At 44.0% G+C, this 54,469-nt stretch overlaps 4 protein-coding genes and 1 long non-coding RNA gene across 7 annotated transcripts in view; 4 read left to right on the forward strand and 1 right to left on the reverse strand.

Annotated features, from left to right (window-relative positions):
- LOC114432722 (uncharacterized) overlaps positions 1-1,900 on the reverse strand; it is a 7,208-nt gene extending 5,308 nt beyond the window's left edge. The window contains exon 1 of the long non-coding RNA XR_003670298.1: positions 1,793-1,900. This is a non-coding gene — a long non-coding RNA (uncharacterized LOC114432722). The remainder of the gene's footprint in view (positions 1-1,792) is intronic.
- Positions 1,901-3,607: 1,707 nt separating this feature from the next.
- On the forward strand, positions 3,608-6,541 carry LOC114429552 (POU domain, class 3, transcription factor 3-B). 2 transcript variants are annotated; one of them, XM_028398309.1, is made up of 2 exons: positions 3,608-5,419; positions 5,769-6,541. In XM_028398309.1, the coding sequence occupies exons 1-2, from the start codon at positions 4,226-4,228 to the stop codon at positions 5,865-5,867; spliced, it is 1,293 nt and encodes a 430-aa protein (XP_028254110.1). In that variant the 5' UTR covers positions 3,608-4,225; the 3' UTR covers positions 5,868-6,541. The 2 variants fall into 2 exon arrangements, with proteins under 2 accessions (XP_028254110.1, XP_028254111.1); XM_028398310.1 differs by having other exon boundaries at positions 3,608-5,410.
- Positions 6,542-18,125: 11,584 nt separating this feature from the next.
- On the forward strand, positions 18,126-24,327 carry mrps9 (mitochondrial ribosomal protein S9). Its single transcript, XM_028398704.1, has 10 exons — positions 18,126-18,245; positions 18,549-18,725; positions 20,440-20,502; positions 20,586-20,616; positions 20,695-20,774; positions 22,621-22,706; positions 22,777-22,852; positions 22,930-23,207; positions 23,729-23,898; positions 23,975-24,327. The coding sequence occupies exons 1-10, from the start codon at positions 18,147-18,149 to the stop codon at positions 24,064-24,066; spliced, it is 1,152 nt and encodes a 383-aa protein (XP_028254505.1). The 5' UTR covers positions 18,126-18,146; the 3' UTR covers positions 24,067-24,327.
- A 720-nt stretch (positions 24,328-25,047) lies between these two features.
- On the forward strand, positions 25,048-31,998 carry LOC114431869 (SLAIN motif-containing protein 1-like). 2 transcript variants are annotated; one of them, XM_028399536.1, is made up of 10 exons: positions 25,048-25,445; positions 26,458-26,594; positions 28,642-28,803; positions 28,885-29,004; positions 29,593-29,742; positions 30,291-30,644; positions 30,804-30,815; positions 31,027-31,176; positions 31,250-31,571; positions 31,648-31,998. In XM_028399536.1, exons 1-10 carry the CDS (start codon positions 25,048-25,050, stop codon positions 31,721-31,723), a joined length of 1,881 nt encoding a protein of 626 aa, XP_028255337.1. In that variant the 3' UTR covers positions 31,724-31,998. The 2 variants fall into 2 exon arrangements, with proteins under 2 accessions (XP_028255337.1, XP_028255338.1); XM_028399537.1 differs by lacking the exon at positions 30,804-30,815.
- Positions 31,999-34,492: 2,494 nt separating this feature from the next.
- Positions 34,493-48,861, forward strand: col5a2b (collagen, type V, alpha 2b). Its single transcript, XM_028423837.1, has 55 exons — positions 34,493-34,763; positions 38,911-39,129; positions 39,212-39,436; positions 39,525-39,541; positions 39,706-39,738; positions 39,814-39,846; positions 40,004-40,057; positions 40,212-40,304; positions 40,372-40,446; positions 40,532-40,576; positions 40,659-40,712; positions 40,792-40,845; positions 40,934-40,987; positions 41,074-41,127; positions 41,211-41,264; positions 41,338-41,382; positions 41,457-41,510; positions 41,593-41,637; positions 41,810-41,863; positions 41,968-42,066; positions 42,148-42,192; positions 42,269-42,367; positions 42,451-42,504; positions 42,585-42,692; positions 42,772-42,825; positions 42,899-42,997; positions 43,240-43,293; positions 43,386-43,484; positions 43,559-43,612; positions 43,694-43,747; positions 43,824-43,877; positions 43,950-44,003; positions 44,092-44,136; positions 44,217-44,315; positions 44,394-44,501; positions 44,578-44,631; positions 44,706-44,759; positions 44,857-44,910; positions 45,015-45,068; positions 45,158-45,265; positions 45,362-45,415; positions 45,484-45,537; positions 45,622-45,783; positions 45,886-45,993; positions 46,097-46,204; positions 46,278-46,331; positions 46,426-46,533; positions 46,609-46,662; positions 46,740-46,847; positions 46,923-46,976; positions 47,051-47,158; positions 47,237-47,594; positions 47,745-47,935; positions 48,014-48,256; positions 48,331-48,861. The coding sequence occupies exons 1-55, from the start codon at positions 34,670-34,672 to the stop codon at positions 48,475-48,477; spliced, it is 4,770 nt and encodes a 1,589-aa protein (XP_028279638.1). The 5' UTR covers positions 34,493-34,669; the 3' UTR covers positions 48,478-48,861.
- The last annotated feature ends 5,608 nt before the right edge of the window (positions 48,862-54,469 follow it).

The raw sequence follows: 54,469 nt of genomic DNA on the forward strand, positions 1-54,469 counted from the left end.
TGATGAAGAGTAGAAAATTCCCTGGATGATTCATGATTTGCTAATAATTCTTAAAGTCGCCGGTTAGTCATATGTTTCCACAAAGACCTGCTGGCTCAGACTTATGGTTTATAGGCTACTGCAGATGGTGACTGGCTTAAAGCGTCGTGCAGACTAACCACGAGATTTGCATATCAACCATGCCTGTCATTGATAGGCTGCTGTCAAGCGGATCAATACAAGCAGTGACTCCTCGTGCTAAATGCGCAAAAAAAGTAGAAATAATCATTTCAATAATGTCTTTAAAAATTACAAGAATAAATGTGGCAGAATTTATTTGGTGCGTTTGGCTCAGATTAATTTATGCGTCTTAAATTTACGCATATATGCACTGCAAAAATACACAAATGTAAATCAAATGATTCCTTTTAAAGTAAAATGTTTAAAAACTACAAACAAATTATCATATATTTGAATACCAGTGTGCAATTGAAATGACTAATTCTAATGCAAATGACTAACAAAGGTGACATAATATGTGGAGTTTTTTGCAGTGTAAGCTTTACATATTTGCATCATGAAAGAGCGCGACACCTGGTGGCAGTTATGATCGTTTTTTCTTCATGATAAGGCTCCCAAACAAATCCCTGACATGTATGTGAAGCTTCACAAACTCACAGTGTGCCATAATAAAAGACTATATAAGGACATGATTGCTATTTAAAAAAAAGTAGGGTTATTGTGCCATTACGCACTATAAACTGCGTTTAATCTCATTTAATTATCGCGATAAGCCAATAAAACCTGAATGTGTTCCACTTGGTTACATCTGTGGAGGTAAATCGTAAATAAAAGAGTCTCACGTGGTTAAATAATTGTCAGTGTTGTGAATCAAAACAGTCATTTTTTGGAGCATTTGGCGTTACTGTGACGCGTTACCGTTGCTGCACCGGTGCTGCTGGCCCGGGACACCGAGGCTCTTTTCATCTAGACTCCAGTGCACAAACATACAGCTTAATGCGACTAGTGTTTCCCCCCTTTTATTGCTCTCACCATGACTACCAAGTGCTGGGCTCAGAAATGCTCTCCCCATCAATGAAGAGGGAACCCGTGAGAAAAAAAAATGAACCCACAGCAGCAGCAGAGAATAAAAACTTCTCCTCATGTTGGAGTTAGAAATGTGTCAGAAAGTTGTTGAATTATTTCCCTTTTGGCTCCTTTTTGACTCATTAGGATGTGTTTATGTGTGTGGCTTGATGAGTGCGCGCTAGAAGCAGGCGTAAACTTTGAACAAACTTTGCAGCAGCAGTGAGATCAATTTATATTAAACCATTTCATATTGCACTTGCCTACGCGATTCCTCTGGAGGATTCAACGGAGGGGTCCCTCTCACTCTCTCTCTTTCTCGCTCACTCCCCCTTTCTCTCTCTCTCTCTCTCCCTGCTTAAAACGTGATTGATTGCACTTTTCTCCGGTGGACATTCACTACAAAACAGCACAGCTTATCCATCTGTCAGCTATTTATGTATGTATATATATATATATATAAACCTAATAGAAGGAGAAGGCTGGAGCGAAAGCGCAGAGGGACGCGTGTCGTCATTTTTACGCATTCGATACAAAAAAAATAGAATCAAATCTTTAAATTGCACAGAATATAAACGCACATCGGACTCAAAAGTAGCCAGAAATGTCATTTCTAGCTGCCTACAAGGACGCACATTACAGCCAAAGTGTCGCGAGAAGGCGATAAACTCCACCATTCCTCATGCGTAAAAAAAGAAGAAATCCGCATAGATAATTGTTGACTTACCTTTTGTCCAAGAAAAGAGGAAATAGCTTCACATTGTTCACACGCAGCCTGTAAATGGTTATCTCCTTTTCCTACGACTCGGTGCTCCCTAAGATTTTCTTTCCTCTGCCTCAACTGAGCAGGAGCACTCCTCGGCTCCCGCTATTATTTTCACTAAAATATATGAAAATTTATGCAAATGAAAATCAGCACTAACTGTTCGTCTCTTGTTATACTTGGGGATGATTTTTTTCCTCTCCCCCTTTCTTTCTTTTTTTTTTTCTTTTTTTTTGCATACAAAATAAATGAACTCCCCCAGCAGGGAACTTGGGGACCTTTTTATAATAAGCAAATAAATAATAAACACATCATATATCAGAGAGGAGTGTGTTTTTTTCCGCCGTGCGGTGATTTCGGGGAGCATTTGTGAGGCGGCTTTTGACTCTGCTTTCATATATATTATATATTTTTCTGTTTTTTTAGGGCTTGTCTTGTGCACTGAGCCCTCTACTCTGCGCTTGGTGTCACGTTTCTGCCGGCCGCCTGAGACGCCCTTTTCAAGGCTCGCAGTGTGGATTGAACAGCAGTAATTTAGACAGAAATCCTCACTGTATATTAATGAATGGAGGGCCCCATGGCTCTGGCCCCTGGCCTGCCTATTCAGTGTAAACAAATCCACGAGGCTCCCTAGGTTTTGAGCTTAGTCCAAATTAAATCTTCTGGGATGAGGAGGGTGCACAGCTTGTACACTACACAGCTTCATGTTTGCTCCCATTAAATGTCAGATTCGAGGATGTCAGGGCGTGACATCACCTTCACCAGGTGGACCTAACGCTTAACCAATGGGTGCTGTGGGTGACACCCACACTTTTTTTCATCTTTAGGGATGTTTTCATGTGTGGATTCTTCACCAAATGTCCCATGTTTTGGTTCTCTGTGCGCGGCGTTTCCGCATGGAAGCACCCCCGTAACCTTTGTGCGTTAACTCCTGAGGAGCTGGGCTGTACTGCCCTCTCTCCCTCCCTTGCATGTTTTACACGCTGCACTAAAGTGACTTTTATTCGATTTAGGGAGCAAGATGATATAATTAAAAAATCATTACCCTGAAATAATTGTCTTGCTTTATGTGCACATAAACAACTGGTAGATTTTTTGACATAACACAGCACCCACCCTAGAGCGCATGTAGTATTTAGTGAACCTGCTTTTATTCTGAGTATTTATCTTTTTCATGGAGGTCCCAGAGGGAGCTAAACCCCTAACAGTGCTGGTATTCTATTACACAATCAGGTCAGGGTAGTAGATGATTATAATTGTAAGCAATAGGTCTTATAATGTCAGGTGCGCATTGGATACATTTGTGCGTCAAGGGTGATTTTACGCATAAGGATAAATGCAGATTACGCGCATGTTTACATGAACTGGTTATATGAGCTGTGACATGCATCTATGTTTTTATTAATGTTTGGAGAGGTCCACCTTTTTTTCATCCACCCATGTTTGTGTACTAGTATCTCAGTACTATTTACTACCAAGTTGTATTCCCCGTTTTGTTTGGACTGCAATTAAAAATCAGCCAATTGGAACAGCCGGAAGGAGGGCTCGTGCGCCCGGAGCAAGGCTGGCAAGACCTGTCAATCACTCCCCGGGTAGCCAATGAGCGGGGACGCACGGGGTAAACATCGCGTCCTCTTTAGCTGCGAGCGGGGCGGGACCACACAGCCCTGACAGGGAGAGAGAGAGAGAGAGGCAGAGAGATATAGAGAGAGAGGTGGAGAGAGAGAACAAGCGAATGAGAGAAGAGGCTCGCAAGCAGCGCCGTGCACTGTTAAACTGGATTGTACTTCAACGGGAGTTTGCGGTTTGGCAGGTTTATATACATCAAAACAGAACAAAGAGAACGGCTCTACAGTGCTATAAAAGAAGAGAGAGAAAAGAATAAAGCGAGGGAGAAATCTCAGCGACTGAATTACAAAAGGACACTCTGCTAATGTTTTTCACATCCAAAGGGGACATAAACTGGGACTTTGTACATTGTGGAGAATTTGCAAGGCTTTTCTTTTTGTTTGTTTTTCTGCGACCACCAAAAGTTTGTTTGGGACGACGCCTTTTTTTCCTGTATATTTGAATTTTAAATCTCATCCCAGTGAAAAAGTTTCAAAACGGACTGCACATGGTTTCAAAGGGCTTTTGAAAACCTGGATTTTTATTCATCGATATCCATGCAGAAGTGTCTCAACTAGAATGTTGTAAATACACGCGGATTTTATTCAGTTTCTGAAGCCGTTTTTCCAGCTTTTTTGCGTTTTTACGCACGTCGATGGTGTTCGCCAAAAACCTACCCATACTTTTTAAAGTTTGAATAATTCATGAGATACAATTTGCCTGCTCGAAAGAAGTGACTGTAAAAAGGGAGGGGGGTTATCCACAAACATATTCATAAGGGTTGACGGAATGGCCACCGCGGCTTCCAATCCTTATCTACCCAGCAATAGCATCTTATCGTCCGGCTCCATCGTGCACTCTGACTCCGGAGGTGGTGGCATGCAGCCGGGCAGTGCTGCGGTTACCTCGGGGTCTGGAGGCTACAGGGGAGACCCCTCAGTCAAGATGGTACAGAGTGACTTTATGCAAGGCGCAATGGCAGCGAGCAACGGGGGACACATGCTGAGCCATGCCCATCAGTGGGTGACATCCCTCCCGCACGCCGCAGCGGCCGCAGCAGCAGCCGCTGTTGCAGCAGCTGAAGCCGGATCGCCTTGGTCGTCGAGCCCGCAGCAGCAGGACGTGAAAAGCTCCGCCAGAGACGATCTGCACACGGGCACCGCGCTGCATCACAGGCCCCCTCACTTAGCTCCCCATCAGACTCACGCCGGGGCTTGGGGGAGCACGACTGCGGCTCACATTAACTCCATATCCGGGGGGCAGCAGCAGCAGCAGTCTCTCATCTACTCCCAGCCGGGAGGGTTCACTGTGAACGGGATGCTGAGTCCGGGGAGCCAGAGCCTGGTGCACCCGGGCCTGGTGAGAGGAGACACCCCGGATCTGGACCACGGCAGCCACCACCACCACCACCATCACCACCAGCATCCGCATCACCAGCACCACGGCGGCGTCAACAGCCACGACCCGCACTCGGACGACGACACGCCGACCTCGGACGACCTGGAACAGTTCGCCAAGCAGTTCAAACAGCGGAGGATCAAATTGGGTTTTACGCAGGCGGACGTCGGCTTGGCTCTGGGCACCCTGTACGGGAACGTTTTCTCTCAGACAACCATTTGCAGATTCGAGGCTCTGCAGCTCAGCTTCAAAAACATGTGCAAGCTCAAGCCTTTGTTAAACAAGTGGCTTGAGGAGGCCGACTCCTCCACCGGCAGTCCCACCAGCATCGACAAGATCGCGGCGCAGGGGAGGAAGCGAAAGAAGCGCACGTCCATCGAAGTGAGCGTCAAAGGGGCTTTGGAGAGCCACTTCCTCAAATGCCCCAAACCCTCGGCCCAGGAGATCAGCAGCCTGGCGGACAACTTGCAGCTGGAGAAAGAGGTGGTTAGAGTCTGGTTTTGCAATAGGAGACAGAAGGAAAAACGGATGACGCCCCCAGGAGCGGCACAGACGCCGGAGGATGTGTACTCTCAGGTCGGCAATGTGAGTGCAGAAACACCGCCCCCCTCCATGGACTGCAAAAGAATGTTCACTGAAACATAGAACAGCACAGCAGAATATTTTATAAGAAATTAAACTGATTTAAAAAAAACACACAGACTATCGCCAAGATAGCCAAATTTTTTGATACTGTGATTGTGAGGGAATATGAATGAGACTGCAAAATGTGTTATCTATTTTTCACCAGAAAAAAACAGAAAAAGAAAAAAATCTTCTCCCCTCCTTTTTCCTCCCAAACACCCCTCCTGTCAGAAAAAAACGCACCGTTAAACCTTCTTCCAGGCCCAAAAATGTCTTAACCTAAAAGGTTCCTTCTGCTTTTTTCTTTCAGGGGCATTTTTTAGTAGATTACTTAAAAGATGCAAGTGAAGCGAGCGACCAGAGGGTGACAACTACAAGTTCATTCCACCAGGTAATTTTGGCGCATTGAAACACACCAAGAGGAAACCAAGTATTGTTTTTTTTTATTATTTTTTTCTCTCCCTCTCCTTCAACAAAATATCCCTCCTCATTAATCCTGTGTTTGAAACAAAGGAGCAAGCATTTTGTATATTTTAGAAATGGGACTTGAACCGCCTCCCCTCCTCCGTCTCCTTCAAGCCTATAACAATAACACAGAGAGGGGAGGAAATAACTGCAAGAATATGAAGACATCCACGAAGCTTCCATTATGATTTACAGCTCTTTTTTCCCCCTGATGTGTCATTTTTTCTTCTTCTTCTGGGGCCTTCATGAGCCTCCACCATGCAGGACCAGGACTGTCCACGCCTGATCTCAAAGATCTTTTTTTTTTTAAAAAAAGCAAACAAAAAAAAATAATATTATTATTATTTAATGGACACCGTGAGTGGATTTTTTCAAATAGAGCATAAGACTTTTGAGGAAAAAAAAAAGACTTCAGCTGCACTTATATGAAAATCTGAAAATCTTGTTGCCAAGTGTGACTGAGTGGGTGCTGTGGATTAATGCTGCACTTTGTAAGCAGTGTTCTTTGGTAGGTTTTAATAACAAAAACTCTGTAAAGCCGGCAATATAGATCACTAGATCAGATACTGATCTGAGTTATTTACTTTATATTTTTCATCAAAATGACTTGTTTTAATATTTTATTGGGAATACATATGAATTATTCCAAACGGTAATTTATTTCTCCCTCCACAGGAACTTGTGTAAGATGCTTTCCCTTTTTTTCCTCCTTATTTTTTGTATTATCGTTTCTAAAGGAGCACAAATCACCATAAGCTGACCGTTGTTAGGTAATAAGGGTATATTTTGATGTGATAATTTGATTGTAATTTAATTTCAGTAGTGGTTCCGTACGAGCTGATTGAGACACAATAAATTTGTTAGAATGAAATGCAGTCATGGTGTGTTCTGAGGTTTATATTCTCACCGTGTGTTTTGTGCAGTGGTGGCAGAAAAAACAAACAAATGTTGAATAATATAATAATAATCTGGCTAAAGTCATACAACGTGTGCACATGCGCAGGCCTCCTCTTGTTTGTTTACATCTCCGCAGGCCTGCACATGGTATCACAGTCTCCTGCACGTTGGACACTTCAGATCGTGTCCAACTACTGAGACAAATTAATACAAAGACAGGCTGCTCACGGGACAGGCCCATTTCCAAAGAGTCCCTCCTAAAGTGCGCATGTGCAGTAATTGAATCATATTGATCTATTTCTCCCCTCGGTGTCTCGTAACTTATTTTTTTTCTGGAGTTGTCTCACTAGCCTATTCAGCAAAACTCACTAAACGTGTCCTCACGCTGCAGGATTTGAATTTCGCGGATGATTTGCCATACTAGTTGCTTAGCAACGTGAATTCAATGATATAGAGAAGTAGGCATCATTTTTCTTTGTCTCCATTAGCAGACACACACTCTGCACATCCTCCTTCAAAACTTTTTATTTATTGATTCATAGCACGTGTGTGTTGTTAAAATATAACACATATAAGAGCAAACCTTTACGTAAAAATCTAACGCACAGTCACATGACAAGACTTACACAAATAAAATAAACACAAATCAGCCACAGTTTGCGCGTGTTGTGCAGAAATATCACAATCTAGTGAGAGATTTTTAACCAAAGGCGACACAAAGAGAGTTTCAAATCTCATAATGGGTTTTGATCCGCCTATTCTCCAACAGCTTTGCCTTTTTCATGGGGCTTCAAAACCATGTTGGCAGCAGCTGCAATGTGTGTGTGTGTGTGTGTGTGTATATACATACATATATATATGTGTGTGTGTGTCAAGGTCCTGGGATCACTTTGCTTTACCTGCTATTAATTGAGTGGCACAAACCAAACTTTATAAAAACAAATATTATTATTATGTCAGCGTTAACAACCTTCACTGAAATGAAGTGTAAGCACATAAATAATGCCAATAATACCAATGCCGTGATGACGCCAACTCTATTGATTTATTTATTTATTTTATTAAAAATATATATATAAGGCTACACTAAACAAATTTCTATTTATTGTTCATAATTTCTCACCTTTGCTCCATCCTGATATGCTGAAAACGCACACACACACACACACACGCACACATGACCTACACATACACATAATAGGCCCCCCCCTCACTTTCATATTTACTCCACGTGTCGAGCGCATGAATATGGATCATTCTGTGCTGGTCTCCGCAGGGAGCCTTCCTCTTTCTACATGGATTTATGTGCTGTAGAAGAAGACGCGTAGAAAAAAAATGTCCTCCTGTCTGCAGGATTTTAACGATATTATTAGTCTTATATTATAGAGGTAAAATGATTTGTAAGATAACACATTATTATATATTAAACCTACACTGAAAATGTGTTGATTTGTGTCAATATAAAAATACAACAATTATGTCATCGTAATGTTTGTGATTATTTGAAAATATTTGTTATATTTTAATACCTCCTCCAGGATGTTTAGTAAAAGAGGCCTCACAGCTTATCTTCATGTGGCACAGCATAAACAGAAGCAAAAGTAGAAGAAGAGGAGGAGGACTATTTAAAATATGACGTGACTCTCGGGGGTTTCCTCTCTATAAATTGTGAAGGTCATGGTTTCGTGAGCAGGCAGGGATGGAGAGGTAGAGGAGGGGTTGATGAAGGCAGGTAATGCGCTGCATGCGCAGCGTCTCCAAGGCGCGCAAACCTTTCAATCATAATTCATATACGTTTATAAGCAATAAAATATTCGCTGATTGGTAATGTTTGGATTTCCAAAGTAAAGTGAAAAACACACAAAAATATATATCATCTTATTCTAATGATATATGTCCAAAATTAAATTATAATTAACAGCAATATTCGTGCGTCATGATGAAATGACCATAATGTTCTTATCTTTCTTTGTGCGCACACAAACACACACCGTGTTGTTGCAGTGTTGTAATAAGTTTTGCAAGTTTGTCGGCCAGACACACACACACATACACACACAAAATAAAATAAATGACATTTATTTGTATATGGAGATGTTGTCAGCAGCCGCGCCTGTGTGTGTCTGTAATTTGTAGTGTGTGTCTGTATGTGTGTGTGTGTTTAGGAGAAGTTGCGACACACACTCCTGCATTATTATTTTCTGCACACAGGCAAAACTCTTATGAACGAGTTGCTCATGAACTAACAGAGTTTGTTACAATTAGTAGAAGAAGAAAATAAACCTGCAAATTTTAATTATATTTTTCTGACATTAAATTAATTCAGACAATATTTTTTTTTCCAGAATAAAACACAAGATAATCCAAACACCTTTTTGTAATGCAGTGCACGGCCTCTCTTCTCCTGCTCTCTGCAGCTTCCCTGACCTTACAGCGCCACCCAGTGGCAGTTTCACGCGTGATCACAGATCATTATCAAATAAAGCTGACATTTTAATTCAGATTTTAAAGACTGTAAATAAAAAAGTATAATTTTATTAAGTAAATAACTTATTATTACTCATTATCTATCACATAAAATTGAATTCAAACACAATAATGGTTTTTTCTATACTTTAAATGGATATTTAGTTTATTTTTTTATTTGTTTTATTTTTTATTGTTCTATATTTTTTTTTCACCTATGTTGCTTTTTAAAACTTTTTTCAATCAATTGAAAAATAATTTTAAATCACACAAAGAAACACACTGATTTCCTGCAGGTGTGTATGTGTGTGTGTGTGCTTCATTCAGGCTCCGGGGTTAAACATGTGCTCATGATCCCCCATAAAAGACGTCCGGGCTCTGCTTTATTGGTTGCCATGGGAACCAGGAAGCTAGTTAGTGATCTTTCACATCTTCTCCCGTTGTTTGTCAGTAAGAGGCAGCTTTTCAGGCGGCGCACATGTAGTTAGGGCAGCAACACCTTTGTGGTGCCATTGATGAGGTTATGCTGTGTTATTTATTTTAAGTAAAGTGTATGGATGGTGTATTTTGATTGGTTCAGATCCGTGATTCTACCCATAAATCCCCTTCTACACCGAACTCCATCCCGCATCCGATCCGAACCCGCTTCTCGCAGTGTGAGCCGCGCCACTTCCAAAACCTTGTGTCAAAAAGCTGGTCAGCATTTCAAAGGCCTCGCAGAGGGCTCGACGCCCACAGCCGCAGGCAGGCCTGTGCCAACAAATGTGTTTATGTTGGCTCAGAGAAACCCAGCGTACAGAGAGGAGGATTCAGAAGATGCCAAGTAATGACTTGCTAACCTCAAAAAAAAGTAGAAGAGAAGAACTGATTCTCGAACATGTGCCAAAAGTTTCTGCTTCTGAGCACAAACATCACATGAAGGATGACTTCTTTCTGAAGCAGACGGACTCTGAGGCTGATGTTTTTGTTCTGGAGGCTTTGAAGAAATACTTTTGGGGACGTTTTTGGCATTCAGCTCCTCTAGTGTGATTTTAGAGTTTGACATCACCTGACAGACATCAGTAAAATCAGAATTTGTTTTGGCATTCTGATTGATTTTACAAATCCTCCACATCTCCACACACGTAGCCTCAATTCATGTGTGTGTGTGTGTCTGCAGACAGATCGATGGTCGGGGACAGAGACAGGGGTCGGCCGGTCCTCTGGGGTCTGTGGGTGACATCTCCTGCTGCAGTTCCCTGGGCTTGGGTCAGCTGTCCCAGCAGACCTCTCACTCTGGCACCGGTTACCAAGGTGACAGCATGTCAGAGCGGCCCTGCAGCGCCGCTGAGGGCGGGAGGGGGCGCGAGCTGGGAGCCCGATGCATCACCACCTCTGATGGGTTTGTCAATACTGCTTAGATCCAGGGGGAGCCGGGCCCGCTGTGACACACACACACACATACACCAGGGCCCTCTGGAGAGCCAACACACACACATTTAATACACTGTATACACATGAATTCAAGCTGAGGTATGCCTGCTTTTTCTCTTTTACTCCCACACAGGGGCAGACAGACACAGATGTCGCACAATTTAAGTGGCTGCAATGTGTTTCTGGTGCATTTGTTCACCAAAACATGTAAAAAAGTCATCCTTCTGGTCCAAAAATTAAAACCAGCCGCAACTACCATAGGATGTTTCCCGCCATTTTGATGGATGAGGCAGATAACTTTCCGGGATTCATCTCAAGGCTTAACAAAAACCACTAAACTGCATGATCTCAAACAAAGATGGCGAATGAAGCCACAAAAATGAGGGTGTGAATAGTGAATAGTGAGGTGTGTGCATTATGGACGACTGGCCGCCTACTCTAATTCTACTAATTTGTAACCTCACAAGATGACACATGCAAAGCTAAAGTTGCATCACTGCTGCAAACTAGGCCCAAAGTGCTGTTTACACGCTACTGTAAAGTGTAAATAGCACACACAAGTATGAAGATCAAACCATGATCTCAGCCTTCACACAGGATGTTTTGTTAAAGTTTCATCCCACTCGTGTGTAAATAGCACAGCACCCTTTGTCCATATGTACATTCTCACCCAGCCGGACGCTTTCTGATTGTTTTTATGCAACTTATACTGACATGTATAAAAGTGTGCGGCAGCAGTATCAGAGACAAACAGAGTGAGATGAAGGAGGAGAAAAGCACGCCCGGGCCATCTGACTCTGTGTCTTATTAACCAAAGCGAGATGAGGAGGAAGAGGAGGAGGAGGAGGAGGGTGGCTGGAAACGGAGCATCAGCCACGTTTGGCTCAGAGGAGCTTGCAGTGTAACCATTTCTAGGCCTGTGGATTTAATAGATTACTAATGATCGGCCACAGGTATTTCCAAGTTAGACATTAGTGCCCAAAATGAGATCATTTGCTAATCCGTACGTTTTCACCTCCCCGCTATGAGTGAGAGCAGCATACACATGCTTGAATCCAAAGCTGTTGTGGAGGTTTAATCTGGCGCTGCTATCTCGGTGTGGTGAAGGAGAAGGTGTGAGGATACACTGAGCTTCATAGGCTCTATATCCAATCTGACCAATCCTCTTAGCTAGAGAGAGTTGAGCTCTGTCCTCCCCGGAGAAGTCTCTTTTTCATTCAACCTATTATGTCAATGTTTAATGCCTGAAGAGGTAAAAATATTATGACTGCTGGAGCTTGTTGGCGTCACATTCTCATAGCATCCTCTGCAATTTGCTCTTCTCTTAGCTCTATAGCAAAGTGATTTAAACAGTTTGCCTTAATGCTCATCTCTGCACATTAGCAAACACTGAGGTTGCTCATTCCAATGGCTTCCGCTGCCATTTAAAAGCTTTGCTCGCTGAAATAAAAGTAATTAATTGGTGTTATACACCAAGGACATAATTATCTTTTCCAGTAACTGGCACATATTTAATTACCAGTAATTGTTCCCGGAGCCTTGTTCAAAAGTGTTGCACACCAGACAGTTCTGATATATTATACACTAATCCTGCACTTGATACTCAGTCAATTAGGAAATGTGTGTCAAAGAGCAATCATGTAAACAGCACTGTGGAACACAAGACGCCTGTGTGGGCCTTCATCGCTGTCCTCACATCTGTCTTCCTCCTCGGGGGTATAAATCCCAACCTATATATACACCCTCCTTCCTTCCCCAAGGTGTTAATGCCTGCCAGATTGGAGGAGATCATTTCGCAACAAAAGGCCGCAGATACTGATTAACACCGGGGTGCTGCTTTCTAGCCAAGTGGCGCAGTCCCTATTTAAAAAGCATCAGGAGCTAAATTTACTCTCCTGTGCCTTAGGGTGTGTGGGGCCAGAGGCTGCAGTGGGGCCCTTGAACATGAGAACGGGGTTTAATAAGTAAACAGGAGACGCAGAGAACAGTGCTTCTGATCAGGGCTTATTTGCCCAGCCGAGCCCCTGGTACGCACTACTAGCTGATTAGCCCTGCCGATTGTACCTTGTAATTGCAGTGCCTTGACCCCCTCTAGGCAAATATTAGATTTTAGTGGTTTAACCTTTCCAGTCGTCAGAGCGGGGTAAATTGCCCAACCAGATGTTAAGGAGCGCAGCGGTAGTCCACAGCCCTTCTGATCAGCAGGGAAAAAAGCTTACAGATTGAACCTTTTCTTTTTAATATTGTCTCAATTTCCTCTGGCCTTTCAAGCTGATTTTTCGCAGCGGTTTCCTTCCCCTGGAAACACTCGTACTCCGATCCTTATCCCCTCCTCTGATGTCAGGTTAAGAGCGAGACGTATTATTTAAAATCAGTCCGGTCACAGCCATTAGCGGGGGACAAATGATCAATGGGAAGATCAATGGCTAGATATTAACCTAGCAATCAGTTTTTCACTTCAATCACTCCGTCAATTTGTCAGCTAGTGAGGTGCATCACAACCCCCCACTCTGTATGTCTGATAACCATCATAGGATGGATTCATAGAAGGATAGAGATCTTCCACACTTTCTGTTTGGTTAAAACTACCCTGGCATGGTGGGGGTACGACTAAATCTGAGGGCATTGTCCTAAACTGGAAAAGGGTGGACTGGCATCTTAGGTTAGGATTCTCCCTGGACACCTTCTTGGTGAAGTGTTCTAACTGGGAGGAGGCCTGAAGGGTGGGGTTAGAGTTATGGTTACCATGAAGTCTATCAAACCACCCTTTAAACCGGGTACTCGTTTTCTCTTCTGAAATATTACATTTCAACCAAAATTGTTTGCCGAGACTTTTTGCACGCACTTTTCCTTGTGTTCTAACGCAGATTCCCAAAGCTGCAGGGCATAGTTGTCGACAGACTGCCTCACATTTCACCTCTGAGCTCGGGAGCGAAGAGGCGATCCCACTCTTTGCATAAAAAGCATTATTTTCCACCAAATCCCTGTCTGTAATAAGCAAGTGATTGATGTGCAACTGCATGCGAGAACTCGCTCCAAGCGTCCGTCCAGATGAAATGGGAACAAAATGAAAACATACTGTGAAGGGTGGAATTCCCCCCCACTTCTCTTACCCAGTCCTAACTTTTTAAAACACAACCAGGCATTTCAAAAATTCACCCAGATATGTAAATCCGTCTCCGCCGCAACAGCTGTGGATGGTTTCCATCAGTCAACACAAACCTGTAGGTGTCTGTGCAGCCAAAACAGAAATCAAACCACACAATCAAAATAAACCTTCTACTTTATAATCATAGGGAAAGTGTGTGTGTTCATGCTGAGGCCTTCAGGGAACCCCTACAACCATTATGGGAAACACCTTTGAGGATGGCGGAAGTTTTTCTTAGGTCATTCCCAGCCGTTTCCAGAGATCTCAGGTTTCTCCCCCGTCTAGCCTCCGATCAGGATCCTCTGGTTGGGGTGGCAGCTGCGTCTCCAGGCCCTGGGTCACCCCTCATGTAATAGTTTCCTTCCTCCCCGAGCCTCTCACCTGAAAAAAGAGGAAAATAGTCATCTTTTTCATGGACTGAAGTAACCCTTCAGCAAGGGAGGAAACCCAATCCTGCCTCCTGCTCTCTGTCTGAGGGGACAGGACAGAAAAACAGGGGGGCAAGCAAAGTGGTTCCATGTGAGAAATGGAAGTGAAGTCTGGGAAAGACAGGGATTGACACCCTGATCACCCCCTCTTTCCCCTTCCTGTCAAACCACCTTACATAGTCCCATCGGCTGGCCTCCACAGCCATAAACCTCCACTGATCTCCACTGATCCAGATCTATTTCATTCCATTTGTGTGCTCCTCTTCATTCTATTCAGGGATTCAGTCACAGTCAGCTCTGTTCTGCCTGACTGTCTTTAATGTGTGTAACCCTTTCAGACTCCTGAACCTGCTGCTGCCGCTGCAACACAAGCAACTCCAGTCTGTTCAGGTAGCTCTGAGGAGGAGGAGGCCTAATATCTGCAGACATCTATGGCCACCACCCAATCTGTTGCACGCTCCATTCATTTCACGCACTGCCAGAAGTGCTTTGTAATTATCCTGATATTGATGAAGGCTGATTCCAGCAGGTAATCGCTGGCAGTTCAGCTTTTTTTACGCATCTCAGCAAAATGTCTCTATCCATTACCAGTGGCAAATTAATTTCCACTCAATGACCATACTTGTTGATAATCTACGAATTGGTGTGTGTGCGTGCGTGTGTGTGTGTGATGAGCAATCTCTAACAGAGCTGTAAACCTTTACACCTCACACTGAGATCACAGTGGGTGTTATCTGGACATTATATTGCACCTGGTAGCACTTTGACTGTGCAAAGGGGCAGGAATACTGTTAAAGGTCACACACACACACACACACATTCTAATTTGACAGACTGGGAACATTAGGAATATATATATATATATATATATATATATATATATATATATATATATATATATATATATATATATATATATATATATATCTGTAATATTCCAAATTTCCAGAAGAATAGGAATAGAAATTAGAACTTAATCCCACTTACATTCCATGAAGTTGCATACAAGTCAATTATCACACAACTAGTGTGTCATGTTTGCTGCACAGCTCCAGATCAGCATCATAAAACGATGATCTGTGCTATAAATGACCACTTAGACTTAAAGGCAGCATTTCTACAACCAGCCGCGATCCATTGTGGCGTATACTGGAGATCCACCGCGGCACTGTGGGTAAATAACTACGCTTTAAAAGAGTAAATGAGCTTGAGCAAAGTGGCCCTTTGAGTCCCCATGTTTGTGGAGCAGCCATAATGGATTCTTTAGAGCCGTGAACGGTTTATAGGCATGACAGCCATGTTTCGGCACGATGGGCTTATCCCTACGCAAGGCGCTAAGGATATTAGGGAATCAGCGTAAAGCAGCATGGAAATGATGACTGGAGCAAAGCCTCAGCTCGCTGGTATTATAAGCCCTCAATTCTCCTGCACTCCATCCTCGGGAAAGAGGTGGCGTGTGGGGTGAGGGGAGGAACTGTTGGCACAGCTCCACAGTGTGATATCCTCCATTATTTCTTGCTCCATCGCTGTTTTAGCTATACAATTAAAAGGATGTCAGTCAGTCTGAGGAGGTCAGTGTCGCCTGTTGTGGTGTTTCCTTTTGAAGGCAGTGTTGGAATCCCTGTTGTCCATATGGAGATCTGTTGGAAGTCTTGGATGAGGGCCAACAACTCCTGGTGCCTGGCATGGAGCATCAGCAAACAATACATTCATACCCTTTATTTTCACTATTTTGTTACAGCAGCTATCACTGTTTGTGTCTCATTAACAAGGTGCATGTTAAACGAGTGAAAAGTCCACAGTGTGCTAACACATCTCCACTCAATCCACCCACGGTGGCTCGCTTGTCAGAGACGGGCCGCAGCAGAAGGATGATTAATGTCCCACCTCTCACCCCCCACTGTGAATTAGAGAGCACGGGTCGAAACTATTTTTCTTGGTGAGCAGGAGCACGCTCGTGGCGAAAAAACGGGGCAAACACTGTTTATCATCTGTCTGACGACAGCCCTCCTCGGGGCAAATTAACCACACGGCCGTATCGACTGGCACGGGCCGGGAGTCAGTGCCCCTTCACTTTGATTAATCTCCACATGTTCCTGTTCCAACTCTATCAAAGTAATCTAAGTGAAGACACACAGCATTGATCTGTAAACACAGCATACTACTGTAACACACACACACACACACACTAGAGTTTTAGATTAGGATATAATCATATTTCTGTTCATCCGAACTGTGGCTGTGGCTCAGGTGGCAGCCCGACAACCATGAGGTTGGCGGTTCGATTTCCTGCCCAGGTCACATGCCAGTGTGTCCTTGGGCACAGACACTTAACCCTGAGTTGGATGTTGAAGTTTGATCCCTATTGTTGCTATCTTTTATTTTGATGGGCCCATATGCTGTTATGATAATGATTAAAAAAGCCTTTTTAATTGTTTGTTTGTTGTCCCCTCTGTGTTATGTGTACATGTAGCTCCTGAAGAATAAATCATTCACATATACACAACAAACAATAAATGACTGAAAATCCAACATGATCAATGACGTCTTGTGTGTTTGTGACTCCACTTCACCCCTCCATCTATAAAGTTTGTCTGTAAGGTGGCAGCTTGAGTTCATCTCTTCGAGGAATCCACACAAAATGTTGTGTTAATCCCTCCCTGCACCGACTGCTGCACATATGCAAAACAATCTGCTTTGTGTCTAGCCCTGCCAAAGTGCTTGGCAGACATTGACTGTGCATTTATTTTGTTGTTGTCTTGTTTCTGATCACTCAAACAGTATCCGTGGTATTGTCGGGCTCAAGTTCAGTTTGCATTAAAACACACAAATGTATAAATCATCATTGAATTTTAAGCTCTTCTTTGAAGTGTGCAAATTTCAAAATAAAAGCACTAAGGTAATGTGTCCTTTTCAACCTGTTTCTACCAGGTTTAGCATTTACAATTTGGCCTGTGGCTGTTGTTAATTTATAACCTCAAACAAAAAAAGAGCAGAAGGAACAGTTTTAGCATGCTGGACTTTGTTTTTAGCATCACCATGTGGCCGGCATGTTTCAAATTTCCATCATCGCGTTGAACAAAACAAGTTTTCAATGAGCTGTGGCCTTTGTGATGTGATGTGGACTGTCAGAATTGAAGCTGCCTATGTAAGCCTCTATGCTGAATTGTTTGAAAATGTTCTGCGCTTGTTGGAATGTGCGCAGGTTTTTTGTTTTTTTTTCCTCATTTGTCATCTTAGGCAGATTGTGCAGCTTTGTGGTCGGCAGTCATGTGGATTAAATTATCCAGTTCATGCTCGTCTCTTTCTTTTTCTTTTGTTGGAAGTTTTATAAACTTTTTTTTTTATTTCTTCTGCACACATGTCAACATTTTCTTTCCATTTTAGTATTTTTTTTTAATCTCAAAATATTATAATATATAAAACTGACAAAATTTTATCACTCACTGCACAATAAATTAAGCATCTGGGTAAATTTGGGGGCAACAGTGGCGCAGTGGGATAGCAGGGTTGTCCAATAACCGGAAGGGTTCACCCTAGCCTGTGGCACGCCTTGCTAGTCATTGTATGACACTGCTTGTGCAGCAGCCGTAACGAATTTCCCTCTGGGGATTAATACAGTATCTAAAAAAAAAAAATAAAAAAAATAAATAAATAAATAAAACAGCAGAAAGCTTTCAATAAGTTCATCTACTAAATTTTTTTATTTTTGTTTAAACGTAATATTTTATTATTTTTATATGTATGACTATAAGTGATTTATATATTTAAAAATATATTAACATATTTCTTTTATTACTTAATTTTATTTTTTACAGATGTCTTTGACGTAAACTGACTTCCGGCACGGACGTCACCGTTGTCAACCAAGATGGCGGCGTCCTGTGTACGCACCGTGGGATTGCTGCTTGGAAAATGTAGGAATTGTAGCCCCGGTATTAACACAGTCACGTCGCAGTTAAACCGACAGGTAAACAATGACTTAATCTCTGATAAATGAACTTGTTTTGTTTAAAATTAAACGTGTATGCACGTAAAAGAAGGACGACGCCAAAGCAGTGGCGTCCTTGAGCTAGCATCCTCCTGCAGCATCCGTTAGCCGAAGCTGTGTTGACATGTTGTTAAAATTAAAGTCAGTCAAGGTTGAATTCGCTACAAAACGACGCAAGTGTACTTGAGATACATGAATTTAAGTGACTGGACCTCTAGCTGTAGTTCGGCTGTAATAAAAAGCTTCTCTGAACGTTAATAACAGAGTTGTCCTCGTTTGCAGGTCCTGCGCAGACAAATTTGTGCGAGCACTGTCCTCCATAAAAAGAGCAAGGCAGGGGCGGAGAAGTACACGGCGGAGTACATCCAGAAGCAGGTGGAGGAGTTCAACATCGGGAAGCGGCACCTGGCTAACATGATGGGAGAAGACCCGGAGAACTTCAGCCAAGAGGACATAGATGTGAGTGTGGTCCCGGTGATATTTTTATTTGTTTTTGAAGGAAACAAATATGATGACAAAAAAATGCCTTTGTCATTGTCATTGACATCAGCCTATTTAATTACCTTCTTAAATTTTGTTTGATTAATTCGCAATAACACAAATGACCAACATCTGTCCTCACACAATCCTCACAGGCAGGCGTGGCCACCTCTAGCTAATCTAATCATCTGCTTCAAACACACATTTGTGATTTTTGGCAACACGTTCGCCCTCCCTGCTCCGGCCACTTAGCTCCATTTCCCAGCCGCCCGTCGCTTGGTCCCCAGTGCCCCTCACAACTAATGAAGAGAGCTGTCTGCGCCAGCCTGTGAAAGCCAAAGCGACGGCTAGCAGCCCGAGCCAGGACGTGTGCAGGGAAAGAGGAAAATTTAGTAGGACTGGAGAGGTGCGAAAGGGGGCACCTGATAAATCCCAGTGCTCTGCTTTGGAGTCCAGACTCCTCAGGTGTGACGGTGACTAAGATCCAGAAAAAATGAAAGAGATATTTACTGCCAGACCTCACAAAGCAGTGAAACATTCAGGACTTCTGTTTACTTTTAAACAAGAATATAATCTTTTTTTAGGACTGACCATCTGCTTGTATTAATGATGCCAACTATTAGAAGCTTTCTAGTCCCGCACCTATAAACGGCACAACCAAAGAGCTGTCAGACATGTCTTTTGAATGATGAATTATAATAATAGAAATATATAGATATATGTTATATATTTTTATATTTGATGACGACCTTAATTTTGCCCACATTTTGTGACAAAGATGTCGCACAGGAATAGTTCATGAACCATTAGAAAATAGGAAATCTGATTATTGCTGCAGCAACATCTCAATTAGGTAGAAACTGTGGCTAAAAGATGTAAATATAAGCATTCAGGTACCATTTGATTTATTGTTAAATCTCTCCTTTTTTTGTCTTTGTGCCCCGCTTTGTGTCACCTTATCACTGAATCTTGTTAAAGTCTGCCGGCGTCCTCTGATGCTGCTCGGTGATTCCACCGACAGCCAGGCTTCCCCTCTTTCCTCCTCTGTCATTCCATCTCTGTCCCTCGGGGATCTCTCTCCCGGGACACACAGGTGTGTCTTCATCTGTTCCCTGCCGTCTTCCTGCCTCTCACACCCTCACTTCCCTCGACCGGCCCTTTTCTTCCCGGTTTCCGTCGTTTTGACAACCTTAAAGGCAGCAACCTGCTCCCAGCCCTCAGCACCTGCTGCCTCACTAATTGAAGAGAAAGGAGGATGACTCCAAAGAGGAAGAGGAGTGCAGGGGGAAGACGAACAGGCAGCTGTGATGAATATGGCGGGGCTTCTTGTCTGCCTCACACGCGCACACACTTACAGTGCCATCTGTAGCCCTGCTAATCACACCAACACACACACACTGAGAATGAACTCGGAGTGAACTGTTGGACGTCCACTGTGTCCTCTGCTCACTGTCAACAAAGCCAAAAACTTTGCCTTTTTCTGCTTGTTTTCTCCTCCAACTGCACACACACACTCACAGCTACACAATCACACACACATCATGCTCGCCTTTCCTTGAACCCGCAAGCAGCTTGTGCTCTTCTGTCACTTCCCCCACGGCCCACTGGTGTGACCTCAGCGCTGACATGAACCGCCATCATGTCTCAAACTGTCCATTCTTTTTAATTATTCTTTTTTTTTTGGCACCCACAGAGGAGCATCGCCTACCTCTTCCCCTCTGGCCTGTTTGAGAAGAAAGCCCGACCGCTCATGAAGGTAACACACAGTTTTCTTTGTCTTATAAGTAAAACATGGACATTTTTACACCCTCACTGAGGTTATTTTATTTTCATTTCCAGCATCCGGATGAAATCTTCCCAAAGCAGAAAGGTATGTGAATAAAAAAAAATACACCTGATTATATATTTGTGTTGTGTGTACTCTTAAGTTTCTTTCCTCTTCATCAAGCTGTCCAATGGGGGGCAGACGGGCGGCCGTTCCACTTCCTGTTTTACACCGCGAAACAGTCCTACTACGCCCTCATGCACGTGAGTACAGCTGTCAGGGTCACACACAGAGGAAGACAGGGCTGGGTGGTCACTGATCCACAGGGGGGTGACACTAAACTTTATTTTCAGTGCTTAATAAAAATCACTTCCACTTACAATCGCTCCCAGTTTAACTTTGTTTTTTTAAATATTTAAATAATAATATAAATAATTAAATATTCAGTTTAATTTTATGTTTTTAAACATTTTATTTCGATTTAAGTGGATTTTTTTTTTATTTTCAAATGATTTTGATTTAATTTATTTAGAATTTTTTGCAAATTTTATGATTTAATCAAACATTTTTTTTCACTTTATTTACTTTCACTATAAAAATCAACAATGGCGGTGTCACATTCGAGGTGTGGCACGTCTGGCTTTTGTCCCGCCATGGGTAGTGACTCCTCCACAGGGATTTGGAAGGAGGCAAGGAGGTGGAAGAGGAGGGGGGTGAAGCTGAGACCCTTAGGGAGGCCCGAGGAGCAAATACACGCCTTTAACACACTCCTTACTGTTTGACCTTCATCAAAGATGTCTCAGACAACAGACGTGCGTCTGTATCTGTTATACACAGAGAGGATTGATATCTGAATGTTGAACACACACACAGAGTAATTTGCCCTGCAGCCTTCGTCTGCACCCCCTGCTGCTCTGTTAAATAGGTATGTCTGCCTGTCTGCGTGACTGCACCTTCAGTCACCACCTTCTTCCTCTTCCGGGTTGTATTTCGTTATCTTTTTTTTTTTTTTTTATCTTTTTCTAACCCTCACATGTACACACGCCTCATGAGCGATGCCAGGAGGGGGCAGTGGCGTGTAAAGCTGCCTTGCAGGTCGGCTGCGTGCTACATTAACCCGCTCGCCGCTTGGCTGAGCCCTTTATGGCCGCCTCCCAGGGAGCCTGACACAGCTCCCGCACACCTTCTTCTTTCTCTTCGGGGAAACAGGCGCCTGAACTTAAACGTCTCACCATGCACTTATTAAAAAGACGCTCCAGACACTCTTCTCTTTTCATCCATGTGAATTATTCCTCTCTATTGTAGCACCACTGTTTGCTAACGTGTAACCCAAACCTCTTATCCAAGCTGCCCTCCTCTCTCCCTGTCTACTTTTTTCTTTTTTCATAACGAAAATTGGTTTTTGCTTGATGTTTGCTTCTTCTTTCTTTTCCCGCCCCCTTTCCTCGTCTTCCTCTTCCTCCTCCTCCTCTCCTCCTGTCGCCGGTCAGAGTGGCAGCAGATTAGGCACACTCTATCAAGAAGAAATTAAACAAACATCTGGTGAATAATTGACGGGGAAATGAGTTCTCACTCAGGCGCTGGGCGGCTGAGGTGGGGGTGTCTGCCTCAGGGACGTGACCAGCATGCCCACCCTCCTCCTCCTCCTTTCATTTTGTGTGTGTCAGACACACTCCCCTCAGGTTGTCCTCCATGCCACGTCGAAACTGTCCCGTCGCTTATTTAATTTCAGGTTTTTGTGCCGGCAGGTTTTGCTTCAGCTCGCACTCAACTTCATACAGACGGCAACAATTTCCAAAAACAGTGTCACAGTTTCAGAAGTTCTGATTGGCTGCAGGTGAAACATCATCTATTATCAACCTCATCTCCATCGGCTGTGCCAATTTGTTGCTGTGGCGACTGCATATGTCAGCCTACGTTCACCTCCAGACTTGGCTTTTAAGCTAAAAGCAGCACTTTAATGTCATTAACTGAAAAATACTATATTAGCAATAAAATAAAAACAGCAGTTGATGTTATTTTTATTTTATTATGTGATCCCCAAAGAGTTAAAGCTATGGAGGACTACACAGATTTTTTTAAAGCTTTTTCTTTTTTTTCACATTTTAGGAAACGTACGATAAAATCCTGATTCTACAGAAGAATGAAGACCATCTGAGGGCCAAAGGACTCTTCTCCACAGACACCAAGCAGATGTAAGTCAAGAAAGATTTCTTTGATTTGCTATTTTCTCATTTTATTGTTAACTGGGAATGTGTCCTTTAGCTTTTTAGGCAACAGCAGGTGGCTGCTGAAGGAAGAACTGGAGATGCTGCTGGTGGAGTCGATCTCTGCACACGATGTAAGGAACATGTTAACATCCTCCTGAACCCCACCCTCTGCACAGCTTCACACACTCTCATCCACTCTCCTCCCCAGTACGACCGCTTCATCCAGCTGATGGGCCGCATGCTCTCAATGCCCTACTGTGCTACAGAGAAGGAGTTCATCCTGCGTTACCGGAAGAAGCTGGAGGCCGAGTCCAAAAAACAGGTGGTGACCCAACTGGAGAAGGATGAAAACGGCGTGGCCTTCAGCACAGCGGAGGGTCGGAGGAAGACGTCCAACTCGACTGTCATTCTTCGGGACTGCGGCTCCGGGCAAATCACCATCAACAGCCAGAACTATCTTGCCTACTTCCCTGTGCTACAGGACAGGTAGAAGAGATGCTTCCTCCACTGCATTCACACACACACACCAAAAAAATTAAAAAGCAGCTTTTTCACTCCTCACAGCATCATCTCGCTTTTTTTTATCTCCTTGTAGTGAGTTAATTACACAGTTGAGTGATTGTGTGTGAGCTGGCTCGCTTATGTGTGTGTGAGTGTGTGAGAATGTCCAGAGCTAGTGCTGTCACGCAGTGTGAGGACGGCTGTAATTGGAGCAGAGAGGTGACAATTGACTCTGTCAGCAGCCATAGTCCATTCAGCCTGAGACACCATCCAGAACACTTTCTTTCTCTGGACACACACACACACACACACACACTTATCCGGTCCTGCTGAGTCAGAAGTTACTCTGTAATATGTGGCGGTGAGATTGTAAAGGAAAGCTTGTCTGAAAAGTCACCCAAGCAGACATTAAATTAGCAAAGCCTCCGCTGTGATATCACTATCTGTAAAATGCGCACACACACACAATCTCACAAACTCTTTATTGTCTCTTCTTCTCCTCTCAGGGAGCAGCTGATGTTCCCGTTTCAGTTCACAGACACACTCGAACGCTTCAACGTGGAGTGCACTGTGAGTGGCGGCGGCAGGTCGAGCCAGGTGGGGGCGCTCCGGCTCGCCATTTCCCGTGCATTGTTCTGTTTCCTGTCTGAGAAAGAGGGCGAGGCCATGAGACAAGGTGGGTGGTTTTGCACAACACACCGCACACGTGTGGAACACTGTCCATGTGATGCAGTTTGGTTTTGTTTTCACAGCCGGTCTGCTGACACCTGACCCGAGGGTGAGGGAAAGGAAGAAGCCCGGCCAGGAGGGAGCACGACGGAAATTCACCTGGAAGAAACGCTGAGGAAGAGGAGGAGGAAGAGGAGTCATCTCACATGGACTTAAACATGAAACATGAAACACTGACTTCTGATCGTGTCCTCTTCAGTTTCTTTGAACTGTTGGATCCAGATGTTCATGCTGCAGTCCCACATTGTCTCCATGTTTTCAAGATGCAGAGCTTGCAGTGAGCTCCCTCGGCCACCAGATGGAGCCATGCTACAAGGAATTAATTCATTGTTATCAGTATGTCACTTAATAAATTAAAGATTTTCTTATAAAAACACATCATATTGTTTTATTTTATTTCTGCACATTTTAAGTTTGAGTTTGATTTATCTGTCTAAACAAAGTGAAAAAAATACAATAAAGTTCAATAACGTCTTATATACTGTATAATACATTTAGAAAATATACTGACTTTTTTCTTTACGTCAGAAACCCCTGGTGCGTACATTACCCATCATGCAACACGAAACAATTGGCCAAGCTTCCACAACCTGTCACATTTTAGTGCAATAACCAGCTGCCGCCACCAGATGTCGCCCCAAACATAAATATAAACCAGGTGTGTCAACACTAATTATCAATTCTTCTCAATAATCAGATGATTAATCGATTAATTTGGTGATTGCCAGATAATATTATCAATGTATTTACGTCATAAAAGCAGCGTACGTGTGTGTGAAAGTTTCGATGTTTAGATGAATAGCGTGAATTGATTGGCTCTTTTTGTTTGGGCAAATTAACCCACATTTTGGCCTGACAGGTGCCTCCTACCTCTAATCAGACCTTCGGGGCAGAGTAGATGTGTGGGTGTGGGTGGTGGAGGGGTGGAGCCACCCTGTCTCCCATTGGGTGACCGTCCAGACAGGCGTAGCAGACAGATTACTCCCACTGAAGAAATCAGTGTGAGGGCGACGGGTGAGCCTGCTGCTACCTGTCCTCCATTTCTGATCCAGGTTGGAGGTGCCAGGCGGCTACAAGCGGATATATCAGTGTTCTGATGGAGGCAGCCGTGCTGAACCATGCGATAATGACGGAGGTGGACTGTAACAGCAACACCCTGAACGCGGAGCTGGAGGTGAAGAAGCTGCAGGAGCTGGTCCGGAAGCTGGAGCGGCAAAACGAGCAGCTGCGGACCCGGGCCGGGGGCGGCCCGCATGTGCTCCCTGCGTCCCCGCCGTGCGTGCTAGGCAGCGCGGGAGGATACTGCCTCCCCAGCCTGCTGCCAACGCTGCTGTGCCAGTCGTCCTTGGGGTCATTCATTCCTCCAGAGATGCCGTTCGACTACTTCCACCCGGCCGGGGATGGAGCGGCTGCAGCGGAGGAGGACGAGGAGTCGGTTGTGGGTGAGCTGGAGCTGCTGGATTTGGACTCTCTGAGCAGCTCGGATGAAACATGGTTAGTGCACAGTGTGTGTCCACCATTTGTTGCTTGTTGTAACCACGCTGTGTGACTGCCTTTTTGTTGGTGTGTGTGTGTGTGTGTGTGGAAGCTTTGTTTGCAGCCTGCAGTGCCCACACACCTTGGAAGTTAATGAGAGTGGGGAGCCCACTTGTTATCAGGTTGCATGAAGCTGCACAGTAATGGCACGACACCAGATCTCACACCTGCATAATCCAATGAAATAAATGTGACACTTTGCACACAGGAAGTCACAAAGTTTGACTTCTGATTGTGCATTATAAGTCAAATGTGTGTGTGTGTTTGTGTGTTCAGGTCAGACTTTCACCTGATGTCAGTGCAGCCTGTAATCTATAATTCAGCTGTTTCCTTGTTGCCTGCTGAGCAGACTCCTTCAGGCTGTCACAATGATCTGATTCCACTCTGTTTGAGCAGAGAGCACCACTGCTTCTTCTCACATCCAAAAAAAGAGCTGAGCATCACCCTTTAAGCCAGAGGTGTGTTTCTCAGAGAAACATGAGTGAGTCATCTGCAAAAAAAAAAAGAAACCTGAACTCAGCAGTTGACACAGAGCAAAGTTTTGAGATGAAAGATGGATTTTTGTGTGTCTGGAAGCTGGTTTTGTCATCACTGACTTAAGTTTTACCTGGCTAGAAGACATACATGGACAAATAAAATTAAAAAAGTGAGAGAAATGTGCAAAATACTGAAAAAATCTTGACTTTAATTGCACATGCGGCCACTTAATTCAGATAATTATCATATTTTTTCCTGATGTATGCTCTTATACACCAAATATGTTCAGCTTTTGTCTGTCAAAATGAAATATTTGGACTCTAGGCAACACGGAGAGGCTTTTATTTTGAAATTCATAGTCATTGGGAAAAATTAATCACATTAGTCAGCAGAAAATAGTCCTGTGTGTTCATTGATAACATATGAAACCATCCAACTGTTAGCTTACTAGCATTAGCTTTCTCACAACTTCTCATTCCTTGTCTCTGTCCAGGCTGTACGAGACGTCCAAGTCCTCAGACTCAACTCCGGATTCGGTCCCGCCCCTGGAGTGGTGCCGGCAGGTTCAGGACAGCCCCAAGTCGGAGGTGGAGGCTGCGAGGCGATCGCTGTCGCTCCGGTTGGAACAAGGTGCGAGCTGTTTGTGGAGTCTTGTGTTTCAGAGTGTGAGCAGATGCTGAACATGAGCTTAAAGGAGCTTCTCAGTGGGACTTTGCAGGGTTGTTGTTTCCCTTCAGGCTATTTCCAACACACACAGTCTGACACAACACAAATCTTGCCAAGCAGGAAGTGCTAAATAGTCATCTGTCTAGACATTGCTTGGTGTGTGATTTAACAAATTATTGTTGTTTGAGATTAAACTTGTAGTTATATTTTTTAATGAATTTCACTTTTGGTCTCCATTTGCCTCCATAAAGGGATTTTATGGAGCTGCTCTTACTCCATTTCGGCCAAAGGAAAAAGGTGAACCTGGGTTTAAAAATAGTGGAATTGCTCTTTAAATAACAACCTTACATGGAAACTTTGTATCACCTGCTTCTCTGCTCTGTGCCTAATGGGGCTCACATTCTATAATCTGTCCACACCTCATTGGATTAAGCAGATCAGATCCAGGTCACCTGACCTGCAAGTCTGCCATGGTTACACTCATCTCTTTATTATATAAAGACCTGGCAATACTGGTCTCTCTTTGTGTGTTTATAGTGTCGCCATTGTTACTTTAAAAATAAATTTCAGTGAGTTTGACAGCTGGGAAAGGCAGGATAAATTGGTGTGAAACTGATCAATTCATCTTTCTAAAGTGAGTGTGTGTGAATCAAGATGGCGGCTCCCACGGCCACAGTTTAACACCCTGAAGCCTTCCATGAGAGTGAGCTGTGTGGGCGCGTTTGTCCCCCCACACCTTAAAAATAAAAGCATTGGCTGCTCAGTCAGATGCCAGTTTAATGAGAGCGTCGCTGTCAGAAAATCAAAACCCTTGTTAATCATCCACACAGCATGGAGGTAAATCATCTTAAAAAATGACACAAACTGTGGCTCTACCATTGTTAGCTTATAGCCGTGCTAACATTCTTCCTTCAGTTTATTAAGACTCATGTTATCTATATATTGTGCAGATCTGCAGATGTTAGCATGCTAACAACCCAATAAGATGACATTTTCTTGATACATGCTACTACTCAGTTTAAGCTAGAAGAGAAAGATTTAGATAAAAAGTTGATTTAATGTGATATTTACTACTCTTCTCTCCATAGCAACGGTCAGCTTTGCATAGCAACGGTCTGTTCTCCTGAGTTAACTGACCACAGAATCAGAATCCAGTGAATGGTAGTACTGATTCACAGTATTGGATGTTGGATGTGCATACCAAGGATGCTTAGCATAGGGCCTGATTGATTGGTTGGGTCTTGGCGGCTGACCTCGTCATCTCAGAGTTGCAGTAGCCATGCAGCTTGTTGCATCAGAGGCGCTTTAAAGCGCACAGGAATCCTCCCACCACCCGCAATCTCCCCATCTCCGCCTGAGGTTCACTACAGCGAGATGGAGAGCCGTTGCCATGGAAACTGTATACATGAAAGGGATGCTCCCCCTCCCATTTTGATAGCTAAGTGGCTTACACTAATGCTGACAGGTAGCAGAGAGAAGAGCTTCAGCTGCATCTCTCTCAAACACCAGTTTCCTATCTGTTTCTATGTATAGTAACAGAGTCTGTGTCTGTGTGTCTGTGTCTGTGTGTGTGTCTGTGTGTGTGTGTGTGTGTGTGTGTGTGAGCACCAGGTACAGTTGCAGCCTCTGAGCAGCTCTGTTGTGTTGAATACAGCTTTGTGGTGAACAGAGCAGTCAGTGGCAGACACGGTGAGGTAACAGCCCTCCACTCTGGTGTCTGTGTGTGTGTGTGTGTGGGGTGTCTTTGTGTTCAAGGCTTTCAGTGAGGGAGCGCCTGATGCGGCTAATGCTAACATAAAAAATAAGAGAGGCTCTTTTGTTGGAATTACAGCTTTTAGAAACTGGAACACAGGGACTGTTTTCTTCTGTGGAAGAATCCCTTTCAGCTTTTTACAGCTAATTACTAGATATTAAATTGGCATTTGTTCACTCTTCTTGAACAAAGCTGCTATTATTTTATAAACACAATTTTTGTTTGATATTCAACAAATATGGCTTCTTGTTTACTCAGTGTCCAGGTGGCGTAGCTCCCTTTCGAGCCCCTCCCCCCCTGCCTCCGCCTCCTCCTCCCCGGTCCCGCCACCTCTAAGCCGAGTCGCCGGAGTGTCTCCGTCCATCAGCACCTGCCCTCCATCCAAACCCTGCTCCACCCCACAGTCGTCTGAAAGACACGGTACACACTTAAACGTTAAACTTTACCAAACAGAGTGGAAGTAGAGTGTGTAACACATGTGTTCTGCCTCCCCTTCCTCAGCTCCGTCCTTCTCGTCCCCGCTCCACCCGGCCCTCCATCGCACCCTGAGTCCCATAGGGAAGGAGCTGTCCCCCGTAGGCGAGAGGACTCCCACGTTCTTCCCTCACCTGGCCACCCGCAGTAAGCCCCCTTTTTCCTTCCTGCCAACAGGAAATAAAACTGGGTCACACTTTGATATATTATTTCTGCTCCTCTTACTCAAGCCGTGGGTGTAGGAGAATAAATTTCTGCTTGTGACTACATGGAAAATAAAATCAGGTTCCAGACTGAGCAGAGGGCGAAGCTGCAGGGAACAAGAGGGGCTGCGATGAGCCCTGAAGGCAGGCAGCTAAAGACCACAGTGGTGGAGTTACATGATGAGAAGGCAATTCATGCAAAAATGTGTGTGTTTCTAACATTGTGCATTATGCTGTAAAAAGTTTGAATAATCTGGACCCAAAAATCTCCTTAGAGGTGCCTGAGTAAAAGTAATTAGCATAAAAAAGGATTATTTCAGAGAGCAGACATCATTAACTGTGGAGAGGTTGGTGTAACCTCACACACCGCTCCCACCTCCTTGCCACTTTTAATGGGCTCTAATTCACAAGTGTGTGGCCCTCCATCAGTCCGGATCCCTGATCTCTTCCTCATCATGAAGGACTCTCCGACAAGTGGTTTGTCTAACACTTGTGTAAAAGTGAGTCTTGTTTTCTCCTGACTCGTTCGAAGGCCGCAGCCTCAGGCGCTCTGCCGTCAGCCCGCAGTCGTCGGTAGACAGCGACCTCGGCGCGTCGGAGGCAGAGGATGACTCCATCACTCTAGGATACAAACTGCAGGACCTCACCGACGTCCAGGTCATGGCCCGGCTGCAGGAGGAGAGTAAGTCCTCGACCTTAAATTCTCATTAATGACAGTGTTTCTGCCTCCAGAGCAGCTCAGCGTGTAATTAAATCTCTAAATTACAGGGATTTTGGTGGGATGCAGGCTCACTGTATTGTTACCTATTTTAAGGCTGTATAGATCATGTTAGTTCAAACTGTGTTTCCAGGCTGTGAAGCTGAAATTTGCGCAGGAAGATACTGCAGGCTATGCATGATGCATTTAAGGCTAGTCAGAAACTACAAAATTTGGCAGAGTTTTAATGATCAGAGGGGTAAAAAAATCCTCTGTACATAATTTATTCGGCTGCCATGTGAGTTTTTTGTGGTTTGTGTCATCGTTTGCCAATTGACTTCCTCTGCTGTCCATCTGTCCCTATTGTTCCCTCCTCTCTAATAATTTAACATATGGCACCAGATCTCAGAGCCCATCGCTACTTCAGCTTTATTAACCCCAGGAGGTGATGTTTGTGTGTGTGTGTGTGTGCGGTTCCTGTGTGTGTTTGTGTGTGTGTTTTGCACGCCCGTCCTCATATCTTGCTCCCCCAGGTCTAAGACAGGACTACGCCAGCACATCGTCAGTCCTGGCCAGCCGCCGCAGCCAGAGCTTCACGTTCCAGCTCAGCCAGCTCAGCGCCGGGCCCGACCTGGAGGAGGAGGAAGACGAGGACGACGAAGATTACGGGCTCCTGCCGCCACCTCAGCCACGCCTCACGCGCCTGGCGCACTCCCACACTTTCTCCAGCATCCGAGACTGGCGAAGAAGCACCACTTCCCTGTCCACCCCACCTTCCACCCCCTCCACCCCTCCGTACCCTTCCGCTGGGTTCGTCTTCCAGCCTCAGGGGGCGGGACTGGGCAGCCCATTTACAGCCGAGCTGTCGGCCTTCAGACCAGGATCAGGTGAGAGAACCCACTGGACTCGAGCTAAGAGCTACACAGGGTTAAGTGAAGGCAGCAAAAAGGAGCATCAAGAACTAACAAAGCTGTCTCTTTCTCTGTGTGTGTGTATTTACTGTACGTGTGTGTATTGTTTTGGGGAAACTGCGTCATGGCGTCCAGCCGAATATGAGAGTAAGTCCTGATCTCGACTACTCCACCTGATGTGACCTGGTCTGACACACTGATGCTCTAACTGCTTAATAATAGCTCTGTCTAAGCCTTTTGTACAAGCACTCCTAAACGGACGTGTGTTTCCGAGTGTGTGATAAGATTAAGGTGACCGTGGGTAAAGTCGATCAGCCTTAAGTCAAAGGCCTGATTGTGTGTCTTTGTTTTCTGTTAGATAAGCTGCGGAGGAGCATGCCCAACCTGGTCCGAGCTCCCAGCATGCCCTGTGTGCCCATTCCGACTAATCCCAGCGCTTCCCCTTTGTTGCTTCGTAACAGCCAGAGCTTCGATTCGTCCAGCGGCCTGGCTCGCCTGCAGTCCTCCAGTAAGTGTTGCAGGGTCACAATGACATAAAAAACCATATCAGACCTCTAATTTTTACCTCTATTCTCCTCCAGTCCCTTCCCCAGGCCAGCTTCAAAACAGGGTCCAGAGCGTGGGGAACTTCTCCTCATTCTCACGGCAACCGCTGAAGGCCACCGCCTACGTCAGCCCCACCATCAAAGGCTCGGCAGCCATGCCAGCATCCACCAGCCTTCAGTCTCTGAGCAGCAGCAGTGTAGGAGGCAGCGGCATCCCCCTGCTCAGTAAAGCAGCAGGCGGAGGGGGGACGCCCACCTCCGCCCTGGCCACTCCTCGCAGCAGCCTTCCCCGCCCCGCATCCTTCGTTGGGACCACAAGCTCCACCCCTCGCAGCAAGATGGCTCAACCAGTGCGAAGGTAAAACTGTCTTATTGTGCAAATGTAGCCTGTGTACGTTCAGCACTGATCCACTGATCCTCCATGTTTCCTTCAGTTTACTGACACCTCCAAAGAGCCTGTCCACCTTCAGTGCCCTTCGCGACAGTGCCTGGAGAGACGGCTGCTACTGACGAAAGGCCGCAGCGGCGCCCCACAGGCTGGGGCTCCTCACTGCACCTCAGAGACCAAACAGTCTGAGATCCTGCATAGAACAGTATGATCCCACAGACTCTATGCAGAATTTTTTCGGGGAAGGACGGGTTATTTATTTCTTCTTCCGTGCCAATGGGGAGCTGTTTCCTCGTCGCTCTCGTGCAATAAAACCACCGTCCCAGTGGCGCTAACCTGCTAAAGGGGCTGCCGGTTTAAAATGAGCCTCATCATACTGTTTTTAATATTTAATATATTTATTTTAACTTATTTTTGTGACTAATCAGGTGTTTTTTGTGGGGGTTTTTTCAAGCGCCGATGATGCTGCTAAACTGTAATCAGTCCCTGTTTGTTCGGGCACATTTGTTTTTTTTTTACAGTGTACAAAGCTAACTATTGAGTGTGGATACATACATATATATCTATATTTATTGATGCAATATTGGATTTTAAATGTAAATCTTGACCAAAATGGAATGTGTTTACAGAACTGTCTCACCACAAAATGTAAGCGTAACACTTTAAAATGGCTCTTGTTGCACTTTGTACAAATTTGATATTTTTCTGTTTACTAACTATTGCACTTCTACACATCTGTTTTTTTTGTTATTTGTGTTTAGAGCAAAATGGTTGAAAGGTTTCACATGGCTTAATGTAGCACCTTTTGTTTGTAACATGTCACCTGTGTCGCCACGATTTCACACAAACCTGACACCTTTGTTACTGTGATGGACTGAATGACTGAAATATTTTAATAAAAAGTCGAAGCTGACTTTTGTTTACCTGTTTGTTTTAACATACTGCAAATTTAAATATTACAAATATATATATATATATTATTTAACGGTGTTTAAATGGCTTTTGTGACAAAGTGTGTGGCGGTACCTAACATGACTTACTGTGGCCACAAGGTGACACTGTTGAGCAGTGTCATTTTTATTTCAATATTTTAGATTACATCATGTATTTAAACTACTCTTTACCATTATATTACTATGATATTTGTCATAATCTATTTCGATTCTTCTTTTTGCCTGTTGTTTTTTTTTTTCCAATGATGCATCAGTGATGTTTTTGTTATTTTTTTTAATTAATGACAAATAGCACATGGATTTAAAAGACAGATTACTCCGCTGATGGATGGACGGACACCTTTTTTAGACTACCTAATGCCAGCCTGAATCAACATGGTGAAGCTGCTTAGCAGTAACCGGTGTGTGACGATGCGCAAAACAAACGCACAAATGGAGTTTAAAAGCCTTTCGATGTCGGATGACGTCAACTAAACCCCTGCGTATCGTGAGTATTGAAATGGCGTTTCTGTATTTGGTTGTGTTGTGCGTATTTGGAGCTTATATGTTGCAAGTTAGTTATATTTTGTTTGTTTTTGACGCAGAAATTAGACCTAAAACCAGGAGAGGCGTTAGCATGTTAGCACTTCCGGTTTGCCTCTCCCCGGAAAGGTCATTGGTTAGATAAGATGCCTGCTACAATGTTTGTGGCTAACACGGGCTTATTCAAAAAATAAACACTTTATTCTGCGCCACAAAATATAAAATTTAAAAGGCATTTCCTGATTAGTGCGTGGAGACGTGAAGCAGTAACCTTGACGGTGACTTCCGGCGACCCTGCTGTAGCTTAATGTATCACATGTTTCACTTTTTTGGCATTGCCAAATATTGCACCACCTATTTGTGCTGTCCATAATATGTCAAATGCTTTGTTTACAATGAAATGTGAATGTCAATTGAGTTCTCTATAAATGTAGCTTTATAGCCAGCAACAGTTGCACTAATACACTTGAACAAGTATGAGGTTGTTTCAGAGACTGGCCCCTCTGACCTCTGCTTAAAGGATATGTTTTTGAACTGTTGGTACATCACTGCAAAACACTACAAATGTGCAGAAGCCGACACAGACAAAACTGTCTTCCCATCTGCTTCAGGTTTTTGTATCCGGTGGCTCTTGTTCTCTTTAATGAGAAATCAGTCTGTTCCTCAAACACTTCCTGACGTGTTCGGCAAAACGAGCAAAATCCACCTCAGTCGCAGGCAGAAATTGCTTCTATGGGAAGATATTGAAGGTAAAAATGAAAATGATAGTGCAGGAACGGCTCTATGAGATGATAGCAAGCAATGTTTGTTTGTTCGTCCCCCTCTGGGATATCACCTTTGGGACGACGGCGTGCTTGACACTTGGCAGAGCTTAGCACTGGAAAACACATCAGATGGATGTAACATGCACGCTGTAAACTACAGATGTGGGTCAGTCGAAAAACGCTTTTTTTGAAGGTAACATTGACATGCTCTTAATCCAATTGATTTCCTCTTTCTCACATGAGACATCTCCAGCAACTGATGCTGCTCTGAATGTAAGGCAAAAATATGCACTTTAAACCAAAATAAGGAGCTGAAAGGTGCTAAAACACCGCAAGAACTAAAGAAAAATTAAAGCTTTAAATGATTTTCTTCATAAGAAATCTTTTAGTTTTTGTTTTTTCGTTGCAACACAAAAGAAAAAGGGGTCAGACTCCTGCAGACTGAAGGTCAAAGGTCACTGTAAATCCTATTCGTTGGATCACAAAAAAAAATGAACAAATTTCACAGTCTCTAATTAGCTACATCTTTCAAGGCAAAGCCCGAGGAAGGAGGAGGCTGGCCTTGAAGTAAAGTTAGAAGAAGTGATGAGGGAGGAAAGGGAGGGAAGTCAGGGGAGAGAGAGAGAGGGCGAGCAGGAGGGTGGGAGCTGCAGAGGGAGCTTGTTGCAGTTTGCAGTAATCGCTCATCCTGCCTGTGCCTGTTGCACTCAGGGATATTTGGATTTTCTCGGCCTGGATGCTGTAGCTCGGGTCAGGTCCTGCTCTATCTGACGTCCCCTTGTGTGATTCGCGGCGGTGTGTGAGGACACTGCATGTCTGGCATGCAGACATGGGCCCCTCGCTGCGATCTAGGATTACTGTGTGCCTGGTCATCACCTTGGCTCAGGTGATCGCTGTTACCTGCCAAGAAGATAGCAAGAAAGGTGAGGGGCAGTCCTGCGTTACCAGACATTTTCTGGCATTTGTTTTTCATTTGTATGTGTGTTTTGTATGCACATGTCTATTTTTAGTGTTATCCCAGGTTTAATCTTTTCAAAACTTAGGATGTGGTTTCCTCCCAACACTCTGGCCTTGTGATTTGGGAAGGTTCACACCCACAACCTAAACCAGAAAGGCTTGTTGTACACACCTTTTTTGTGAGCTTATTAGAAATCTGAGGTGACGTCTATGCCTGAGAAACATCTGGCTGCTCCTGTTTCTAAAATAAAACGTCCCAGTGGACGCAATCCTGAGTCAGAAATACTCTCCCACCTACAGGCTGCACTAAAGACCGTGCAGGTCTGCCCGGGCTATTTCAGTGCGAGGTCGAGGCTGAATGAAGGGGTTGAGAGCGCCATGGCTATAATGATGTGGCCTGGTGGATGGGGATGGACAAAAGCAGGCCACTAATTTTGGTCAGACTCGGGGCCAGAGGCAGACAAGACACACCCAGAGTGAGACGATGCTGGATAAGAAATATGCTCCACCTCCAGTGAAGCGTTCAGGCTGCAAAACGAAAACAGCACAGCAGCTGTTTTTAGGTCTGAGCCTGTCATGTTTGAAGATTTCTATGCTGGCATTCTAGGAATAACATCAATCAAGCCGGGGTATTAGTAGCATCAGTTAAGTTGTGTTTTCTAAGGGAGTTTAGCTTCAGCATAGGTTAGCATCACAGCTGCAGCTGGAAACAGGTGGAAATGATTTTCATTTTAAACTGGTTTCATAGGTCTTATTAGTGTATTTGTGTGTCTATACACACTTTCTTGTTCATTCTTAATAATATTATATTTAATTATTCATATATACTATTAATAATGAATTATTATATTATTGTAAAAATACTCCCTTGTTTTGAAACTTTAGTGACCTCTTGTGAGGAACAAATATGTGTTTTTTAATATTGTTGTAGTGTAATCCCATTTGTTGGTGTAAAATGATTTAGCAGGACAATAGGTTAAAAAGGATAATTTGTTGGTAGTGTTTGGATTGCTGCACTTGCCGCAGGGACACTCACAGTTCATGCTAAATATGAAATGCAAAGAGAGTGCTTGCTAGCAGGAGCTAATGTGCTCATCACACAGCTGGGTGAGTTGCAGTGCTTGCTGCAGGTTTCATGGCAGGAGGTTTCTCCGGGTGTGGCACTTCAGCGCTCTCCTAAATAAAGCCAAACCGCAAGTTTTATCCAACGTATAATACAGCCGCTGTGGTTTCCCCTGAAATAACTGCAGCTTTTGAAAGAGCAGCCTCTCGTGGGGAGAGGCTCCACCACATAATTAGTGCTTATGGACGTGACTGTGCTGCCAGGGTTTAAATGTGCTCACAGAGCCCGTAGCAGGTGGCCATATTTGTTTCTCTTTCTTTCTTTTTACTTTTGGTGGAGGATACAAAGACTTCAGTATGTAGTTTGTAGTGTCTTTGTTGTTGCAAAACATCACCTTAACTGTGAAATTTCTTAATAGAAAATACTAGAATATACTTTATTAATCCATTTGAGAAGGTCCCTCAGGGACATTCGGGAATACATTGATGACATTTTTAGATGTCAAAGTTGCATCAGAGTGAAGCATCTCTACTTTTTTCTGTCTTTGTTCCTCAATAATTGTGCTCTCGTTGATGGATTTTGATGCTACATTATATGCCTGATCTTGTCTAATGTTTAAGAGAGAGACATAGTAGAGATGATTGATGCTTGCATGCAGACACATTTATAGGTGCATTCACAGCCAGGAGATGTTGAGTATAACCACAGTCTAGTCACTAAAGGGGCAAATTGGCTGAACGTGACAGACAGCGCAGATTAGCATTGGCTAAAACTGCATACACGTTAAATATAAACACAGTTCTTTGCAGCAGAAAAAGGCCAAAAAAAGTGACATTAGTGGAATTCCCTTTTAGATTTACAGACAGTAATTATGACACTTTATGCTGTCGAGCTAAGTTTATTAGATTTCAGTGTAACTTACTCGTTAAAGTGCTACAATAATCCAATCAGGACTGTAGAAATTGAACTATTTTATCTAAGGTGTCATCAGTGAATTAGAACCGCTGCTCCACATGTTGATCGCTGCTCTGCTTGACTCAGACAGCTGTACCCAAAATGGAACAGTCTACTCCAACAATCAGATATGGAGCCCAGAGCCGTGTCAGGTCTGTGTGTGTGACTCGGGTGCTGTGGTGTGTGAGGACGAGGTGTGCGAGGAGCTCGGTGACTGCCCGATGGCTGTGACCCCTGAGGGCGAGTGCTGCCCCGTGTGCTCCACGGCAGCACCGACTCTCAGAGCAAACACCTCAGCAGGTAAATGGCTGCAGCTGCACCTACATCTTGGGGAATTATCAGCACCTTCGGCTCCCTTTCAGCTGGTCACACATGTCATTATGGGGCTTTTAGTATAAGCATTTTACTGCTTAGCATCAAAAATATATCATATTTTGTAACAACCTCATCTCAGGAGTCGTAAAATCAGACTTCATTTTTAAACAAGAAGCAGAAATATATGAAAACACTGAGTGTCATGTGGGTCAGCTGGAGACAAGTGTGTGGTGCTGGTTGACTCAGCATTAGCTGTCAGTGAAATCTTGTCTGCCCCTCCCCCTTAAGGACAGGGATGACTCTTTAGACCCCGTAATGATGTGCCACTGAAAGGGAATCACCACTGATACTCATGTGGTTGCTGTTCTGTCTCACGAAGATGCCTGCACTGAAAACGGCACCACTTACTCCAACTATCAAATATGGAGCCCAGAGCTGTGTCGGGTCTGTATGTGTGACACGGGGACTGTGGTGTGTGAGGAGGTGGTATGTGAAGAGCTAGGGGACTGCGAGACAACCGAGGCCCCTGAGGGCGAGTGTTGCCCCGTGTGCTCAGAGGCCGCAACACACACCCCTAACACGGACAATAAAACTGGTAATAAACACTTTGAACTTGATGTTTGGAAGAGAAGCTGTCTGTTCCATGAATATCTATGCTGGGTTTGCTGTCATAGCATTTCATACCTTCATTCACTTCACTTCCTGTCTCAGACTGTGGCATTGTCATAACAAGGGTGATGTCAGCAGCAGTACCCACAACATTGTAATGTTCTTGTACTTGGTGGTCACAGATGTTGACAAAAAACTAAAACAGTTCAGTCATTCATTTTTTTTTAAATAAAAGGGTAATAAAGTGGAGAATTAATAAATAAATTCCAGAAATGAGACTTGTCTCATAGTGTACTGCATTTATTTGGTTTTATGTTTTTTTTAGTATTCCAAATGAAAATTTCCCCAAAAATGGGAAAAATTCAGTTTTGTTTTTCAGTAGTAGTAGTTGTTGTAGTTAAGGAATACTCCTATAATAGGAAATAAGGGATCATGAATATTCCCGCTAGAACCTTCCAACCGTAACCATAGCAACCATTAACCCAAATCCTAATCTTTGTGCCGATGAAGCATTACATCCAGAATATTTACCACAAAGCTAATAATTTTAGCATGACTGAAACAAATAAACTACAGGAAATTTGCAAAAGGTGTAAGCCGTGATCACTTTATGGAAATTAAGAGGCCATTTTCTAGCAAAGCTCCAGGTTCTGACCACAGCTGCTGTTCTTTCTCATGAAGATTCCTGCACAGAGGATGGCAGAGTCTACCCCAACAATCAGATATGGAACCCAGAGCCATGTCGAGTCTGTGTGTGTGATATGGGGACGGTGTTTTGTGAGGACGTGGTGTGTGAGGATCTATTTGACTGCCAGACTGCAGAGGTCCCACAGGGCGAGTGCTGCCCTGTGTGCTCGGCTGCAGCACAGCGGCCTCACACTGGTACTGGTAAACTGGAATGTGGTCGTTTTCTTGCCGCAACTTTCTTGCTCATGTTTCCCTTTTTAGTTTGCTGAAGGAATACATTGAATTTTTGCCACATAAGCTCACTTCTCATCCAACATGTGACAAGTTGATTAAGTGACTTATTTATCAAATAAGGTGTATTCCTCTGGGAAACCTTGAAATGATGCACAGGATTGCCGGCATGACCCCGGGATTCAAGCATGTTAGTATTTAAAGGACCACTGTGGTGTTTTTTTTAAGCTAATAAACGTTTCTGTTTTGTGAAGATACCTGCACAGACAATGGAAAAGTCTATGCCAACAACGATATGTGGAGCCCGGAGCCCTGCCGGGCGTGCGTGTGCGACAACGGGACCGCCATGTGCGAGGATGTGGTGTGCGAGGACCTCGGAGACTGCCAGAAAACTGTGACCCCTGAAGGCGAGTGCTGCCCCGTGTGCTTGACCAAAGCTTCAACGTCAGCGCCCAGCACAGACCCTGCAACAGGTACATAACATCTCCATTAAGGGATTAGATTAGACGAGATTAGATAAGGACTTTTCAACGTCTGTGGTGTTTTTCGCTGCAGCTGCAGATGAGACAACAAATGATAGCTGCTCTGTGGACGGCGAGGTCTACCATCACAACGACATCTGGAAGCCTGCACCATGTCGCGTGTGTGTCTGCGACAACGGGGTGGCCGTCTGCGATGAGGTTCAGTGCGAAATCCTGTCTAACTGCGAGAAGGTCGTCACCCCAGAGGGAGAGTGCTGCCCTGTGTGCGACACCTTCGCCAGCGCCAGCCGGATGATCGGTGAGACAAATTTCTCCACTTAAAATAATCACAGCAGCTATGAATAGAAATATGACATTTCCTCTTCTTTTTTTTGGGTTCCTCAAAGAAATTCTGGGCCTCAAGGTAAGTGATTCATATTTAAACAAATATGTTTTCTTTTATTTAAAATTTAATTATTAAATATGAAATAAATAAAAATAAAATGCATAATAGTAATAGAGTATTTTATATTTGTCCGTAATTAATAAAAAAATAAATAAAAATGCCAAAAAATGCTTCCTCTTTAGGGACAGAAAGGCGAACCAGGAGACATCCCCTATGTGAGTAATAGATTACATTAAATTACGAAATATATATACATATGTATATAAATATATATTCTGTGTGTTCTTCAGGTGGTGGGGCTTCCTGGACTTTCTGGACCCGCGGTGGGTTTTCCTTTCTCATTTTACTTGTCACTGATAGGTAGCACCACCTCGACACTAGAGGGTGCTAAAACAGCCACAACAGCAGATGCACTTACATGAGTCTGAATGTTTATGGTTATTTAGACATTATTTTAAGTCTTTTGTTCTCGTGCTTTAGGGCCCGCCTGGAGCTCAAGGACATCCTGGACCAAGAGGCTTTAAAGGCAGACGGGTAGGTATAAAATGCAACATTTTCAACAATTTTAACAACAACAAGGTTATTTAACAACCCCCAAATTCTGCACTCATCATCGTAATTAGGAAGCCATGTTTAACTCACATGTGACCAGCAGTCGGAATGAAAATCTCTTTTGTTTAATGTGTAGGGATTCCAGGGACCTCCAGGATTTGACGGAGAACCCGGCGTGCCAGGAAATCCAGGAGAGCCAGGGCCCCCTGGTCAACCCTCCGCCCCTGGGGTAAGCTCTCCTTCATGTCATTTTAACCTGTTTGGTGATTTTTGTTCACTAAACTCTCCTTTTGCAGGGAAACCTGGTGTCACATATGGGGTCAGGATTCAGCGAGAAGGCGGGGCTAGCTGGGATGCTAACAGGAACCAGGGTGAGAGCTGCAGTGACACCAAATAACAGATCTATTTTCACACCCACAGATTTGACAGAATTGTACAATTTGATTGTTGTTTCAGGGTGAAGCAGGACCACGAGGTCTTCCAGGCCAACCTGGATCACAGGTAGATTTTCTCCACATCTTTGTTTTAATTTTATTTCTGAGAGTTTGATTTGAAAAATGCAACCTGTGACATTGTTCTTCAGGGTCCAGCTGGCGGCCAGGGGATTCCTGGAGAGGCAGGAGAACCAGGACCTATGGTGAGATCATGTCTAAATCAGGAATTTAAACAGGGATTTAAACCCAGACTGCAATCTAAATGTGACTGTGTTTGTGCAGGGTGAGCCTGGTCATCGAGGACCAGATGGACCACCAGGAAAACCAGGACCTGATGTGAGTACAAAAAACACACATTCTCTAATATAATAAAAGTAGCTTGTTATTAGCTCATAGCATCATAAATAAATATACTTTTTCTCAGGGAGAATCCGGACCCACAGGTGCAGCAGGAGAACCAGGATTTCCTGGATCTGCGGTAACCTTTCACCTCCTTAATCATTAAAGATGTAATATAATCTAATCTGACCGACATGAGCAGTGTGATGATTTGTTTGGATGCAGGGTGCCAGAGGCTTCCCAGGACTTCCAGGTCTTCCCGGACTGAAAGGCCACAAAGTAAGTCCTCACATTAATGATTAATAATAATTTTTACGTGTGAAACATCAAATCCTGACTGTGTGTTTGTGGATTTAAATCAGGGAACCGCCGGACTTCTCGGGCCAAGAGGCGAGTCCGGAGCGGTCGGAGCCAAGGTATGAATGAATCGCCCGAAATGGTCTCTGTGTAAAAGTGCACATCTCAGACTTGTATATCTGTGTTGTACAGGGTGCGTCTGGTACTCCTGGCACAATGGGTGCTCCTGGCGCACGGGTATGTTAAGTACAATCAGCAAAAATGATCCCTGGTGTCGACCATATAGATGCTAAAGCTACCGTTTGTTCCAGGGGCCCGCTGGTCTGCAGGGAGAAAGAGGCAGGGCCGGACCAACTGGTCCTGTGGTACGAAGGAACGAATTGCAAAAAGACCCAAATATGAAGTGATGATGAAACATTAAGACACTGTCTGTGCATTTCCTTTCAGGGTAAACGGGGTACACCCGGTGATGTTGGAAAACCAGGTCCTTTGGTAAGAACCGGATTAATCACACAGTTCTGTTATCATACAGAAGGATGGATAATAGTCTCATCTTTAATCCAGACTTTGATTCATCACTTTGAAACATGACTTTAATCTTAAAATTTAGAACTGAAGTCTCTGAAGATGATTCTGAATATTACAACTTTTCCTTTAACTCCAGGGTCCAATGGGGATCGCCGGTATTCCAGGATTTCCTGGTAACCCAGGAATGAAGGTTAGATTGTTCAGTTTTAGTTTAATCATTTCTAAAAACTAAAGCTGAATCTTGTTGAGGTTTAATCTGGTCTTAAATGTAACCTGAATATGGTCTGGTTGTAGGGTGAGGCAGGGCCCACAGGAGTAAGAGGAAGCCCAGGACAGCAGGGACCAAGGGGAGATGCTGGACATGTGGGACCATCTGGACCCAGAGGGCAGGAGGTCTGTTGCAATGTTACACATATTCTGTGTTCTGGACTATATTTGCCATTATATTTTTGATATTTTATGTCTTTCCAACAGGGCGCAGCAGGACCTGATGGAGGTGCAGGTACTCGTGGAACAGCAGTAAGTGATCAATATAATCATTAAAACCTGCTCTTTATTCGTACTTTTTATTAAATCTGTCCCGTCTTCTTCACAGGGTCTAGCGGGTATACAGGGTCCACCAGGGTTGGTGGGTCCATCTGGTCCACCAGGCCCTCAGGGAACTACAGGAGGAGAAGGACCAAAAGGCCAAGTGGTACTGCCCTTATTTGTTCTTATGGATGTGATATGATTGCTGTTGTTAAATGTTGTTTGAAAGTACCTGATGTTCTTGTACAGGGTGAACTTGGAGTGCCTGGATTCAAAGGTGAAGCTGGACTTAAGGGAGAACGAGTAAGACCAAAAATCCTCTGGAAATAAAGTCCATCTAAAGTGTCATTTGACAGATTGAATAACTGATTATTGATTTACAGGGTGACCATGGTGCTCAGGGTCCATTGGGCCCCATGGGAGAGGAAGGGAAGCGTGGACCACGAGGGGACGCTGGATCCATTGGGCCTCCAGGTCCTCCAGGCGAGACAGTGAGTCAGCCATTACATACATTGTTATGGAGCCAAAACTCCAATCAGGGAAGTCTGATCGACCTTCATTTGTCTCTAGGGGGCAGCAGGAAACAGAGGTTTCCCAGGTGCAGACGGTTTGCCAGGACAGAAGGTGAGTAATTATTTGATTTGATTTGGTTTTTAAATGTGATTTTTTTTTTCAAATGTATTTATTTGCTGAACAGGGAGCTCAAGGTGAAAGAGGGCTGCCTGGGTCAGCTGGTGCCAAAGGCTTACCTGGAGATCCAGGACGCAATGGAGAGCCAGGGTTAACAGGAGCACGGGTAAGTCACAATGTCATGACTTTTGCACAAACTCTGCTGCTTCTTTATATAAAATGGAGGCCATGACATTGGGTCTACTGCAGTTTCTCCACAGTCTTAGCTTAGCAGACTTTTCAGTTAGCTAAAGTGATGCAGATGAGAGTGTGACATATACTGTATGTGTAGCCTTCCGTGTTTTGTACTTCTCCCAAAGAAACATGGCTTGGATTATAAAATATTGGCTTCTGTGTCTTCTTTCACAGGGTCTCACAGGACTTATTGGTGCCCTGGGAGCAGAAGGAAAGCAAGGACCAATGGTGTGCTACCTTACCTGCAGCTACACGCCATTTTGTACCACACGTGTGCTCCTTCCATCATACTGACTTCCATTTTCTTTTTGTACCTCCAGGGCTCCTCAGGAGATGATGGCAAACAAGGCCCGGCTGGTCCTGCTGGAAACAGAGGTGCAGCTGGATCGATGGGCCTGCCAGGACCAAAGGGCTTCGCAGTCAGTATAAATGTGTTACTGAAGGCCGTTTTGTTTTGTACAACATGCTAATTTGTGTGAATGTTAATTTTCAGGGTGATGCCGGTAAGATGGGTGAGGCAGGAAGCCCTGGAGCTTCGGGTCAAAGGGCAAGTTATTTTCACTATAATATAATTTTTCTTTTCTTTTTTAACTATACCAAATAACACCGTTCTCCATCTGTCCTGTAGGGGGTGAACGGAAAAGATGGCGAGGAAGGTGCTGCTGGTCCATCAGGCCCAGCGGTATGCAAACCCCACTAAATTATAGTCACATTATTACAACTGTTATGTTTATAATATTATATTTGTTAATCTCCAGGGTCTTGCAGGAAAAAGAGGAGAACAGGGACCTCAGGGAGTGATTGGTTTCCAGGTATGTAACTGGTTTTAAGAAAAGTGCCACCATTTCAGTCACACTTTACTCAATTTTATTTGGTGTTTTTAGGGTTTGCCCGGACTCCCAGGTCCACCCGGAGAGTCAGGAAAACCAGGTGATGAGGTACGACAAGGCAACGCACAGACATTTAGATTTTAGAGATTTTTATGACACCATTGTTACATTTTTAATTCCATAATATTTCTAACAGGGTCTTGCTGGAGAGGTCGGCGATGTCGGAGCTACAGGTCCAAGAGTGAGTCCACTAATCCTTCTAGATACATACATATTAAGGTATTAGAAATTGATGTATATGGTTGTTGTTTGTCTTTGCAGGGAGAGAGAGGTTCACCTGGAGACAGAGGTGAAATCGGACCTAATGGGTTGCAGGGACCTAAAGGTAGTCCAGGTGCTCCTGGACCAGATGGACCAAAGGTATCATACCCACAGGGTACTTAAAAACAGTTGAACCTCTTACATGTTTTATAGTGGCTCTTATCATGTCATTTTTAGGGAAGCGCCGGTTCAAAGGGAGCTGCTGGAGAAGCAGGAGGTCCAGGGCTGCAGGGAATGCCAGGAGAAAGAGGCATACCAGGATCCTCAGGCCCAAAAGGAGATACTGTAAGAGGCACTTAGACTTGATCCTCTAAGGGTTAACAGAATGTGTGATTTAGAGCCGCTTTTTTAATTCTAACAGGGTTCTGCTGGAGAGAAAGGACCAGAAGGCAAAGCAGGAGCTGATGGTGCGAGGGTGAGTCGCTACAATATAAGGAAATATTTGATGATAAATAACAATCTAATATGTTTTTCATTTTATTAAAATAGGGACTTTCTGGTTCTGTTGGACCTACTGGTCCCAGTGGACCAAATGGGGAGAAGGTAAGATTTTAAAGGCACCAGTTTTAGCCTGCATTAAACCATGAAGTCCAACATGCACAGTCAATATAATATAATATTTATTTGTCCCTGTTTCCAGGGTGAAACTGGACCTCCAGGACCTGCAGGGCATCGAGGCTCAAGAGGGATTGCTGTCAGTACAACATTATTACTTACTTACTATAACAGACCACATTAAATTGAGCTGATATTTTTTCACTGTTGTTAATAAATGAGTGTGTGTGATGATGTTACCAGGGTTCTACTGGTGACGCGGGTCCGACCGGTGCTGCTGGGTTCCCTGGACCTCAAGTGAGTGGAGGCTAAGGAGAGCTAAAGCAAAATAATTGCAGCGTCTTGTTTAAAAATGAAGATAATTTGCTGTTATTTTTTTATGATAGGGTCCTGATGGTCAGCCTGGAGTCAAAGGTGAACCAGGTGAACCGGGCCTGAAGGGGGAAGGAGGAGCCCCCGGACCACAGGGGATGGCTGGGAAACCAGGAGAACAGGTAAAATAAGTGCTTGACGCTAACAAGACCAACAATCAAATGAAAAAAAACATTCAGTGCAGTTGACGAGTGAAAAACACCTGTGTCTAATTTCAGGGGCCGGTTGGTGTGACTGGACTTAAAGGTGCTAGAGGGACAAAGGGTCCAGCAGTAAGTATTTTGGTACTTTTCTAATACGATCATCTAAACAGGCATTATATAATACATGTTCTCTTCAGGGCTCTCCTGGTTTTCCTGGGTTGCCTGGAGGAGTCGGCCCACCTGGCTCTCTTGTGAGTCCTAATAAAATGAACACATTATTTTACATAATGACATAATGATGAAATGGGGTAAAAAAAAATTTATTTGTGTTTCAGGGTGCTGTTGGTGCTGACGGACCAATTGGTCTTCAAGGAAAAAAGGGCACTCCTGGGATCCGTGGCGAAAATGGTCCTCAGGGGCGTCAAGGCGAGTATGGCCCTCCAGGTCCAGCGGGCAGCCCTGGAGAGAAAGGAGGATCCGGAGAGGACGGCCCTCCTGTAAGATGCCGTGAAGCATTCATTTGCTTCTTCCACTTCTTCTTCTACACAAATAAAAATGTCTCAGCTGCTTACCTGCTGTGGTACATCTTGTTCTTTCAGGGCCCAGACGGGCCTCCAGGACCGGCCGGCCTCGCAGGGCAGCGAGGAATTGTTGGTCAGCCGGGATCCAGAGGAGAAAGAGGCTTGATGGGACTGCCAGGTCCTGCTGTACGTATTCCTGCTCATAAAGTTTCCTGTTCATTGTTAGCCTCACAAGGTTAAACCACTTGGTATTATTTGCTACTGGAGTGTGTGTTTGTTTTTTTGACAGGGTCCTCCAGGAAAAGCAGGAACTCCTGGAAGCCAGGGCGGCAAAGGACCAGAAGGAGGGGTTGGTTTACCGGGAGCCACTGGACCAAGAGGGGACGCTGGGCCTGAGGTCAGTCCTACAACCATGTCTTTGAACTAAGCTAATATTTGTGAAGAGTCCCTGACTGTTTCTCTTTATTTAGGGCATCGCTGGAGCAGAGGGGTCTCCTGGTAAAGATGGTCTCCTTGGAGAAAGGGTGAGATGATCTACTTATATACTTGTATATACTTATATATGTATATATGTGTGTGTGTGTCATGTGACGTGTCAACTAATATGTGTGTTTGCAGGGAGAGCGGGGCAATTCTGGCCCTGAGGGTCTCGCTGGTGCCGCTGGATCTCCAGGTAACGAGGGTCCAATAGGACTTACCGGTGGTCCTGGGCAAAGAGGCGAAAACGTGAGTATTACAAACAGGAACACACACGCATCACGTATCAGTACTTCTATTGATCATTTATTTTTTTGGGTTTAGGGTGCTGGGGGTTCACCAGGGCCGCAAGGATCACCAGGAGTGAGAGGAAAAGTGGTAAGTTTACAAATAATCCTAAATCAGCGGTTTTAGAATGAAGAAGTGTTGAACTGTCACCTTCTGTCCACACTCAGGGCCCTCAAGGACCACAAGGAGAGAAGGGAGCACGTGGAGAACAAGGAGAGAGGGGGCAGAAAGGTCACAGAGGCTTCACTGGGCTGCACGGCCTGCCAGGAACAACTGTAAGAAGAATCTTCACAAATTCTGTCAACAAAAAATGACAGTGTCCAGAGATGAAGTGTCTGTTTTGGTTTCAGGGAGCCACAGGAGACGAAGGAGCCAGAGGGATTGTTGGACCAGCCGGACCAAGAGTGAGTGACAACGGAAATAATACACACACACTCAAAATACTGAATCTATTGTAATGTGTCGCCTAACCACACAGGGGCCTCCTGGAGTTTTAGGTCCTCCAGGAAAGGAAGGAAATATTGGCCAGCCCGGACCAATGGGTGCTCCAGGAAGCAGAGGAACCGCGGGAGACATTGGAGAACAGGTCTCACATCACACTGACGAGTAAAAAGACATGGGAGTTATGTTGAGCTTTGGACTTAACTCGGGTTGTCTTTTCAAGGGCCCTCCTGGTGAACCCGGGCCCCCTGGCCCTCCAGGCCCCCCAGGCCCACCCACCACAGCTGTGGACGATCTTTTCGCCGGCCTGGTCGATTACGAGGGAAACGGTGACGTTCCGGAAGCTGTGGAGTTCATCAAGGACGACGTAGCCGCCGATCCACCTCCACCTCCGGAGATCAATAAAGATGAAGCCCTCCCCAACAGGAACCCAGCCATTCTGCGTGCAGAAACCGGTGTCCACACCACACTGAAGACCCTCAGCGGGTATCTGCAGAACCTCCGCAGTCCTGATGGCACCAAGATGAACCCAGCCAAAACCTGCCAGGACATTAAGCAGTGCTACCCTCAGAAGAAGAGCGGTCAGGCTTTTTCTTTTTCTTCCTTACTGGTCTTCTTCTGCTTCTTCATCCTCTGTGTCTTCTTCTGTTTTTTTTAATCTTCATCATCATCATCATGTTCTTCTTCTTCTGCCTATTAAGATCCTGCTTTGTTTTTCTGTTTTCATCCAGGTGAGTACTGGATAGATCCAAACCAAGGAAGCACTAAAGATGCCATCAGGGTGTTCTGTGACATGGACAGCGGTGAGACATGCATCTCAGCCAATCCAGCTAACATTCCACGAAAAGCATGGTGGACGAAATCCACTCCCAGTCCTAACAAACCCATCTGGTTCGGAGCAGATATGAATGGAGGGACTAGAGTAAGAAATGTGATTTAGATACATGCACACTGTGACGTTTCTGTTGCACATTAAGACGCTGGAATTGTCTCATTTCAGTTCCTCTATGGCAACAAGGAGGAGCAGCCCAACGCTGTGGCGGTTCAGCTCAAGCTGCTGCAGCTCTTGTCCAAAGAGTCTCACCAAAACATCACCTTCCACTGCAAGAACAGCGTGGCTTATAAAGACGAGAAGAGCAGCAACCTGAAGAAAGCGCTGGTCCTCAGAGGCTCCAACGGGCAGGAGATCAGAGCGCAGGGAAACGTCCGGCTTCGGTACACCATCATCGAGGACGGCTGCTCGGTAAGCCTGAAACAAAACCCAGATTTCAGTTTAACACTGCACAAGTTGACTGATTCTTTTGTGTTTTTCCCCAGAATTCAAAGAACACATGGGGCAAGACGGTGATTGAATACAAGACTCAGACCGCGGCCAGGCTGCCCATCATGGACATGGCCCCCATGGACATTGGAAAAGCCAATCAGGAGTTCGGCTTGGACATCGGCCCTGTGTGCTTTTCATAAACCCCCCCCCAAACACAACACGGACACTAATAGAAATCTTACAAGTTGGCTGCTGAAGCAAAGCTGTGCACGTGGTTGTAATTTATTCACCTCCTCAGTAGATTCACAATCTAGATCACAAGTTCTACACAGGGAAATTTAAAGAAAGTGGGGGTTAGACGGTCTGGAAATTTGCATAAATGTGATAGCTAATCCAGAGCCAGAGATGATGAAGCAATGACTGTAGTTCTTAATTTTAATGGAATAATAAAAATCATGCTTGAACCTAAATTATTAAGTCATTTACTCAGCTAAAAAACATTGTATCTCCTTTCTGTAAATGCAACATATGACTGTAAATGTGTTTGTTGTTGACTGTGGCTGTGGAATAAATGTCTTTGTGTGAAATGACTGAGCTCCTCACACAAGCTGAAGCACCTGTAGTTAAATAAATGCTCGCTCCTCGACTCGTTTTGCTTGGAAAATGAGCTCAGATGTGAGGAACTGAACATTTTCTGCCACTAGAGGGAGACAAAGCTTTGCATTCCAGGCATCACAATCACAATTTAGTGATTTCACATGGTGTAAATATCCTCAATGTAGGGCATACATTTTGGTTGTAACTTTATTGGATATATATTAAAATATATCTAACATAATGGTGTTAATTTAAGTTTGAAATGTGACATGGCTGTGTCCACATGGGTGTGTGAGAGTGAAACACAAAGAAGGCGTCCTTACAGGAAGAAAAAGAGCCAAAGTTCAGCCAGCACATGTTTCTGGGTCGACCTCTCCTCTCCTCACTTGGTGAAAGACGTGACACTCTCATCGTTTCCTGCAGCTCAAGCTCGCTCCACATCTGTCAGGGCGGTCATTTTTAGCTGGGTGGCTGCTATTTTGAATTCGAGCGTGGAAAATTGAAGAGAATATGTTGAAGTGTGGAGTGTGGAAAGGAATTTTACAGTACATGTACAAGCACAAGTACATGCTTGCTGGTGAAGCTGATATAATTCTTATATCATTCATTCATGCAAACCTATGTGTATCTGTTTTATATATTATAATTTTTATGTTTTTTCTACATTTTCCATTTTTCTTACATATTTTTTCTTTTATATAATTTATTTTTTAATCATTATGTTTTTAAATTGCAAAAGGTTTGCAAGCATATAAACAATGGTTTAAAAAATAATTGATCAGTCATTCATGTAATTCGAATAAAAAAAAAACTCATAATGAAAAAAATTGTTTAATACTATAACCTCTGCACTGTTGTAATATGCTAATTAGCGTGTGCCGTTAAGCCCCGCCCACAGCAGAGAGGAAAACAACTTGTCACTAGCTTCGCCTGCTAGCAAAAATCAAGTTTTAGGTTGCTAAACCATAAAAAACACAGTATTTACGATGCAACAGGCAATTAATTGTTAGCAATCAACCGTAAGACCTGTAGAACATAACCTATATGTGAGGTAAGACTTTTTACCATTGAATCTCACACCAATTGTCAGATTTTGGTTGCTATATTTCTGTAAGCAAAGCTAAAGCATTTTGATACCGCGCTACTTGTTTTATACTTAATGATAAGCGAAGCTAATGATAAGCTAGTAGCACCCTAATGCTAACGTAGTTAACTACGCTACGTGCTAATTCTTTGACATAGTGAAAGTACACAAAGACTTAATTAGTAAGTTAGCTCTTATTTGCATACTCTATGCATGGGCGTAGAGTATGACATAGGGCACTCTCTGTACTTTGTTATTATATCAATAGCATCAGCTTTCAACAGAACCTTGTGAAAAGTAGCATTTCTTTTTATAAAAGTGATGTAAACATTGTTTAAAAGAGTTTGCATTGTCTCTGAGCTAATGCTAGTAACACCACATGCAGCCTGTACATGCTGTAAAGATAAGATAAGATAAGATAAAACTTTATTAATCCTGAAGGAAATTCTTGTGCCAGAGGTATCAAGTTAGTAAAATAAACTAAAGAGGGAAAAAATGCAAAAACATCCATTAGTGCATCTCAGAAAAACATTAAAAAATTCAGATTACTCAGTACAGTCGAGGGAGGACTGTTTTTATTATTTGTTGTTACTGATAAACATGTGGGGGTGCTGGTTTACAGAATGCATCAGAAACTGTCTGCCCTCTGATCTCAGTCATTCCTCATTTCCTGAGGAAATCTTTGACCAGGCTAAAATCTACTTGTTTCATCTCCTGCTTGCATTCATGCATGCACACACACATTTAAGGTCCCTTTGTAAGCTTGACGTAGTTGGCATCAAATTCTAAGAACAGCCACATCTTTTCCACTTAATGTATTTGTGCCAGCTTCACCCAAACGAGGGCCGCTGGAGACCCCAGCCCTGAGCTGACTTGGCAGTGACGCCCAGATCCTGACTGGGGTGTCTCTTGTTTGTCGAGGAGCCTGTATGAGATTTCCCAGCTACTCCTTTTCCTTCCTTTGCACCCTCCAACCCCACCACTACATACACTTAAAGAACACTGGGAAATTATTATGAGAAAGAATCAGATTGCTGGCTAGAAATATTCTCAGTGGTATCTTTCTGTGTCAACAAAAAGATAGTTTGTTAGTTTTGTAGGTAATAATATGCTCGTTTCTCTAAGAATACACACTGTAGCCAAATCTGCCTCCGGTTTATCCCAAACAGTCACATGACCAGTACCTGTCTGCACACCTGCCCATAATTCTCTTTACCTAGATACTCTCTTAATATGTCTGCTTTGTGGTGCATGTTGTCGTGATTTATCTGCACTGTATATTTTATGGTTGGTTAATTTATCAGATTATAAATTGCACAGTTACTTACTCCTGTTTAACTATTAGCTTTCAAATGCAGCATGGGGTCGTTAGACTTGCGGAAACTGTCATTTAGTGTGAGTGATTTTTGGAATTAATTAATTGATGCTATATCTAGCAAGCTAATAAATCTAAGGAAAAACTATATATTATATAATAAATATTGAACGCTTAAAGTATATAGTATACTTGGGGTTTACTGCTCACTTCTGTCAATTAGTGTGTAAATGTGGAAATATATTGTATTGCTTATCAGCTTGCATGTTGACATTTTAACATTGTTATAGGGAGGACAAAGTGAGCTGTGGACAACAAGACGGAGGCAGAGGGGACCCCCTACGATGGCACAAGACACATGAGAAGTCCCCTTCTGTAAGTGTTGGACCACTGTATCAAGCCATCTTGGCTGGAGATGTCGTGCAGTAATAGTGGTGCTGTGATGACTGCCTTCATACCCGCCCACTCAATAGTGTAATCCCCTGTAGCTAACAAGCTTAGCCTAGCGTGTATTGTCTTTTTTTGGTGATCGAATTTTAATGCAGCTTCAAAAATGGTCATATGATTGACAGGTGCGTTCCCTTCAGAAAAAGGTGCGTTTTTATCCTAATGGACATGGTGTCATAAATGAAATATACATACTACATACATACTGGCATGTTTTCTCACTCTCTGTCTTGCTATCCCACACACACACCCCTCCTCCACTGCTGGAGGTCGTAGCTGATCAAAGGGGAAATGGGTTGCTTTAACATCCCACCTTTTCCCCGATCCTGGGAGGAGCCTGCGCCTGGTGGCAGCAGGGAGAACAATGGCAGGAAACTGGAAGAGGAGCGAGGGAGTTCCTGTTGGCAGGATGATGCTGAAGACGAGAGCGACAGCGCGATTCGCATGAGTGGATACTGGCCTGCCTCCCAGGGCAGGAGGAACTGGGCTCTTTAAAACTGCTCCGAGCATATTGTTCGAGATGTTTTGAAGAGTTTGATTCCACATGTTCGGAGGGAGGGGCGGTTTAGATGTACACTGCTAAACTTGTAGAATGGCAGGTTTTCAGGCTAAACGTGGCACAAAGGTCGACTTTGACCTACTGTACTTGCCATAGATGATGCGCCTCCAGTTCTCCTGTGCTGTGAAGTATTATTTGATCATGACATCACTGTGATGAGCTGCTCAGATAATTCACAACCCCACAGTGGACTGAAAGGGCTGTGCTGCAAGTGGCTGGCTTCCTGCCGTCCCACCCAGGCCCGGGTCACATCCATACAGCTGGGCCACATTGCTCACCCCGAACTCCCTCCACACCCTCGAGCGCGGTCAAGAGCTGACTCCATTGTTCTCAAGAGTGAGACATTCCCGTGCGCAATCGGCCGCATCACGCTACAAACTAGATGTGTGTGTGTGGCCAAGAGAAAAGTCTGCATGGTTTTCTAATGAACTGGAATGACTGGAAGCTGTTATTGAATATTGTTTCAAGCTTGAGTCACTTTTCCCGGGAAACACAAAATGAAACTTAACTTAATTAATTCATGCATTCTTAAAATGCTAACCTCTATTGCTGGGGCTGCTGGGAAGCCGATGTGCATCTTGTGCATCAAAGGGTTTTTCCAAGGATGCTCTACAGCGCATGACAGATGGGAAATGGGGAGTTTCCATTCGTCTTCTCGTCCATCTAAATGACCTCCAAACTCAGAATGCCAAATGAGATATTTTAAAATTTTGTCTGTGATCGTACATGAATATGTATAAAGCTGGCAAGCTGTATGTCAGAGGTTTGTGTGTGAGTTACAGGAAGAGGCATGAAGTTGATTTGCATCAAGATTAATGATAAGGCTACACTTTAGTCTTTTAATATGCCAAAATATTTACCCAAAGTCTTCTCTTCAGTTGAAACTGAGACTAGATTACTACAACCACTATTAAGCTGTTGTCCTGTGAGCCGCCTATCATGTCTATGTTGACTCCCAGAAACTTGTTTTTGGATTCTGTTGTGGAGTTGGGTCTGCCAGACCTCTTCCTGTCAGTGTTTCTAAGTGCCTTTTGAAGGTGAAGGAAATTTTGACATCTGTAGAAATTGGTCGCACCAAGTTTGAAGCCTTGACCAGCCTGCATTAATGCAGAACAGCCTTATGTTGTCAGCACATGTTTGCTCCCTGAAAAAGGCCTTGAAAGTTCACCACTTCTGGACCATTTCAAACTATTCATTGGACGTGAACTGTTGAACTGTCAATAACAATCTAAAAAAATTGCGGTGTTCTTTGTAGGCTAATGACTAAGGACACATCTGTAGGCATCCTTCAAAAGATGCAGCCTTGAATTGACACACAGCTTATTAATTGTTACACACGTGGATTGACTCATTTTTGGAGCAAGTCTAACTGCTGAGGTGCATCATGGGAAATGTATGTTAGCCTTCCCTCCTATCTGGTGAAGCTACAGTAAGTGTGGCCCTGGCAGGCAGATTTATGACATTATTCTGCCACCTTGGCACCTCTAGTGTACATGTGTGCTTCTATTCAGTCATGTCCTGTGGAAATGTCCTTGACAAATTCGCAGAACTGCCACCCAGTTGCCCGCTGGAAAGCCAGTCTGAGCACAAAACATCGGCTAAACGCTTTAAGCATCAATGGAGGCATGCGGAAGTGGAGGCAGTAAACAAGTGTTAGTCATGAGGCCAAGGAAGTGTTTGCTACCAGGACGCAAGAGCTGACGGATCAAGAGTTCAATGGCAATGTATTCTTAGAAACAGGAAGCCTGCAATGTATCCACTGGTCTGATTTCCACCGAGGTAAACACAGGGAGGCGCAGCTTGTCGGATTGTGTTGTAATAAGTAAACAAAAACAGCTTGACTATAACATATATGCATGGCTAGTTGATCAGTTTTTATCTGTTTTAAAGAGCTCTAACGCAACCGGATGTCAGTTTAAATCATGATTCAAATAACATAGGAGGGGACGGTGTCACGGTGAGGATGCTCCAAGCACTGTCCAAAAACACAGGTCCTTAGTGGATTGAGATCATGGCTATGAAAGGCACACAAGTACATCGTAAATATCACAGCAAACACATGCTTTTCATCACTCGCTTTTACATAAACGCTTTTACAGCTTCTCAGAGCATGATGGATGAGCCACTGAAAGGATATATATATATAAATTTACTTTTCCTCTGGGACTTCTTAATTGTACCTGTTCACAT

The sequence above is a fragment of the Parambassis ranga genome, chromosome 2, assembly GCF_900634625.1.
Source record: "Parambassis ranga chromosome 2, fParRan2.1, whole genome shotgun sequence".
In the NCBI taxonomy this organism is placed as follows: Eukaryota; Metazoa; Chordata; class Actinopteri; family Ambassidae; genus Parambassis; species Parambassis ranga.

What these genes read in the sequence shown, in the direction of transcription:
- mrps9 (XM_028398704.1), top strand. Translation starts at nt 18,147, where the DNA reads ATGGCGGCGTCCTGTGTACGCACCGTGGGATTGCTGCTTGGAAAATGT. An exon ending in CGTCGCAGTTAAACCGACAG is followed by an intron (nt 18,246 to 18,548) that starts GTAAACAATGAC and finishes CCTCGTTTGCAG; the next exon opens with GTCCTGCGCAGACAAATTTG. An exon ending in TCCACAGACACCAAGCAGAT is followed by an intron (nt 22,707 to 22,776) that starts GTAAGTCAAGAA and finishes TGTGTCCTTTAG; the next exon opens with CTTTTTAGGCAACAGCAGGT.
- LOC114431869 (XM_028399536.1), top strand. Translation starts at nt 25,048, where the DNA reads ATGGAGGCAGCCGTGCTGAACCATGCGATAATGACGGAGGTGGACTGT. An exon ending in GTCGCTCCGGTTGGAACAAG is followed by an intron (nt 26,595 to 28,641) that starts GTGCGAGCTGTT and finishes TTGTTTACTCAG; the next exon opens with TGTCCAGGTGGCGTAGCTCC. An exon ending in GGCCCGGCTGCAGGAGGAGA is followed by an intron (nt 29,743 to 30,290) that starts GTAAGTCCTCGA and finishes TTGCTCCCCCAG; the next exon opens with GTCTAAGACAGGACTACGCC.
- LOC114429552 (XM_028398309.1), top strand. Translation starts at nt 4,226, where the DNA reads ATGGCCACCGCGGCTTCCAATCCTTATCTACCCAGCAATAGCATCTTA. An exon ending in TGTACTCTCAGGTCGGCAAT is followed by an intron (nt 5,420 to 5,768) that starts GTGAGTGCAGAA and finishes TTTTTCTTTCAG; the next exon opens with GGGCATTTTTTAGTAGATTA.
- col5a2b (XM_028423837.1), top strand. Translation starts at nt 34,670, where the DNA reads ATGGGCCCCTCGCTGCGATCTAGGATTACTGTGTGCCTGGTCATCACC. An exon ending in CTGGGAAACCAGGAGAACAG is followed by an intron (nt 45,266 to 45,361) that starts GTAAAATAAGTG and finishes GTCTAATTTCAG; the next exon opens with GGGCCGGTTGGTGTGACTGG. An exon ending in CTACCCTCAGAAGAAGAGCG is followed by an intron (nt 47,595 to 47,744) that starts GTCAGGCTTTTT and finishes GTTTTCATCCAG; the next exon opens with GTGAGTACTGGATAGATCCA.